The 72,089-nt window shown below is 39.0% G+C and overlaps 2 protein-coding genes across 2 annotated transcripts; both read right to left on the reverse strand.

Moving 5' to 3' along the window:
- Window positions 1–13,711: 13,711 nt before the first annotated feature.
- On the reverse strand, window positions 13,712–59,129 carry LOC105478216 (membrane bound transcription factor peptidase, site 2). Its single transcript, XM_011735345.3, has 11 exons — window positions 58,933–59,129; window positions 55,417–55,565; window positions 53,027–53,234; window positions 47,139–47,242; window positions 45,223–45,350; window positions 29,495–29,613; window positions 28,402–28,582; window positions 20,974–21,068; window positions 20,414–20,609; window positions 18,141–18,216; window positions 13,712–16,687 (listed from the first exon to the last, which is right to left on the reverse strand). Exons 1-11 carry the CDS (start codon window positions 59,005–59,007, stop codon window positions 16,465–16,467), a joined length of 1,554 nt encoding a protein of 517 aa, XP_011733647.1. The 5' UTR covers window positions 59,008–59,129; the 3' UTR covers window positions 13,712–16,464.
- Window positions 33,199–45,215, reverse strand: LOC105478215 (YY2 transcription factor). The gene has a single exon (XM_071088845.1). The coding sequence runs from the start codon at window positions 41,750–41,752 to the stop codon at window positions 40,628–40,630; it is 1,125 nt and encodes a 374-aa protein (XP_070944946.1). The 5' UTR covers window positions 41,753–45,215; the 3' UTR covers window positions 33,199–40,627.
- Window positions 59,130–72,089: the final 12,960 nt, after the last annotated feature.

The raw sequence follows: 72,089 nt of genomic DNA on the forward strand, positions 1-72,089 counted from the left end.
CTACAAGCATTCGAAATAGCTACCTCTTCTCTATATTTTCTGGTTTTTTTTTTTTTTTTTTTTTTTGACAGTTTTTTGAGACAGGATCCTCCTCTTTCACTCAGGCTGGAGTATATTGGTGTGATTCTAGCTCACTGCAGTATCGAACTCCAGGGCTCAGGCAATACTGCCTCAGCCTCCTGAGTAGCTGGGACTACAGATGCATGCCACCATGCTTGGCTAATTAAAAAAAAATTTGTAGAGGCAGAGTCTTGCTATGTTGCCCAGACTGGTCTTGAACTCTTGGCCTCAAGCTATCCTCCCAAAGTGCTGAGAGCGTGGGCCACTGTGCCCAGCTTATATTTCCTGTTTTGATTTGAAAATTAAAAATGAAACTTAAGAAACACAATCAAGTATGGGAAATATTATATACCATGTAAAACAATTGTAAGTAGGTTAGGGCTTAAGTAAGCTGCTAGGATAAAAGCCAACTTGAGGCCGGGCGCGGTGGCTCAAGCCTGTAATCCCAGCACTTTGGGAGGCCGAGACGGGCGGATCACAAGGTCAGGAGATCGAGACCATCCTGGCTAACATGGTGAAACACCATCTCTACTAAAGAATACAAAAAACTAGCCGGGCGAGGTGGCGGGCGCCTGTAGTCCCAGCTACTCGGGAGGCTGAGGCAGAAGAATGGCATAAACCCGGGAGGCGGAGCTTGCAGTGAGCTGAGATCCGGCCACTGCACTCCAGCCTGGGTGACAGAGCCAGACTCCGTCTCAAAAACAAAAAACAAAAAACAAGCAAACAAAAAAAGCCAACTTGATTTCCCCCTTAGTAAGGGAGATTCTTTGAGATCCTGTGTGTAGTGTTACCTCCACAGACCTTGTGTATTCAAAAAGATGTGCTAATGGTGTTTATGTGCTAATGGGAAATAATTTAGTTTGTTACAGGTTGCCTCCAGTTATTTCTTGTTTTTTATTTTTTTTTCCTTTTTGTAGAGAATGGGGTCTTGCTACATTGCCCAGGCAGGTCTCGAACTCCTGGGCTCAAGCTATCCTCCTGCCTCTGCCTCCCTAAGAGCTGGGATTACAGGCATGAGCCACTGCATCCAGCCTGCCTCCTGTTATTTTATTTGGAATCTGTTTCATACCAGTACTCTCCAAAATGTGCTAGACGTCCTTACTCACAGTTAGTTAGGTTGAATCCCTCAAGGTCCATCTCTCATGGGTGCCCTTACTTGCAATAGACTTAGGCTGGTTGAAGCATAGCTGTTTTCCTTGGAAATGGGTGGCTTCTGCATTTTGGACACACTCTGAACATTCTGCTTCAAGAATGGGACTGGTGTCATGTGGTCCAGCAGCAACTCCTGCAAGACAAAGAGATGCAGGCCTTTGAGTTTCCCGGGGTGGCCCCTGACATGGCCATATTCCCCTCTGGGCTCTGAGGCCAGATTTGCCCTTGAAGCTCTATTGCTTCATAGAGGCGGAGGCACGGGCATGCTAGGGAGAAGGGACCTGAAAGCTTCACCTCGAAAGTCACCAGTGGGCAGCACAGCTAAAACCTGGATCCCACATATTTCTTGTTCCATTTCTCCTGTTTTTATCCTTTAATGTTTACAGGGATTAGACAGCAATCAAACCACAAGACAAGGCAAATGCATTTCCAATGCACTCAGATGACACCAAAGATTGATGATTCCTCTCCTGCAAAGTTCAGTCTTGACAGACCTCTTTTCTTTTTCTCAGAGGAGGAAAAGAAAGCCATGACCAAACTCTCTCTCACTTCATATGACTAAAAGATTATATTTTTTCCTCTTTGAAGAATACTGCATATATGTTTTTACACTGGGCAGGGAGCTAATTATACTTGACTAAAGTTCACCTGCCTGCCATACTTCCAAGCTGGGGACTCTTCTTAATTTGTCTGGCTCCCTTTTCAATAGCAGACAGAACAATTATGCTTGTCCAGCTCCTCGTCTCCAATAGCTGAGAGCAGTGATAAACTGGAGTATACAAATATAGGAGGGGGATCGTTTTCTACTTTAAAGTGGCCTGTATCTATCCATTCAAGAGATGTCATTGGCCACTGTTATGAACGAGGCACTGTGAGGGTGGCAATACCCAGAGAAAACATGGGATTTCAGTCCTCAAGGAGTTTATAAGCCAGGAAAGGAAATAAGGACACATGAAGTTGTACATGAGTGCCATGAGCACACGTGTTTATAAAACTTAAGACACATGCTACAACATAAATGAACCCTGAGGACATCATGCTATGTGAAATAAGCCAATCACAAAAGGACAAACACTGTATGATTCCCTTCTTGTATAATTATTTTTTAGTTTTAAATTTTTATTTTATTTATTTATTTTTTAAGATGGAGTTTTGCTCTTGTTGCCCAGGCTGGAGTGCTGTAGCCTGATTTCCGCTCACTTCAACCTGGACCTCCTAGGTTTAAGCGATTCTCCTGCCTCATCCTCCCGAATAGCTGGGACTACAGGCTCCCACCACCACGCCCAGATAATTTTTTTTTTGTATTTTTAATAGAGATGGGGTTTCACCATGTTGGTCAAACATCTGACCTCAGGTGATCCACCCACCTCAGCCTCCCAAAGTGCTGGGATCATAGGCGTGAGCCACCGCACCTGGCCTATTTTATTTTATTTTGAGGCAGGGTCTTGCTCTGTCGCCCAGAATGGAGTGCAGTGGCGCCATCACAGCTCACTGCAGCCTCGACCTCCTAGGCTCAAACGGTGCTCTTGCCTTAGCCTCCCAAGTAGCTGGGACTACAGGTATGCACCACCACTCCCAGGTAATTTAAAAAATTTTTTTTGTAGACAACAGGTCTCACTGTGTTGCCCAGCCTGGTCTCAAACTCCTGAGCTCAAGCAATCCTCCTGCCTTGGCCTCCCAGAGTGCTGCGATTACAGGTGTGAGCCACCACGCCTGGCCTGATTCCACTTATATCTACAGCAGTCAAATTCATAGAGACAGAAAGTAGAATAGTGGTTACCAGGGGCTAGGGGGAAGGGAGGAGTGGGGAGTTAGTGTTGAAATGATACAGAATTTCAGTTTTTGCAAGATGAAAAAGTTCTAGTGACGGATAGTGGGAATGGTTGCATAACAATGTGAATGTACTTAATACCACTAAACAGCACATTTAAAAATTGTTAATATAGTACATTTTATGTTACATATATTCTTACCACACTTAAAACACTTGAGAAGGAGAAACATCAAATTGTGGTATAACATAAAGGAAACAACTTGGGGCTAAAAGAACCTGAGTTTTTATTCTGTTATTTCTATTGACTGACTGTGTGATTTTAGCCAAATCTTTTAACTTCATTAAATGTCCTTATCCGTGATGCAGAGAAAATGATAACCTAACTTGTAAGGTTATTGGGATAATTCAACGAGGTAATGTATGAGAAAGCCGTTTAGCTAAATATATGGTATGATAAAAAATAAGTTTTTATCATGGGTGTGATGAGGGAAGACTTCATAAAGGAAAGAGGACTTGAACTGGTCTTAGAAGGGTAGGCAATAACATTTATTGAGGGCCTACTGTATCCTCATCTCAGTTCATGTAGCAAATGTTTGAAGATACTATCCTCATTTTACAGATATACAAATTAAGATACAGAGATTTTGCACAAACACAAAAGGCAGCTCTGTCTTTCAAATTCATCATCCTTTTCACTCATAGGAAGTTGTGAGTAAAAAAGTGTTGAAAGTGGAAATAGAGTAAAAAAAAAAAAAAGCAGAGGTGATGAGTAAGTGCAGAACCTTGTTCTTTTAAAAATAATTTTATTTTGAAATAATTTCAAAAACAAGTTTCAAGAAGAGTACAAAAAACTCCCTCAAATCCTTCACCCAGATTCAACAATTGTTAATGTTTTGCTACATTTGCTCTATTATCTCATTCTCTCAGAACCATTTGGAAGTAAGCTTCAAACACCATGCCCTTTTATTCTGTCAGAGAGGAAAAACTGTTCCTCTGCCCTCTTTGGTTCTTTTCTTGGAGCGCTGTAAATTAAACTGATAGAAGACAGATTCACAAGAAAAAGCAACATTTAATTATGTTGGTTGGCATGGAAATTCATAAGGAAATGTGACTCAAGGAGGTAGTTAGAATTTGGGGCTTACATACTGTATTAGTCCATTCTCATGCTGCTAATAAAGACATACCTGAGACTGGGTAATTTATAAAGGAAAGAGGTTTAATGAATTCACAGTTCCATATGGCTGGGGAAGGCCTCACAATCATGACAGAATGTGAAGGAAGAGCAAAGGCATGTCTTACATGGTGGCAGGCAAGAGAGCATGTACAGGAGAAGCCCCCTTTATAAAACCGTCAGATCTCATGAGACTTATTCACTATCATGAGACTAGCATGAGAAAGACCCGCCCCCATGATTCAATTACCTCCCCCTGGGTCCCTCCCATGACACTTGGGAATTATGGGAGCTAGAATTCAAGATGAGATTTTGGTGGGGACACAGCTAAACCATATCACATACCATCTTAATTGGGGATGGGGAGGGTCAGAGGACACTTCTGGGAGAACTAATAACTTCTGAGAAGGGGTTTGGGGAAGGGCACTTAAGGAAAAAAATGATTTTTTTTTGAAAGATAAATGAACCCTTAGGAGAATAGATGGGAGATATGAGTTTGGTGACAATGTCTGTTTGGTGTGGTGCCAACTTCTCATCTCCATCTATGTTGCTCTCAGGGAGGGGATTTATGGCAATTGAGGGTTTTGTTTTGTTTTGGTTTTGGGTAGATTCTGCTTTTAGACAGATAAAGAGATTTCAGGAACTTGGATGGGCACGTTCACACCTGTAATCCCAGAACTTTGGGAGGACGAGGCGGGTAGATCGCTTGAGGCCAGGAGTTCGAGACCAGCCTGGCCAAAATGGTGAAACCCCGGCTCTAGTAAAAATACAGAAATGAGCTGGGCATGTTGGAGTGCACCTGTAATCCCAGCTACACAGGAGGCTGAGGCAGGAGAATCACTTGAACCCGGGAAGTGAAGGTTGCAGTGAGCCAAGATCATGCCATTGCACTCCAGCCTGGGTTACAGAGTGAGACTCTGTCTCAAAAAAAAAAAAAAAAAAAAAGCCATCCCAATTAAGATGCTATATGATATGGTTTAGCTGTGTCCCCATCCAAATCTTATTTCTCCTTCAGCCAAAAATAATTTTTAATGAAACAATGACTTATTCTAAATCCCTTCAACTCTTATACTTCAGCCTGTGTTGCCTGAGAGGTTAAGCACAGAACATTCTCAAAATCAGGACATTCAATGCTATTAGCCCAGAGCTGAGCACCCTGTGCCTATTCCTCATGTACCTCTTTGCTGGTATTTTAATCTAGAAATGGGGTTGGCTAAGCTTCTTGCAGCTATGCGAAGAATCTGTCTTACTCAGCAAAGATTTCTAAGGTGCAAAATAGTGTTCTAGACACTTACGACTCAAGTGATGTTTGATGGAGAGCCACATGAGGTTCTCTATCAAAACCACAGACAACTATGCTTGCATCCATTTTTCCTCCTCTTAGAAAGCATCCCTCTTAATGAAGGCTCTATCGTGCCCTGGTTCTCATCTCTTCCTTCAATTATTTTATCTTGGGTCCTTTCCATTAGCACCGAAAACATGCACACGATTCTCCTATTGCTAAAACAATGATCGCAACTTTCTCCTACATCGTTCACTAGGTCCCACAGTTTTTCTCTCCTCCCCTTCCACATTGAACTTCTCGATGGCATTTTCTGTATTTGCAGTCTCTACCCGCACACACCCCACCCACTCCACCATCCACTCCAACCTGGCTCAACTTCTCCTGCCACACTAGAGTTGCTCTCATAAGATCATTTATGAACTCTTCTACTATAGGGGTCCCCAACCCCCAGGCCACAGACTGGTACGGGTCTATGGCCTGTTAGGAACTGGGCTGCACAGCAGGAGGTGAGCGACAGGTGAGCCAGAGAAGCCTCATCTGTGTTTACAGCTGCTTCTCACTGCTTGCATTACCCCCTGAGCTCTGCATTACCACCTGAGCTCTGCCCGCTATCAGGTCAGTGGCAGCATTAGATTCTCATAGGAATGAGAACACTATTGTAAACTGTGCATGCAAGGGGCCTAGGTTGTAAGCTCCTTATGAGCATCTAATGCCTGATTATCTGTCACTGTCTCCCACCACCCCTGGATGGGGGGCCGTCTAGTTGCAGGAAAACAAGCTCAGGACTCCCACTGATTCTACATTATGGTGAGTTGTATAATTATTTCATTATATATTATAATGCCATAATAATAGAAATAAAGCACACAATAAATGCAATGCGCTTGAATTCATCCTGAAACCATCCCCAACCTCTGGTCCATGGAAAAATGGTCTTCCACGAAACCAGTCCCTGGTGCCAAAAAGGTTGGGGACTGCTTTTCTACTAGAACCCATGGATATTTTTCAGTCCTCATTCTACATCATTTATCTTTCAGCAACATCTCATATTATGGACATCCCCCTCTTCTTGACACATTCTCTTCCTTTTCTCTAATACCAAACTCTTACGGTTTTCCTTCTAATTTTCTGAAGCTCCTTTGTTTCCTCTTCCTGTACTTTTTTCTTTTTTTTAACTTAAATGCCGGTGTTTCTGAGATCTTTATCCTAGGACACCTTCCCTTTTCATTTTTCTCTATTTTTGCTGGACAATATGCACTTCCATGGGTTCAGTTATGTATTTGGGGTGCATCAGCTCGCAGATGGCATCTCCAACTAATTTCTCCTAAGTTCCAGATCTGTACATACAACTGCCTACTTGCCATCTCCACTTGTACGTCTCTCAGGTATTCAAACTCAAGAGTTCCAAATTGAGGCTGGCCTGGTGGCTCACACCTGTAATGCCAGCACTTTGGGAGACCGAGGCGGGCGGATCACCCGAGGTCAGGAGTTCAAGACCAGCCTAGCCAACATGGTGAAACCTTGTCTCTACTGAAAATACAAAAATTGGCTGGGTGTGGTGGTGCGTGCCTGTAATCCCAGCTACTTGGGAGGCTGAGGCAGGAGAATCACTTGAACCCGGGAGGTGGAGGTCGCAGTGAGCCAAGATAGAGCCACTGCACTCCAGCCTGGGTGACAGAATGAGACTCCATCTCGAAAAAAAAAAAAAAAAAAAAAGAGTTGCAAATTGAACTGCTGCTTTTCTGGTGTTCCCTAGCTCTGTCAATGGCATTTCCATCATTTCATTGCCTTCTTGACTCCTTGAACCCAATACACACCTAACCATCAAATACAGTGGAGTTTACAGTCTACTTTTGGTTTGTTCTCTTCTTCCTTCTGATCTCTACTGCCGCCACTGTATTTGCCATCACTGTCACCTCTTGTTGAAGATTACTGAAATCGTCTTTTTTTTTTGAGATGGAGTTTCGCTCCTGTCACCCAGGCTGGAGTGAAATGGCATGAATCACTGCAACCTCCACCTCCCAGGTTCAAGCGATTCTTCTACCTCAGCCTCCCAAGTAGCTGGGATTATAGGTGCCTGCCGCCACGCCCAGCTAGTTTTCATATTTTTAGTAGAGACAGGGTTTCACCATGTTGGCCAGGCTGCTCTCGAACTCCTGACCTCAAGTGATCCACCCACCTCGGCCTCCCAAAGTGCTGGGATTACAGGCATGAGCCACCACACCGAGCTGTGAAATAGTCTTCTAACCAATTTCTTTGCTGCCGGACTTGTTATTCTCCCATCCATACTTTACCTTTAGCTGAGATGATCCATTCAAAAGGCAAATCTTGCTTGAAATTTTCAATGACTTCCTATTTGCGATGAGGCTAAAGTGTATACTCTCTTTAACATATTTCTAAGACTTGGGCTCTGCTAACCTTCGTAGCTTAATCTTTTGCCACTATGTGCTTGTAACACTTAGTAGTTCTCAACATGTATCTATTGGCTTAAAAACAAATGGGATTTTTTTCTTACAAAATAAAAAAGAGAAAAATTGTATTATTTACTGCTGTATCCCCAGAGCCTAGAACAGTGCCTGGCACATAATAAGTGTGTAATAAACATTTGTTATATGAATGAAAGATTTCATGTATTGGTTCCAGTGATTAAAGAATAGGGATGAATATGAAAAATGGAACTTTTTAAAACCAATAGCCATCTCTTAGTGCATCATGTTTGTAAGAGTCATATTCTAATGTTTGACAAAGTTAAAAACCTACTACAGTGAGCTCAGAAGTAAAACATTTCAAATAGGAAAAAAGCACAGCTAACCAACTTCTTTTAAACTCATCATTTATTATAAATAGAAAAAACAGTTTAAATCTTATAATAAAATACAAATTCATAATATCTACATTACCCCTAATTTTCATGATTAAATTATGACAATAAAAATTAATGCATGTATTTGAACAAGTAATCAAGAAATGCAATATTCCATGCTTAATCATTATATAACGAAAACAGATGAAGATAAAATACTTACATTAAAATCAGGATATCTGTTCCAAAGACAGATTGCCTTTTTAACCTTTAAAAATGAATAGTAAATGATTCATAGATAGATAGAAGAGTTAAAGCTTGAAAATCTATGAAGCAAAAAATATTTTAATTAAGAAGGTGGTGAAAACAGTACCTTTAGATAGTGACATATGTTAAGGGTGATCTCCAGATTGCTAGTCTTACATTGTTTAGGAATGAGAAACACTATTTCCATAAAAAATAAATCCACCTAAAGGAAAAAAAATGATTTAAGTACTCTATTCTAATGAAACACATGAGATATATACTCATTTCATTGTATTACTGAATTGTAAAAGTAAATTAATAAACAGTTATCTCTCATATGAAGACTAGCCATCTCTTTTGGCTGGCTGGCCAATCATTTGAGGAAAACAAAACATAAGGTTATATCCCTACTTTGCACCAACATGAAAATATATTCCACATGGGTTAAATAGTTAAATATTTTTAAAAATTAGATCACAATTATTACAAGAAAATGTGAATATTTATAAAATCTTGGAGTGGGGGACACTTTCAAAACATTTCACCAAAAGTAGTAAACAAGACAAAAATTGACAGACCATAATATATTGAAAACAAAAATGAGCATTATACTTAAATGAAGTTTTAACATGTTTACATGTAACAAATCGAATGGTACAGCTGAGCTTATGAGGAAAAGCAGTTAAAAGATAATCCCTCACATGAAAAATGGGCAAAGGTTGTGGATTAAAAAAAGAAGACAATGGCCAACACACACATTTTAAAATATTCCACTTTTTAAAAAAAATCAAAAAGTACAAATTAAAACAAGATGCCATCTTTGGATACTCAATTAACAGAAAAAAAATTAAATGTATACTATATATATAACTGTTCATGCTTCAAGAAAGTCATCTTTAGGATTTTCCTGAGAGTTTCTAGAACTGTCTAAAGAGTCATAGAATGCAAAAAAATTTAGTTGTAAGGATATTCCTAACAGTTTTATTTATAATATTGCAAAATTAAAAATAATAGGGGTTGATTAAATGATGGCATATTTAACACTGCAATATTATATGGCCACTGAAATAACATTAGAATATTAATAACATAAAAGTGTTTGTAATATATTGTCAAGTTTAAACACTGGCTTACCAGTTTATGCATAATACAACCCTGTTTGTTTTCAATAATTCACAATTTATTTTCATTAACCTGTTCTCTGTGATTAAAGTGTATTTCTTTTCCGATAAGAAAGAAATTATTTTTCTATAGAGGCCAAAAAATTACATTTGTACCTCCTTCTGTTCTAACTTCTTTTTCCTAGGCATTTCCTTGACAGAAAAGGGGTACCCTAAACTGGAGACGGGAATGTGTTGTAAATCACAAAGTGCTACCTCTCATTATAGATTTCTGGTAATACATAAAGGCTAGAAAAAAAGTAGAAGCCATTAAAAGATGGAATCAAAGAAGTTCAAAGGTAAGAAAAGACTGCTAGGAATAAAGTATGAAAGCCAAGGAACTGTAAGATATGGTCAAATATGTTTGTAAGTCCTTCGTAAAAATGTGATTCCTGAACAATGAAAAGGAATTAGAAGGTGACAACCACTGAAGGGAAATAATGGGCAAAGGATACGGATAAGGAGTCTACCAAAGCACACACATTGTAACAAAGAAGTTTAAGCTGGGCATGCCTATAATCCCAGCACTTTGGGAGGCCAAAGCAGGAGGATCACTTGAGCTCAGAAGTTTGAGACCAGTCTGAGCAACATAGCGAGGTCTCCAAAAAATAAAAAATTATATATATATATATAAAAATTAGCTGGGCATAGTGGCACATGCATGTGGTCCCAGCTACTCAGGAGGCTGAGGTGGGAGGATTGCTTGAGCTCAGGAGGTCAAGGCTGCATTTAGCTGTGATCGTGCCACTGCACTCCAGCCTGGTTGACAGAGCAAGATCCTGTCTCGAAAAAAATTAAAAACTTTAGCCTCTTTTCTAACAATAACAACAAAATGCAAATTAAAATGAACATGTAAAAAAAGATTATTTTGAAATATAAGATCCTAGACTATGCACAGAGTAGAAAGCTTTTTATTGTCTGATTTGGTGGTTTCAAAGGCCATCCTATCGTGAATTCTCTCCTATATTGGTTTCTCATAGTGCTTCCTTCTGAGTTAACATGCTGTTTTCATAAGACCAGATGTAAATGCTAGCCTATGTTACTATCAGCAAACACACTCGTGAACACAGGTTATTTTGACTAGTTACAGGAAGCAAAATCCCTAGCCATTTGCTTAAATACTGCGATTGTTGGTCCATTTTGATTGGGGGAAGAAATGCTTAAAAGATCCAAGGCCTGGAAGATACTCTGGACAATCAGAACCAGCTTGAAGGCACTGGAAGCCTAGAAGGCATACCAAAAGGAGGCAATATCTAACACCAGTACAGACTGAGATCTCAGGGCAAATTAAGTCCTAATCCTTCCTGCATTCTGAAAAGAAGTCGTTAAGTTCATAACACCAGTAATGAATTGAGCATCCCAGGCACCATATTAACTACTTTATGTAAGCTGTTTTATATAATAGTCTTAAAAAGGAAAATACTATGATGTTTATTTTAAGGATAGTTAAGTCTATATAGAAAAATAAACCTTGATTCCCTCCCTCATATCATATATTCCAGAAATTAAAGATCTCATCATGAAAGTACAACTTTAAAGCAAGTAGAGGAAAATGTAAGAGAATACTGTTGTGACCCTGGGACAGGACTTTTTCAATAAGACCTACAAAACACAAACAATAACTCAAGAGATTAATGGATCTTACTATATTAAACTAAAGATCATTGTTCAACAAACAACCTCATAAATAAAGTTTATGGGAAACTGGGAAAAATTATTTGTAGCATCTACAATGGACAAGAGATTGATATCTAGGACTCGGGTTGCTCCGCAAGCAGACTGATATCTGGAACGTGGGTTGTTCTGAATATTTGTAAAACATAGCAAATATTTTAGGCTTTTGGTTATACGATCTCTGTTGCACCTGCTCAACTCAGCCATTATAGCACAAAAGCAGCCATCAAATACATGAATGAATGTGTTCCAATAAAACACAATAAACGTTTATTTACAAAAATTGGTAGTGAGCAAGATTTGGCCTGCAGGCCATAATTTGTTGACCTCCAATCAAGAATATACAAGAAATTTCTATGGATCAAACAGAAAAATTTAGGACACCCAATAGAAAACTGGGCAAAGGATATCAATAAGCAAGTGGCAGAATGAAAAACCCAAAGGGCTAAACAAGTATATGAATGTGCACCTCTATTAATAATCTAAGAAATGCAAATTAAAATGAAATGTTATCTTTTCCTTGAAATGTCATTTTAAACCCAACAGATTTGTCAGAACATGGAAGTCAGATAATTCAGGTGGAGGCAAGGGTGTGGGCAAACATGGAACCCTCATGCCTTGCCAATAAGAGGGTCAGTTACAAAAAGACCTTTTTGGAGGGCAATCTAGCAGTGCTAAGGGAAACCAAGTATATGTTTCCATACTCCATATAAAGGGGGGCTCTTTGATAAAGGGCAGCAGGAAGACTTATAACATTACACATACATTATGTTTACTTTGTAATTAAAGACAATATACACGATCTTTATTTTTCTCATTTCACTTTGGATGGACAAAAATACCACCATAGACTGTCACTAGTCTACAAATCAGAATGTGTTTTAGAAATGAAGAAATTCTTAATATTCTTAAAGTCTAATTCTTTTACAGTTTAGAGTTCCATATCTTTAAGAGAATTGGCTTTAGAAAGCTTGATTAGATTAATAGGATGCTAAATTTAAGATAAAGTGAGAGTTCAATTTTATACTGTGGAGAGTCAATTACAGGGTTCTACCCTTAGATCCTTCTAGGTTTTCCCTCCTCTATAGTGTTAGGAGCATGTCAGTAGAAAAGTTTGAGAAGCATTCAGTAAATAAGAAGGGACCATTATTGACTATCCATCAATCTTTAGCTAAATAAAACTAACATATATGGGTGTTTTTTCCTCCCTTTAATGGAAAATTGAATTACACAATATAACCTGCTTTGTAATTAGCCATTTTTTTCCTACCTCCACCCCGAGTATAACTTATTGTAGCACTGAGTTCTGAAACAGAGGGGTTTCCTTTCATTGAATTCATATGTCATGGTCTGATAAAATATGCAATGGATTATTCAAATTAGTAGTACTCTTGCTGTAGCAAGGAGTAGCTTTCAAATGCACTGTAGCTTGCAAATGCACTGATTAAAAAGGCTTATTGTCTCAAAGAAAGTATATTTACATGCTTAAAAATAACTTATTCAACTCTATTATGTTGCTGAAAACCATTCCAGAGTTAACATAGTTGTGAAATAACTAAAACACATTTTTCCCTGCCAGTCTTTTGTCACATGTACATTTACTTAAAAGGTTAGATTATACGAAAGCATATGCATACTGTTTGATTGGACATTAAGAGAAAAATAGTTTACATGGAATTGAATACTTTAAAGTTAACACATAAAGAGAGAATTTGAGAGTATTTAATTATATCTCAATAAAGCTGTTAAAAAAGTGGCTTAATCAGTCATCTAGTCTTGTGGCTCTTAACTGTAGTGTAATGGGATCAGAGGCAAGAATTAGTGGAATGAGGCTAACCAATCAAAAACTGGGCTACATTCCTAGCCTATTTTATCTGGCCCTTAGTACCAGAGAGAGGGAGAGAGGGAGAGGGAGAGGGAGAGGGAGAGAGAGGGAGAGGGAGGGAGAGGGAGAGAGAGGGAGGGGGGGGAGAGAGAGAGAGAGAGAGAGAGAGAGAGAGAAATAGAGAGAGAGTATGGGAGGAAGCACTAGGGCAAAAGGTCAAAAAGAACCAAATGCCATAGTTAAAACATTCTCTTTCAAGAATTCCTAACTTACAGCAGACTTTTCTGTCAGACACTAATGAAAGGAAACATGATAGTCCTCTTTCTTCATCCATAAACCAGCCATTTCCAAGACAGTAGTGAGTGCACAGGAGCCTCATTTAAAAGACTTATTTTCAAGGCCCGCAATGACTTTCAGGTATAGATTACATGAATGAAAACTGAAGGCTGGTTCTAGAATCAAGAATTTAAAAATGATTAAGATCTTGCTTTATGTAATAGGAACAATTTTGACAGAAAAGAGTTCAAAGAAGACAACACATAGACGATGATAAACATAAAATGCTGGTACACATTTATCCTTTTATTGCTAAACATCAAATGCCGGCGATTACGATATCTTCAAGTTAAAGCTTAAGAATGAATTACAGAACAGTCAGAAGATTTATAGAAAAAAACACCTGTGCACCATTAGTATGTGAACATTCAATAAATACCATAGGACAAAGTGATGACTGAGAGCCACAATATCTATGAAGCACATGTTTACAATTTGCTGTTAGAACAGACAATGACCTGTAAGAACGATTATCAAAAAGTCAAGTTTAACGGCATGTCTTTTCAAACTGAGCTGCTGAAAAGAATATATACATTCTTTACAGATTGTAGGTGATTAAAAAAAAAAAAAACTCTCAAAAATGTAAACAATGCAGAGTAGGAACACTGAGAATAAAGTTTTACTGTTGAACAAAGTGACAACACAGAAAGAACACTTTCTCCAATTCTCAAAATAATCCATTTTTCTAATCACTCTACAGAAACCATAGTGGATTCTTTCCATAAAGATGATAATATGCCAGGGACACAAAGACCTTCCAAGTTATTTTTTTATGTGAACATATATTTACAGTAAATATTCAATAATACTTTTTATAGCTTACTTAAATAGAAACATGCTTTTTCTAATCCATAAATAACACTAATCATTATCCATTCAACTGCATTTATTAAGTACTTATGTCTCATGCACTGTGCCAGGGATGCAAAGATGAACATGATATGGTCCTTGCTGTAGAAGTGCCCACAACCAAGCTAAAGAAGAAAACACATAACATTTTCTTTCTTACATATTGAAGCCAGTTTTACACAAATGGTGCTGATCTGCTCTTTCCTAGTAAAGTGGTTCCCAAATCCTGCTCCTATGGGTCAACAGATCAAAATGTTTAGCAGCTGAAATAAAATGAGATTTGCGTTTTGTTTTTTCACTCAGAAAAATAAATTAATGAATAAGATTTCCTCTATTAAAACTTTTTCTCGGTTTTTAAAAAAACTGACTTACACATATACAACCTTTTCATTAGTAAATTGCTTAGTTCATGCAATCAAATTAATTATATAAGTATTTCATGGCATTCTCCAAGCTCTACTACTTGAACAGGTCTGAGCATTACTATGCTAATATACTCTGATCCCAAATGACTGTCTACCTAACATAGAACAAATGCTGTATTTTCTGGAATAAACCAATAATTCATGTGGTTTTAGTACTGTTATTAACTGATGACCCAAGTCATTAATAAAATGTTAAAATTATATTCAATGTCTAATTTCTGTTAAGGCAAATTTGTAATACAATCTAAAAAGTTTCTTAAAAATGATTAAAAAGTTTTAGTGCTTACAGAGCAACTCAATAATCTAAAAAAGGTAACCCCATAGAATACATCACTCAGTAAAGAAGTTGGATACCTGGCTATTAATAAGTTATTGCCCTTAATCACTTCTGAGTATACGAGAGAAGCACGTATTTTTCATCAAAGAAACACCAAGCTCATATACTTCTAGGACCAACAGCTTCACACTGGCCTGCTGACTTCCCAAATTTCCCAGGGCTGGATCTCCAGTCCAAAAGACCTCGAACCAGGCGTGGCTCTTCTGGGCTCAAGAGTCAGTTCCCAAGCTCTGGCAAATCCACGTTTGTACTCATGTAGAGCCATTCTCACTGTACTACCAAGTCTTCTGTGGACCCAGAGAGGTAGCTTAGGGGAGAGACGGAAAGCAAGGACTAGGTACTTAGTAACCTGACACAGAGAAACATGGGAGCCGCTGGTGAGGACAGAGTATGGCTCAGAGTTTAAGGTCATTGCTTCTTGGAGACAGGAACCCAGGAGCTAGGCCCCAGATGGCCTCAGCAGCACAAGAGAAAATGTTTACCCTGGAAGAGTTCCAAGCTTCAAAGCTTTATAGAGAATGGGAAGCAGGACTGCTGAAGATCCTCTGGGGTGTCTTGTGATCTGTCAGGAGACCCGGCCTAGTTCTGAGGTTCAACCCTAACTGCCTCCCTCAGCTCACATACTGCTGGTGTGAGATGCTTCCTGCAGCTCACTGTGGATGTCAAAGCTATTGCTGCTTTATGAGGGGGCAGAGATACCTTATCAAAGATGCAACTTTTGTGGGGCAAAACATGTCTCATGATATCATAGGCCCTACATCCTATTTTGTTCATTTATTTAGTATCATTTGACAAAGATTTTTCCCTTTCACGTCAGCAGATTCTTCTGCAGAATTTTACTAATTGTAATCAGACCTCAGCTTTCAGAGCACAAAATAATACACCATTAAATTTTAAACACTTTTCAAACAAGACAAAGGACAAGAGATATAGGCCAAGACAATGGTCATCCTTCCACTTGGCCAAAGTCTGGTCTCCTTCAAATTTTGATTAATGATGCTTTTGTAAGAAGTTTTTCCCAATTAATTCCACCCAGTTCTGTTCTCCTTTATACTATTTCAACACAATATGTAATCACATGAAATGGTATCACATGAATTTGCACTTGCTTAGATATTCCACAAGCATCTGGCTACATTCAGTCCTAAATTAGAATACAGCCAGGGACTATGCCTTTCATTTATTCGGCTTATCTTTTACCACAGAGTTTGGGTACTCTGGATATGGGAGGAGCTCAGGGTTGTTGGCTAAGATGTAATTTAAGGAAACACTTTATATTTCATACCAAATAAGAATTTCAATGGCAATGGATATTACCACTTAGCTGTATACTGTAACTCAGGGATTCTGTCAGATGAGTGCAAACATTACCGTGCTGTAACCATCCAGAGTCCCAGGGTCACATTGGCAGCCAAAAGTACACTGCCACCCAGCAAGATGAAAAACCCTATTAGATCTTTGACATCATTGTCTCCAATCACTGAGGTAAGGGTGGCATCTAGGAAAGAGTTTAGAATCCATTGTCCATCCAAAGCAAAGCAGGGTACTGCATTAACAATAGCCAGAGCTCCTGAGAGGGAAATCAGGTACCTGGGTTAAAATCAGTTAAGGAACCAACTGTGAGAAGTCTGAGTAGAAACCACATTTCTATGAGTCAGAAGATATTTTACTGTGACTGAATTTGAGATTACACTTGACTTCTCTACTTTCTTTAAATCTCTGCCATTCCTTCTTAGACCTGTACTACTTAAAACAAATGAGTTTATATTATTTCAAAGTTCAAAAACCTTGACTAGAAAAATAAAGGCCAACTACTTATAAACTAAGCCAATCTATAATGAACTCGTAGGATGACTAAGTCTTTCTAAGCCTTTAATGATACAACAGGGAAGGGAATGTGGAAGGAATAAGAAATAAGGGGAAAATTACTCTTTGGGCCTTACAAAGCATTACTTTATATTAGGAAACAAAGATTTTGGTTCTTGAAACCTACTTTATTTTACTACCATCTATAAGGTTATAGCATAAGTCTCTTGGTGACAAAGCTGCAGAGTCTATAAAGTACAATCTTTTTTTTTTTTTTTTGAGATGGATTCTAGCTCTGTCGCCCAGGCTGTAGTGCAGTGGAGCAATCTCAGCTCACTGCAACCTCCACCTCCTGGGTTCAAGCGATTCTCCTGTCTCAACCTCCCGAGTAGCTGGGACTACAGGTGCATACCAAGACGCCCGGATAATTTTTCTGTTTTTAGTAGAGATGGGGTTTTGCCATATTGGTCAGGCTGGTCTGGAACTCCTGACCTCAGGTGATCCACCTGCCTTGGCCTCCCAAAGTGCTAGGATTACAGGTGTGAGCCACTGCACCTGGCCACAATCTTAATTATACACATTTAAAAAAAATAACTGCTTACTTGTTTTCCATTTTTTTTAAAATTTAAATAATTGAGGAAAGACATTAAAAAATTTAAAAGCGACAAAATTAAAGAACCCTCCCATAACTTTCCAGTAATTCAATTCTGCATAATAATTAATATGAAAAAATTCATCTTTTATGTGCAATCATAATATGCTAAAGACCACATGAGATTTGGCCCTCTGAATTGCTATCTTAGTAGTTGAAACCAGCTTGATCTTTCTTGTGCATTCCTCCCTGGGATTTACATAATTCCTGGTTATGCAATTACATCCTCTATTTGGTCAGAACTAACAGGCTCAGATGGGGCAGAATTCATCACCTCAGTAGTAACTGAAGCTTCCATCCTTTATAAACTTACTAAAATGTTTTAGACCTGTAAATTCATTTCTCAATTTGTATTCTGGGTTCTTTCCCTTCTACATCTAAACCTTTCTCACTCTGATTAATCTTTCTCTGACTTCTTCCCTCCTGGGTACAATCTGATCTTTTTCAACTTTCAAGATTCTTGTTCAGTTATTAGCAATTAAGTGATACTTGTGAGGTCTATACTTGTAATGCTCTATTCAAGGTAAAATTGATGAAGATCCAAGTAACACACTTTTAAAACATGTTTCACACCAGAAAGGATACTTGACAAATGTCTCCACAATCACTGGCAGATCTATGCTTAGAAAGTTAAAACGTGGGATAAAACTGGTGATGCTCACTGAAAAAGAAAAATAAGGAATAATAAATATTATTCATACCAGAGAAGCAACAGCATTATGAATTCTACCATATGGTTAAAAATTGGGCTAGCAGATTAAATTGATTGAGAAAGCCCTTCCTAAACATATGCAGGCTATGTACCTCACATATAAAAGCAGTCAATACTTCCAGAATATCTAATAAAAACAGCAGAATGAAAAAACATGTCCCAATGTGTACTTATATTTTGAGGCGAGAGTAAGAAATTTACATTAAGAGTCCTTACCCTTTCAAAGTGGTATAACCTTAAAATTATGTTTACTCCTACTATTATGCTACTTAACCTCTTTCAGGTCTTTTTTTTTCTTCATGGCTAAACCAAGGATTAAGATGAGGGGATTTAAAGTCTCATCTACTCTGTGGATTCCATAATCCCGTTTTTGTTCAAAACATTTTAAAACTATCCTGTAATTAGTCAGAACTCATAGTACACATTTCTGAATTACCCCCACTAGGGACATTTATTCATTTATTCATTTATTCAGGTTTTATTTAATAGTTGCAGTCTAGAGTCATTTAGTGTCAAACATAAGAAAAATGACCTCAGTTGTATCTCAGGATATGACTGTGGAGCAATAAGAGAGTCTTTTAAAGAGTGACATAGGCCAGGCGCGGTGTCTCACGCCTGTAATCCCAGCACTTTGGGAGACCAAGACAGGCAGATCACCTGAGGTCAGGAGTTCGAGACCAGCCTGACCAATATGGTGAAACTCTGTCTCTACCAAAAATACCAAACATTAGCTGGGCATGGTGGTGGGCACCTGTAATCCCAGCTACTCCGGAGGCTGAGGCAGGAGAATTGCTTGAACCCAGGAGGCAGAGGCTGCAGTGAGCCGAGATTGCGCCATTGCACTCCAGGCTGGGCAACAAGAGCAAAACTCCGTCTCAAAAAAAAAAAAAAAAGTGACATAAAACCCACATATCCATTAACTATGAATGAATAAAGAAAATGTGGTCTATCCATACCAAGGAATATCATTTGGCCTTAAAAAGCATGAAGTACTAATTCACGCCACAACACAGATAAACCTTGAAAACATTAAGCTACATCAAAGAAGCTAGTCATAAAATATTCCATTTATATGAAATGACCAGAACAGGCAAATTTATAGAAACAGAAAGTAGATTAGAGATTGCCAAGGGCTGGGAGTGTTGGAGAGATACAGGGAGTGAGTACTTAATGGGTATGGAGTTTCTTTTAGTGGTGATGAAGATATTCTGCAGCTAGCTTGTGGTGATGGTTGCACAACTCAATATATTAAAAACCACTGGGCTGGGCACAGTGCCTCATGCCTGTAATCCCAGCACTTTTAGAGACTGAGGAGGGAGAATTGCTTGAGCACAGGAGTTTGAGACCAGCCTGGATAACATAGTGAGACTCTGTCTCTACAAAACCCAAAGAATTAGCCCAGCATGGTGGCACACATCTGTAGTCCCAGCTACTTGGGAGGCTAAGGTGAGAGGATCACTTGAGTCCTGGGTATGGAGGTTGCAGTGAGCCAACATTGAGCCACTGCATTCCAGTCTGGGCGACAGAGTGAGAATCTGTCTCAAAACAAAACAAAAACAAACAAACAAAACCCCACCGAATTGTAAACTTTAATGGGTAAATTGCATGGTAAACTATTTAAAAAATCTTCTACAACAAAATGAGTTAGACTATGTGATCTTTAGCCATAAATAACTTAGTCCAACGATGCTGCCACTGCTAAAATGATTATGCTGGACCAGTTTTGAAAGTATAGTCATATGAAAGTCATGTGTCACACACAAATTATAGTTACATCCCCATGTATCTTGGCATTCTCTAGGGTATGTTGCTCTTGCCACTGTTTTGGGGAGCTTGGATAAATTTAATAAACTCTCAGAGGACATCTGAGAGATCACATATTTCACCTGGGCATAAATGGTAGGGAAGGGAAAATGTGTCACTCTGCATAGGCAGGCATGGATTCAGCTCCATCTTATTTTATAAATTCAGATTAACTTCCTACTGCATAATTTTCACTTAATGCTTAAGAACAAGTTAACAAGACTTTGATAAATGGTCAAATTTATAATAAATGTATTAATTCAAGGATTTGTAGTGAGTTTCTACTACTGAAACTATATGTGATCTTAATGATTTTCTAAGTGTCTACCACAAAAATACTCACCTGTGTAGTGAAGATGCAGAGGATGTCCTACATATAACATATCAATTTGAGGTGGGTGTTTTACTTTTATTAAGCGAGTGTGAGTTTCCAAAGAAGGTATTATACAGAAACTTGAACTTGAGCTTTTTTTACAATCTTTATTGGTTCTGCAAACTTGGGTCGCTTCAACTGCTTTCCGGGCAGGAAGACATGTATGCTATAAATAAAATATTAATCAGTCAATATTAAAAATGATTTATTAAGAAAAACCTAAGTTACATTCCTTCAACATTTTTCATGCCACGTAGCATATCAGGAACGAGGTTCATATAAAAGAAATGCCATTTATGTGCACCTACTATAAAATAGATTCAAGTACCCCATTTGGGTCAAATAAGATATTATCACTATAAATTTTTAAAGATTTTCAGATGAAATGTGACATGTGAAATGTAGAGATTTTAATAAAATGATACAAATAGAGCAAAAGAGAGAAGTTTCCATAGATTCCATTTTAGCTCTACATGCTTATTTTGTAGTAATTATATCAGACAAGCAAGACTGCTTCAGGGACAACTTACCAAACGCTTATTAAAATTATTTCTGTAGGAAAAGCACACATCTGTGAGGCTGTGATTGTTACAGCATTCAGTTGAACCATCTAGCCGTTTGTATGCTAAAGAGAAATATACTGTTTATTAGAGTCTGTTATATAAAAACACATTTGTGACAAAAAGAATAAGTAAAATGGCATATTTTTACTTTGTTTAGAAGCAACTGTATAATTCAGAGTTCAACTTGAGGGCTACTTGCTGCAGTTTGATTTTACATTACCAAAAGAGATCCATTCAATTTTAAATCAAGAAGCAGCAGTTACCCTAGGTTAGTTGTCCTCATATAAACTGACCTACCCATAAAGCCGGAGTTGCAGTACCTCAGTAAGTTTCACAATAATAAGTCCAGCTGGTCAAGCACAAACATTTAATGAACTACTATTATGTGCCTGAATGCCGATGATCCAACATTACTTCGGAACCCCTGCACTGTGGTGCTGGTAAACAGAGGTGGCCAGAGGATGCCTAAGACATCCCCACTATATCCAAATACCTATTCTACCCCAGGCTTACTTTGGGGCTCCCCCTAGAGAACCAGGGATGCCCAATTTGACCCACAGATGTGCACATACCTGCCTGTACACCAGTAATCCAGTTACCATTTTTGGAAGACAACAGCAATGGAGCAACTGTTATTCCATTTATCTATCTATCTATCTATCTATCTATCTATCTATCTATCTATCTATTTAGAGTCTCGCTCTGTCACCCAGGCTGGAGTGCAGTGGCATGATCTCTGCTCACTGAAACCTCCACCTCCTGGGCTCAAGCAATTCTCCTGCCTCAGCCTCCTGAGTAGCTGGGATTACAGGCATGTGCCACCATGCCCAGTGAATTTTTTTGTACTTTTAGTAGAAATGGGGTTTCACCATGTTGGCCAGGCTGGTCTTGAACTGCTGGCTTCAAGTGATCCACCCACCTCGGCCTCCCAAAGTGCTGGGATTATAGGCATGAGACACTGTGCTGGCCTGTTCTGTTTTCTTATCATAACTGAATGGGTATTTAATTTTGAGTGAGTAGTATTTAAAATATTAAAGCAGACTGTGAGCATCTAATAGCACAGACAAATCCTAGCCTATAATCATTTGTCAGCCCTAATGGTAAAGTATAAAGTAAAAAGTTGTTCAGGAATTCTTTAGAAAAATCAATCCAAGCTAAAACCCTCAGTGTTCTCTTTGACCAGATTGCCAAGTCCCATGGATTTTTACAAAACTCCTCCTCATTTTTCTCCTTATCTATTCCCACTTGAGTACAGACTAATTCCCTCTCACTTTTAAACTACCTTATCCCATATGATTCTCTTCCTAAACTGAATTACTGGCAGTTCCTTGACCACCTTCTGTTCTATGGTGCTGAGGTCCATGTCCATCTTGGCCTCCTAAAAGTAAACTCACTGTTGATGGCCAGTTCAAGGACTGATGCTGTGAAACCTGCCTTCATGTTCTTAGTCAAGACTGTTATCATTTCCCAGTATTGCCTGTCATTACTTAAATTTAAACTTGTACTGTAATAATGTGGGTATGGTCTGTTTTTATGACTAAACTGTGAGCTTCCTGAGGGAAAGGTTTCTCAGTGTCTTATATAAGGTGGATTACTCAATATACACTGAATACATAAATGATGTTCTAAGTGATTTGCCTTTGTATCAGTAATGATCTTAAAATGTTTATAGCTGATGCTTAGTTACTAAGTTTTCTTAGAGGACTGGGTACAATACAGAATTGGAAGTCAGGAATTTATTATTGCTATTGATATGGCATGTTTGGTAATATAAATGCTTAAATGGGCCAAGCAGGTACCAAATAAATGAAGTGGATCATATGCAGAAAAAACAGAAAGTGGTGGGGACTGTGATGAACTAGAAAATACATGGCCTGTTCTAGGGGGTTAACAGCCAGGCCACTCAATTTGGGGCCCAGAATTGACAGATATTCCATTTTGTCCCAATAGAAACCAGAAATCTGGACCTTCATGTGAAGCCTGTTGAAGTTTAAACATTGGCAGCCAATTAAAAATTTAAAAACACTGGGCAAGCCAAAGCAAATACATCTGCTAAGGCTGGATTTGGCCTGGAGGCTGCCACCAATTTGTGATCTCTGGTTTTTTTCTTCCCGTGGCATTTATTCCAAGCAAAACAGAAATCCATGCCTGTGGCCTCCGTAACATGATTAAGTACCTCCTGACATACATAATTTTCCAATAAAGAGTTAAATATTTTGTTTGCATGTGAGAAGTAAACTTGATATTTCTCTATTGCTATCTTAAAAAGCTATAGGCTTAAACATAATTTTAGAATCTTTTCTACTGGGTCACATAAAGAACAAGTTACTTAACCAATTTCTGTGACTTGATTCTTAATCTATAAGATGAGGGGGTATGACACAGATAATTTTTACATTCATATGTTTTTATCAATTACGAGAGGCCAATACAATTCTACTTTGGAAGTAATATTCAAGATTGCAATATAATGTCCCCAGGGGAATTTATGGGTTCAATTTAACTCTAGAAGATTAAAATTGTCCTTAAATATCCCCAGTATGGGAGACAATCAGAAATATTTAAGGCCAGAAAAGTTTCATAATGTTATTACAGGGAGAATTCGTATATTTTGAATGTACCCTAAGATGAGCCCTAATATAGTCATGGAAATAGTCCAGTCTACAAAGAATGGTCTAGACCAGAGGTAACTGTGGAATAAAGCTGGGGAGAGGAGATTTTTTCAATCTCTAGTTCACAGTGCCTACCATTTTCTATATCTCTAACATGAACTGAATAATTTTCTTACCCTAGCTTATCAAATATATAACACATAGCTAGGGCTCCAACACAGGGAAGCAAGCCTATTTATTCTCAGTTCTATTGCTGACTTTATGCCATCACTGCCTAGTAACAAGTAGTTAAACGAAACACACACACACACACACACACACACACACACACACACACGAGGCTGGGTGTGGTGGCTCACCCAGGTCAGGAGTTTGAAAACAGCCTGGTCAGGAGTTTGAAATCACCTGAGGTCAGGAGTTTGAAAACAGCCTGGCCAACATGGTGAAACCCCGTCTCTACTAAAAAAAATACAAAAAAATTAGCCGGGCTTGGTGGCATACACCTGTAATCCCAGCTACTCGGGACGCTGAGGCATGAGAATTGCTTGAACCAGGGAGGTAGAGGTTGCTGTGAGCCGAGATCGCGCCACTGCACTCCAGCCTGGGCGACAGAGTGAGACTCCATCTCAAAAAAAAAAAAAAAAAAAAAAAAATATATATATATATACACACACACACACACACACACACACACACACACACACACACACTTATATACACACTCTTACTCTTCAATTTAGGATAGCAAACCATAACTTGATGCTCATAATAACAAAAAAGTCTTTTTTTCCCCAAATATTAGAGCAATTTGGGCATAAAAACAATCTGAGTTCTCAAAGTTTGTTGAAAAGATTCCCAGAGTTTTCCTTTTATTATCTTAAACTGGGTCAAGAAGGGTCTTCTCTCACTCTAGTTAAAGATATGTAAGACAGTTTAATATTTCTGTTGCCAGGCAGGTAAGGGCATAAACCCTCACCTCCTTTGAATAGGAATGTAAACTGTTCAGGGTGGATGCCTGAGTCTGGGCTCACAGCTTCACTTTAAGCAGAGTTGCCTTAGCATTCTGTCTCGTGCTTCTTAAAATGTAGTTCAAATGGTGGACTTGCTAAGGACAGCCTTTCTTACTCAAGACAATGCTTTCATCAAAAAGGAATTTAGCTTTATGCATATATGAAATAAGGAGTGCCTCCCTCGAAATAAAGAGTGAAGATGCAAAGTACTTGTTAGGAAAATAGTCCCCCAAAAGAGTCATACTAGTTATTGTCTGTAACTTTCAGTTCTATTTAAATCACTGAGTGGTGTATGGACAGCCAGCAACCCTAAAAGCAGAGGCTTCAATATGAATGGGGGAAGAGTGTATGTTTTTCTTTTCTGACCCAGAGTAAGACCAGAGATCTATTCCAGGTACAAAGGGCTCCAAGCCCTCAGTGTTCTTCTTGGAGTTTCCCCAAAAGGCTGTTTAATCTTCAAAGAGTTTAAATCTAATACTGCATCTGGGAGAGGCGGGGTATGAAATAAGAGGCTAGAGATAATTGGTGGAGATGGTTTACAAGCACTTCCAGGGTGTGATCTTTCCAAGGTGGCTTTATTAATCTGAAGTGGTATAAATTCCTAGAATTTAGTTATGTGTACTGAATTCTACTCTAAATTGAACATGAATAACTTTTGGATCATTGGACACTTTGTATTGGTATATTTGACCATATCTTTCATTCCTACTTACAATGAAGGATAACAAAGTTACCTAGAAACATATAAAAAACCATCAATCCATAGCTTTCTTAAATGTCCATGGCCCCAGGGGCTAAGCCTGCCATCAAAATTAATCTAGTATGTATTTTTTTTTTTAAGGCTAGTCAAGTGATGTAGTGGGAATAGAGAAGGAACAAAGAATTCTGTAACTGGTTGTGATCAATTAATTGTAACCACAACTGCATTTGGACCAGTCCTAGTATATATTTTAAGTGATATTTATAGACATTAATGTTCCTTTAAACTGGCTAAGTATACGTACTCCATTTTCAAAAGCTTAAATAGAGGCACAGATTTATCAGATATAGTAATCATGTAAAATAAACATGTATACTGAGACAAAATAGATATTGAAGAATTACTGCTGGGCTACAACAGCCCAGGGTCTGGAAAAAAAAAAAAGAGAATTACTTCTGGATTGATTTTAGTATAGAAAGAGTAATTAGGTATTTAAACAAATACCTCCAAAATGTAGCACATGATCCACAACAGTGAAATACTCAGTTGACAAGAAGAGAGTTTCTGAGTATTTCAGGGAAAATTTTTATTTACAGTCTGTCTGATAGGAAAAGGATAAAACCCTAAACATCTGAATATGCAGATATCCTAAGTAAAACAATCCTACAGAAGAGAACTTTATTTAACTAGTGTGTCACTTTGGTTTTTGTAATTCAATACACATTACATCAAATTTAGAGAAACCAAAAGAAAATGATAAAGGACTTAAGAAGTGGGAAATAATGGATCATTTCTTTAAAGAAGAACACATTGTGGATTACATAATCAATCTTCTATCATCTTAAAAGCTTTGGAAGATGGTAAGAGGCTCCTGAGAATGGGGAAAATTTATAAATATTTCAACCTTAAAGAATCAGACTGGTCCACTGAACAATCTTAACACCATTAAAACAGAGCACAATAGATACTGGATGCAATATGATGCCATAGGAAGTACCAAGCGCCGCCTATGAAGTGTTTTTGCCAAACAAACAAACAAACAAAAAGGATTCTGAATCTAATCAAGGCTGTGGACCTAATTAACAGTTTATAGAAAATTGGAAGACATCTGAACAAGTTAATGACATCATGAGGACAAGCTATAACCAGAAAAACCCAGAATATAGGAAATTCAACAAAACAAATGACTCAGTTTCTTCAACAAAAAAATAACCTTTCAAAAACAGGTCAAGGAGAATTGTTACAAATTTAAAGTCTTAGAAGACATCCTAACTAATTTAAATCAACTATAATGAAAAGAATTAGAAATAATTGAATACCAACTAGATATCAGAAATTACTGTTATTTTGTTAGGAATTACAACAGTATTATGGTCATGTTTAATGAGTCATCATCAGTTAAAGGCAGGCTGAAGGTTATGGATGAAATGATAGGATGCCTGGGATGTACTTTAAAATACTTCCCCTAAAAGTGGACTGCTTAGATGAAAAAATTGGCAAAATGTTAATAATTGCCAAAGTTGGCAGAAAGATACATGTGGGCTCGTTTATACTATTCTCCGTTGTGTCTAAACATTTTTGATAATAAAAAAATTCTTACAAATGGATTATACATGGAAGAGTAAATTTGAAAACTTAAAAAAAAATCAGTTCTTACTACTTTGCCTGTGTTGCACACAGTACTTTACTAAAACTATTCTTGATTATTAATCATATTTCCCTACACCAATAGATGTGGACAAGTATCAGGATGTTTTTTCACTTAAAGATATAGTCTGTGACCATAATTTATATTTTCTAACACCTTCAATTTTGTATAAACAATTTTGTTTAAAGAATTGGGAAGCTGATTTTGTACAAAGAATTGGGAAGCTGATTTTGTATAAAGAATTGGGAAGCTGATTTTGTATAAAAAATTGGGAAGCTGATTTTTCAGAGCTAAAATAACTCAAAATAAGTTTGGCAGGATCCGAGAAGAAACTTGCTTCAGCTCTGTCATCTGCTGCACAGAGCAACATATCTGACTTCACAGGGTATTTTTGGAAGCCAAGATAACTTCCTTAGGATGCCTGCCACATAAAATACATAACATAACTCTATCCCAGATAGATTCAGACATGCCAACATCCACACAGCTACCACTAGAACTGTTTAAGTATTAAGGGAATTTTTAAGAAGTAAGGGAATTTTTTCTAAATCCCAGATGGGGTTTTTTGTTTGCCAAGTTCCTTTTTATTTCTTTTAATCTTTCCTTATTGCATGTCTGTGTTGGGCTAACAATATATTAATACAGAATGTTTATGCTTTGATTTTTATATATTTAGTTAACTATCATTGTTTATCTGTTCTGACATAAGCTTATGCAAAGTAGAACTGGTTCTTATTATTTATATTCCCTTTTTCAGTTATAAAAGTTTAAAGTACTATAATATATCTACACACTATAAAGATAATATATTGGGGGTATTTAATTATTGGAATTAGTTAATTGGTTATGATGGACCTTGAATGCTGATTTTTTTTTTTTTTTGAGACAGAGTCTCTTTCCATGTCCTGATCTTGGCTCACTGCAACCTCCATCTCCTGGGTTCAAGCAATTCTCCTGCCTCAGACTCCCGAGCAGCTGAAACTACAGGAGCCTGTCACCATGCCCTGCTAATTTTTGTATTTTTAATAGAGATGGGGTTTCACCATGTTGGCCAGGCTGGTCGTGAACTCCTGACCTCAAGTGATCCGCCTGCCTCAGCCTCCCAAAGTGCTGGGATTACAGGCTTGAGCCACTGTGCCTGGCTATGATTTAATACAAGTGTTTTGAAAGCAGAAAATATTAGAGTCCTAAAAGTCAAATATGACATTATGAAAATAATTAAAAGTTCAACAATATATAATAAAGGAAACATACATATTAGCATCCAACTTACCAAGAAAAATGTCTATTAGTTTGAACCTATTTACTTTACTAATTTGCTTTAAACAGATTAGAACAGAATAAATCTATAGACATGGTCTAAGGATTAGTGAATGGCAGGTACTGGTGCTTGAAGCATTATATTATATTGAGGAAAATACACACCTCTAACTGGGAAACTTAACTGCTGTAAAGTTGATGCACTTATACAGTAACCAATTTGGGGCTCATAGGCGATGGTATCTAAACATTCATTCCAATCTTGCACATTAGTAACAGGACAATCCTGTAGATGGGTGACAAGGTCTCCCACAAAAAGGCCTCTGGGTCCAATGGCAGGAGAGTCCTTGGGAAGAGGGTAAAACCAAATCAGATAATGCATGAAGACAAGCTATAATTAATCTGAGCAAATAATAAAGACACTGAGTTAATTAAGTAGAATATTTTGAATGCAGAAAATAATCCAGCTTTGAATTCAAGACATAGTCCTTGAAAATTAAAATAAAATCCAACAATTATAGTTACTTTTCCCAAATTCTCCAAGATTTTGAATTTTTCACAACTGAAAAAAAGCCGACTTGCTGACTATTAAGACTAAAATGATAAATTTTTTCCCCAAACTGCCAATTAAAATTTTTTTTGGTGAACGTATCATCAGACTGTCTTGCCTTTCCTATATCCTTAACACGTAAAACAATAAGACACGTCCTTACATATCCCAAATATACAGACAATACCATCAGTACAATGTATATGTAAGCCAACTGCTCACAAACGTAATTTTCCTCTTTCTAATGTCTGAATAGAAGGTTTGATGCCATCATAGCAGTTATTGTCTAAGGGAGTGAAATACAGAGTTGAAGACGTTAACTTAAACTCCTATGAAATGTTGCAGCTGGACAGCCTAGGTTTCATCTTTCTTACTACTTAGGAGGCGTAAAGACATTTGACTCAAAAGCAGATATAAAAATAAACAGTAAAGGTAAATGATGTATTTTACCAATAAACTACAGGTAGAGAATCTTGATACTATCTTCCTAAGTACAGCATCAGGACAAAAACAATTTTCACGAAACTTTAAAAAAACCAACGTGTTTCCCAACATTATTTGCTAGATTTGAAAGGATTACAGTAATTTCTTCAGAAGAAACCGAGCATTTTGTATATGAGGAGATCTTGAATAAAAGTTTCTGATTAGATGCTAGGTATTACATCACAACCTCTGATGAAAGAATGCCCTGAATAATCCATTATTTACCTCAGCAACTTCAGTGATGAGCACCCCAACTCCAGTGTAGTAAAATGGCAAGAGAATTACTGGGAGGAGAACGAGAGCTAAAATACCCAAGAGTGCAAGGACAAAATTATGCCAGATACCTGGAAAGAGAGGAAAAAAAAGCAATAAGCTCAACCAGGGGCAGGAATGATGTAAGTAGCTGGACCTCACAACACTTGGGCATTCTGATAAATTAATAAAGTGATCAGAAGAAGCAATGAGGCAAAAATATCTACTTATTAGTAGAGCAGACAGATGTTCAATTATTAGTTACTTTCATTTCAGATACTGAAATCTAAAACGGGCATGTTAATACCACACTAGGATGACCACATGCTAACATGATTTGATACTGATAGAACTAATATCTTCCACTAACTATACCCTCTTTTCAGAAAATGTATATATCACTAATTTAAACATATTTGTGATCTTTGAAAGAAACCTCAAATACATTCAAATAAAAAAAATTCTTGCTAAACAGGGGTACAGAAACTCAAATGGTACTTGGAAAAAGGAGGTTAAGAATTAAACTATTATGCAGAATAATATTGGTGGAACAAACTGAGCATGTGTTTTACATCACGTCACAGACTATAAAGCAACAAACCGTAAGAAAACTGTCGGCCAGACGCGGTGGTTCACGCCTGTAATCCCAGCACTTTGGGCGGCCCAGGCGGGCGGATCACGAGGTCAGATTAAGACCAGCTTGGCCAACATGGCGAAACCCCGTGTCTACTAAAAATACAAAAAAATTAGCCAGGCGTGGTGGCGTGCGTCTGTATTCCCAGTTACTCGGGGGGCTGAGGTCGCATAATTGCTTGAACCCGGGAAGCGGAGGCTACAGTGAGCTGAGATCATGCCACTGCGCTCCAGCCTGGGTGACAGAGCGGGATTCCGTCTCAAAAAAAAAAAAAGAAAGAAAACTGTCTTTATTTATTTTTTTTTTTGTAAACCCTAAAAGTGGCCGGGCGCGGTAGCTCACGCCTGTAATCCCAACACTTTGGGAGGCCGAGGCGGGTGGATCACGAGGTCAGGAGATCAGGACCATCCTGGCTAACACGGCGAAACCCCGTCTCTACTAAAAAAGTACAAAAAAATTAGCCGGGCAAGTTGGCGGGGGCCTGTAGTTCCAGCTACTCGGGAGGCTGAGGCAGGAGAACGGCGTGAACCCTGGAGGCAGAGCTTGCAGTGAGCCGAGATCGGGCCACTGCACTCCAGCCTGGGCGACAGAGCGAGACTCTATCTCAAAAATAAATAAATAAATAAATAAATAAAACCCCCTAAAATTTAGGTAGTCAAATTCACGAATCTTTTCCATTGTATATTCAACCTTTGCAGCTGTGCAAAGGAAGACTTTCTCACCCCTAACATTATGTAAGTAATCACTCCTTTTGTGGGGAAGGATGGTTTAAACAGTTTTATTTTTACATTTAAATCTCTTACCATTTGGAATTCATTTTTGTGTATGTGTGTGATTTTTATATTTAAATCTTTTACCATTTGTAATTTATTTTTGTGTATGGTGTGACTGATACATATAACTAATTTTATTCAAATGTTTAGCTAATAATTACTGAGCAGTGCATCCTTTCCCTACTAAATTAAATGCAACTTTTAATTTACACTACATTTTCATCTATTCTTTGGCTTACTTCTGGATTTTCCATTCTTTTCCACTATTCCAGCGACAATAAAGCTGTTGCTGGTAGTAATATTTCAGTATTTAGTAAATAAATACTTTCAATTTGTTTATTTTGGTTATTCTCCCTTTATCCTTTCCAACAAGTTTGAGAATCATTTTGACAACCACCAAATATTATTCAAATTAGGATTTTTTTTTTTTTTTTTTTTTTTTTTTGAGACAGAGTCTCACTCTGTTGCCTAGTGGCGAGATCTCAGCTCACTGCAACCTCAGCCTCCTGGGTTCAAGCGATTCGCCTGCCTCAGCCTCCCAAGTAGCTGGGATTACAGGCGCCCACCACCACGCCCGGCTAATTTTTTTGTATTTTTAGTAGAGACAGGGTTTCACCATGTTGGCTAGGCTGGTTTTGAACTCCTGACCTCAAGTGATCCGCCCACCTCAGCCTCCCAAAGCTCTAGGATTACAGGTGTGAGCCACTACACCTGGCCCACATTAGGATTTATAATGTCACTACAATGACTGCAATAACTAGGGGTAAATCCACACTTTTACATTTCTGACATAGGAACATGACATCTCTGTTTACTGAAATCTTCTACATCTCTCAGTACAGATTTGTAGTTTCTCTATATAGGCCCTGCATACTTCTTTAAAAATGTTAGTTTTTTATTTTTTTATATGTCACATTACTTTCTGAATGAGATCTTTTCTTCCTATTACATGATCTATTTCAGATATATAGGAACACTACATTTATTTTTGTATATTTACTTTCTAATCAACCAGCAAACTGAACTTTCCATTTAGGATGTCTTAGTCTTTATTCTCTTGGATTTTCCATTATTTGCTAATAATAATCATTTATCTCCTCCAACATTCATACCTCATCTTTTCCCTCCTGTTTGATCTTAGAGCAATGACTATAACTTCTAGAACACTTCTGAATAGTTGTGATGGAATGCCTTCTTTTGCTTTCTTCATCATTTTAATAAAAGAATAGCCAAGCAACAGTAGGGCTTAGATGGAATTGAGGACAAATTTTATTCTGGTTTATATACTAAGCAGTGAGACTGGGGCAACAGTAGAAAAATCAGAATATGGGTGACTCAGGGTTTAAAAATATCATGGGGCTGGGCACGGTGGCTCCTGCCTATAATCCCAGCATTTTGGGAAGCCGAGGTGGGCAGATCACTTGAGACCAAGAGTTTGAGACCAGCCTGGGTGACACAGAGATACTCTGTCTCAAAAAAAAAAAAAAAAAAAAAAAAAAAATCATGGTTCAAAGGAGAAGAAAATCTATAGTTGTGATCAAGGCAGCAAGGTACACATAGACTTGAAGCTGGTGATTATTACTAAGCAGGGGCTAAGGATTACCTCAATCAAGCCCTACTTATACTTAGTGTGGTTTGCAAATAATAATAACAATAAAAAAACCAACTACCTTAATTCTCTAAACACACAGAAATGATTTACAGGTCACCAGATGACTGAATAGGTAAAATAACAACTTATTATTCCTTGAATAATCTACAATAGTTACAGCTGAAAGAATGTAAACTATCAATTTGGCAAGGCTTACACTGTGTTCTAAGTTTAAATTCCAGCTTACTCTAATCACAGCATCATTTTTATAGTCACCAGTGTTTTTTACTTTGCCCTCAAATAAACTTACAACTGGTTTATACAAATAAGAACAGGGTTTTCAATATTTAAGAAGGATTTTAAAACATTTAAGTATGGAACCAGAATGGTCAAATTTTACTTCCACTATTTAAAGGAACTTTTAGCAACAAAGCATAGATAATTTTTTTTTTTTTTAAGCAATCTACTCTTCACTTGGGACCAGATAGCAGGTATTGTTTAATCCCTCTTCTAAAAATTCTTTATACCATAATTCAAAATTAAAACACCTTCATTTACAATGTGCTCAGGAAGTATCTCATCTCATCTCTCTTTTTTCCCCACCAAATTTCAGACAGATGTTCAGTGACTTTTTCTTTTCAAAATCAGTATGCATTTCATTGATATTTTTTTATTAAAAAAGAAAGAAAGAAAGAAATAGCCCGGTGTGGTAGCTCTAGCTCATGCCTGTAATCCCAGCACTCTGGGAGACCGAGGTGGGTGGATCTCTTGAACCCAGGAGTTCGAGACCAGCCTGGGCAACATGGCAAGACTCGCCTCTCTACAGAAAATACAAAAATTAGCTGGGTGTGGTGGTATACACCCGTGGTGTCAGCTACTTGGGAGACTGAGAAGTGGGATGATCACTTGAACCCAGGAGGTCGAGGCTGCAGTGAGCCGTGATTATACCACTGCCCTCCAGCCTGGGTGACAGGGCGATATCATATCTCAGAAAAAAAAAGAAAAAGAAAGAAAGAAAAAAAACCTATTACATATGCAACTTATTTTATTTTTGAGACAGGGTTCTCACTCTGTCATCCAGCTGGAGTGCAGTGGTGCAATCTCGGCTCACTGCAACCTCTGCTCCCCAGGCTCAAGCTGTCCTCCCACCTCAGCCTCCTGAATAGCTGGGACCACAGGTGTGCACCACCATGCTTGGCTAATTTTTTGTATTTTTAGTAGAGATGGAATCTTGCCATGTTGCCCAGGCTGGTCTGAAACTTCTGAGCTCAAGTGACCTGCCCACGTCAGCCTCCCAAAGTGTTGGGATTACAGGCATGAGTCACTGCACCTGGCCTACCTATGCTAAAAAAGTAGCATTATAAAATTAGATTTATTGGGAGGCTGAGGTGGGTGGATCACCTGAGGTCAGGAGTTCGAGACCAGCCTGGCCAACGTGATGAAACCCCATCTCTACTAAAATATAAAAAATTAGCTGGGCGTGGTGGCAGGCGCCTGTAATCCCAGCTACTTTGGAGGCTGAGGCAGGAGAATCGCTTGAACCCGGGAGGCGGAGGTTGCAGTGAGCCAAGATCGTGCCATTGTACTCCAGCCTGGGCATCAAGAGTAAAACTCCATCTCAAACAAACAAACAAACAAACAAATAAAAACAAAAAATAAAACAAAACAAAAAACTAGATTTAAATGACACTCTGTACTTTTTACATGGAAGTGGAAAGTCATTTTAGAAGCAATGAAGCTATATTCCTAAGTTTAAAACTAATAAAGTAGGCAGAGGGTATACATTATTTCTCTCTCACTCTAAATACATAATTTCTGTACATCCCTAAACTTTGGGGAACACACAGGTTTCCCATGTTGTCTTCCACTTTGATGGCTGCACCAAGGTGAGCTCACAGCTCAGCAAACATTTAGCAGGGAATAAGATACTAAACTCTTCTTCTTATAGACAATTCCAGATCTTTGAATTTGCCCTGTCTTGAATTCAGGGCAAGATAAGCATCTCCTCCCCACCCCTAACCTTGCCCCCTTGCCTGGGAAAGATGGCAGGGCAAAGCTGTTCTGTTATCTACTAGGCTGACAACTCACAACTGAGAATGAGAAGTTACTGGGCTAGGTGATGTTTGGGATAGGAGGACTAGTTAGTTCTATACCATTTAATAAGCTCTGAAAGAGGTGTGTGGATCCAATTATTGGTGGGGATATATAACCTTCTTTAGTCTTAGTTTTGGACATTAAGTGCCAATTTTAAGGAAAAATAAGTCTCAGTACATTTTAACCCTAATATGAAATTAATTTAAAAATGTTCAATTGGCTTTTAAAAAATTACTAAAAAATACATGCTGATTATAAAAATTCCAAACAATAGAGAAGTAATATTCATCTTTCCCAAATACCATTTCTCAACCACCAGACTCAGAGTAAACATACTGTTATCATTTTCCATTACTCCAGATTTTCTCTGCCCACATCAGCATGTATATGAGTATACATGCGTAATAATTTTAATAATTTATTTAAGAGTACAAAGCAGTAAGTTTTCTAATAACTTTTTCAAGACAGTTTTATAGTTTTTAAAATTTTTTAAAATTTATTTATTAATTTTTTTTTTTTGAGACAGTCTCACTGTCGCCCAGGCTGCAGTGCAACGGCGAGATCTCGGCTCACTGAAACCTCCGCCTCCTGGGCTCAAGCAACACTCCTGCCTCAGTGTCCTAAGTAGCTGGGACTACGGGCGCGTGCCACCATGCTCGGCTAGCTTTTTAATATGGGTTTTTTTTGTTTTTTTTTTTCCCTAGAGACAGGGGTTTCACCATTTTGCTTAGGCTGGTCTTGAACTCCTGAGCTCAAGTCATCCTCCCGCCTCCACCTCCCAAAGTGCTGGGATTACAGGCGTGAGCCACCGCGCCCAGCGGGTTTTATATATGTTTTTTGTTTTTGAGACAGAGTCTCGCTCTGTCGCCCAGGCTGGAGCGCAGGGGCGCAATCTCTGCTCACTGCAAGCTCCGCCTCCCGGGTTCACGCCATTCTCCTGCCTCAGCCTCCCGAGTAGCTGGGACTGCAGGTGCCCGCCACCACGCCCGGCTAATTTTTTTGTATTTTTAGTAGAGACGGGGGGTTTCGCCATGTTAGCCAGGATGGTCTCCATCTCCTGACCTCGTGATCTGCCCGCCTCGGCCTCCCAAAGTGCTGGGATTACAGGCTCACGTGAGCCACAGCACCAGGCCTATATTTTTTAAACTCTTTTTTCCCCTTAGCATCTTATATCCCATCCTATGGCAGATATGGTTATATGAACCCAGTGGTTCCCTGAAGCCTGCTCCTACAAGCTTGCCGGAGCTAACTGTGTGCACTTCTCCCTAATTCCTCCTTCAGGAAGTGTAGGTTTGCAGCTTGAAACTGACCATGGTGCGAGTATTTACACCACAGAAACCAGCAAATGCTACCATCAGACCTCCCTACCTCAGCCCTGCAGAGCCAGATGTTAAACATTCACTTAACACGCCACTAGATAATCCCTTACCCCATACCTAGTCTTCCCTTTTCCTATTGCAGTTTTTCTTATGGGGCGGTGTATGGGCACTACTAGCACCAGGATGTGATGGAGACAACCCTGGCCTGTGGGCTGTAATGTAGCTATGATGGAGCTGGATTTAGGTCCACCACGCAAGCTGCCTGCTGGGAATAGCAGAGCTAACAAGACAGAACCTGTGTCCCCAAATCACAGAGTTACCCGATCAATACTGAACTACTTATATTTGGAATGTTTTGAGAGTTTATGCCATTTATTTTTAGTTATTAGAGCAGAGAAATACCTAGCTAACACATGTTCCAAGTCATGTATTCACATTGTAAAATGCTCCTTTTTAAATTTTTAAAGTGTTATAAATTGTTAAATTCCAGAAATAGCCAGACAAAGTATGGTCTAGGACTTACTGGGTAAATGATCTTTTCTATTATATACAGACATATCATTTAAAACACCAATGGTATCAAATTATTATACTATATTTTGCTTTTTCGTGTGTCTTTAAAAAAAAAAACAAAAAAAAGACAGTCTCGCTCTATTGCCCCGGTTGGAGTGCAGTGCTATGATCACAGCTCATGGCAGCCTTGAACTCCTGAAGTGATCCTTCCACCTCAGCCTCCTAAAATTTGGGATTACAGGTGTGAGCCATCACAACCTATTTGCTTTTTAATTTATATATTTTTGACATTTTTCCATATCTGTTTATACATATCAATCCCATTATATCTGCTACAGAGAGTAATCCATTTTTATGAACATATCAATTTATTTATAAGGTTTCCTACTATTAATCACTTAGGGTGTTTTAACCTTTTCATATAATACTGAAATATACAGCTTTGTTTGTAATGTTAGGCGTCCAGTTAAGTATGCATCTACAAGGGTATGAAAAATTACCTAGAAATGGAAATGTTGGGTCAAAAAATATGAACATTAAAGTTGACCTCCAATGAGTTTCCATTATTGCATTAATTTATACTCTCATAATTGACATTTTTCCACTCTCTGAATGAGACTGGATGCTATCATAATTTTACTCTTTGCCAGTCTTCTGGGTGAAAAATTAAAGCCCATTTTCTTGACAGCTACTTATTTCTATTCATTGCCATTTTTTGACTGAGTTGTCTTATTAATTTACTGATTCATATATGCTATTATTTATAATCTATACATGGAGGAATTTGGTCCTTTGTAACAGGTATTATAATTTTATCCTCCCAGTTTGTTGTTTGGTGTGGTTTGTCATTTTGCCTGTATAGATACTTTAAATTTTTGTGTGATCAAATAGTTTCTTGTGCTAAGGCTTTTCCACTTCAAGATTATAAAAGATATTCACATGTATTTTCTTGTACTGCTTTCATAGCTTCCTTAACAAAATTAAAATGAAACAAAACAAAAAAAACCTAATCCTTTGATGCGCAGGAATTTACTCTGGGGAAACTAATTCAGGATACCACTATGAATTCCCCAACTCCAGCCCAGTTGCTAGTCACAGAAACCAGACATGAACAAATGAATAAAAGCTGGGACACTCAGCAGCACTGATTCCTTGACTATCTGCCTAGTCTCTTATCTCGTCAGGCATGTAGCTAGTACCAGATCACCCCTCTGATTCTGGATTTACCCATGCTGGTTAAATGACAATGAGGGTGGTGGAGCACACACATTTCCTTCATCTAAACAACCTCTTGTCCATTAATGATTTGTTTATAAGTACTGCAAAACTCTGGAATCTTTGTTATAAACTCTTACTTTTTCTACAGCAGGATTTCTTAACAGGGACACTATTGGCATTTATTTTATTTTTTTTGAGACAGAGTCTCACTCTGTCACCCAGGCTGGAGTGCAGTGGCATTCTCTGAACTCACTGTAACCTCCGCCTCCTGGGTTCAAGCGATTTTCCTGCCTCAGCCTCCCAAATAGCTGGAATTACAGGGGTAATGCCAGCACCTCTGGCTAATTTTTGTATTTTTAGTAGCTGGGGAGTGGTTTCACCATGTTGGACAGGCTGGTCTTGAACTCCTGACCTTAAGTGATCCACCCGCCTCAGCCTCACAAAGTGCTGGGATTACAGGCAGGAGCCCCATGCCCGCCCCCCCGCCACCCCCTTTTTTTTTGAGACAAGGTCTTACTCTGTCACCCAGGCTGGAGTGCAGTGGCCCAATCACAGCTCACCACAGCCTCAACTTCCCCAGCTCCAGTGATCCTCCCATCTCAGCCTCCTGAGTAGCTAGGACCACAGGTGTGCACCCCACACTCAGCTAATTTTTGTATTTTTGGTAGAGACCGGGTTTTGCCATGTTGCCCAGGCTGATGTTCAACTCCTGAGCTCAAGCGATCCACCCACCTCGGCCTCCCAAAGTGTTGAGATTATAGGTGTGAGCCCTTGGTACCCAGCACTATTGGCATTTTGGCCAAATAATTATTTGTTTTGTGGGGCTGTCTGTGCATTGTAGGATGTTTAGTGGCATTCCTGATCTCCCTCCACCCACCAGATGCCAGTAGCACCCTCCCCCTTTCCTTTAGTTCTAGCTTCTATATTGATACAAGCAAACTACTTTCTTCCTTCTTTAGAAGAGGTATTTTATTTTGCTTTTTCTATTACACAAGATGTACTTCTTAAGTGTTAAAGTCAACATATACACAATATATTCTACAACTGAGCACTACTTTAACTGAACAGGCAAAGAAATTACACTAAACAACAGCATCTGGTAGTATTTTGGGGAAAATAAAATGACTAAAATAGGTTTAAACTAGTACTGTTAATCACCTAATATCAATACTACATAACCTAATACAGCTAAAATGCAAGATGTGTTAATATCCAAGAATACAACCAAAATTAAAACAAATAGCACCGATATAACTTTTTTAAAGCAGGAAACTACTTCGCGTATGCATATAATTGTTCACTCTTTTAAAGTAAATCTTTCCCAAAGTTATCAACCTCCAGAAAAACCATACATAGACCTATGCATATTCCTAAAAGTATAAACATGAACATTTTGAATTTTTTTACAATTTTTAAAAAAACATTATAAACAATAAATGAACATCCTATTTCTAAGAATGTGAAAAGTCCCATTTTAAACGCAGTTTGTAAGAACCGTCTCTTGATGTGAAGTCTATGAAGTCTACAGCTAATTTTTGTATTTTTAGTAGCCGGGGGGTGGTTTCACCATGTTGGACAGGCTGGTCTTGAACTCCTGACCTTAAGTGATCCACCTGCCTCAGTCTCTCAAAGTGCTGGGATTACAGGCAGGAGTTCCATGCCCAGTCCCCCTGCCACCCCCCGTTTTTTGAGACAAGGTCTTACTCTTGTCACCCAGGCTGGAGTGCAGTGGCTCGATCATGGCTCACCGCAGCCTCAACTACTCCAGCTCCAGTGATCCTCCCATCTCAGCCTCCTGAGTAGCTAGGACCACAGGTGTGTGCCCCACACTCAGCTAATTTTTGTATTTTTGGTAGAGACCGGGTTTTGCCATGTTGCCCAGGCTGATGTTCAACTCCTGAGCTCAAGCGATCCACCCACCTCGGCCTCCCAAAGTGTTGAGATTACGGTGTGAGCCCCTGCACCAGGCACTATTGGCATTTTGGCCAAATGATTATTTGTTTTGTGGGGCTGTCTGTGCATTGTAGGATGTTTAGTGGCATTCCTGATCTCCCTCCACCCACCAGATGCCAGTAGCACCCTCCCCCTTTTCTTTAGTTCTAGCTTCTGTATTGATATAGGCAAATTACTTTCTTCCTTCTTTAGAAAGAAGTTGCTTTTTCTATTACACAGAATGTACTTCTTAAGTGTTAAAGTCAACATACACACAATATATTCTACAACTGAGCACTGCTTTAACTGAAAAGGCAGAGAAATTACACTAAACAGCATCTGGTAGTATTTTGGGGAAAATAAAATGACTAAAATAGGTTTAAACTAGTACTATTAAATCACCTAATATCAATACTACATAACCTAATACAGCTAAAATGCAAGATGTGTTAACATCCAAGAATACAACCAAAATTAAAACAAATAGCACCGATATAACTTTTTTAAGCAGGAAACTACTTCGCGTATGCATATAATTGTTCACTTTTTTAAAGTAAATCTTTCCCAAAGTTATCAACCTCCAGAAAAACCATACATAGACTTATTAAGCATATTCCTAAAAGTATAAACATGAACATTTTGAATTTTTTACAAGTTTTTAAAAAGCATTTTAAACAATAAATGAACTTCCTATTTCTAAGAATGTGAAAAGTCCCATTTTAAACACAGTTTGTAAGAACCGTCTCTTGATGTGAAGTCTACGAACTTTTCTCCTGTTGGGACCAAACTTTACAAAAACGCTGTTACAGAACAAGCTATGGCATCTTAGCACTATTATCTTACGTCAAGGTTTACTTTTAAAAAAGCTTTTAAATTGTACTTCTACTACTCTAACAAAACACGAACCTTAGATGTGTAGGATTCAGTGTTTTAAAACTCTTAGAAACAACATACAAAGCTTTGAGAGGCATATTTATTCCCTACCGCAGTCCTGGAAGATACTTCCCAAGTCTGAGAGGGGTCTTCTCCTTTTCACGGGCTGTTTTTGCTCTTCACATGCGTTAAAATGTGGGTTTTCAGGTTGGTTGACTGAGCGAACTTCCTATTGCAGATATCGAAGGGGCACACGAAGGGCTTATCGCCGGTGTGGATGCGCAAGTGTGTGCGCAAATTGAAATCAAGGGAAAAGCGTTTCCCGCAGCCTTCGAATGTGCACTGGAAGGGCTTCTCGCCGGTGTGGACCAGGTGGTGTCGTTTCAGCTTTGAGCTCTCAATGAAAGCTTTGCCACATTCTGCACATACGTGGACTCTGGGCCCGTGGATGTGGAGATGTTTTCTCATGGCGGCGTAATCCCTGAACATCTTTTCGCAGCCACTATGAGAGCAAGGGACTGTTTTGGGAAGTTCTCCTTTGGACCTTTTGGGCTTCATTTTAGTAAATTCTGCCAGCTGTTTAGGATCTGAGAGATCAACGCCTGGTAATCCCTCAGGAGGAAGTTTCTTCCCTTTCAAGTACTCGGAATAATCAGGTGGGTTTTCAGCCTGCCCTTCGCCCACTGCCCCTTGGTCATTGTTATCGTTAGGGGACCACATAGTCACGGAAAACTCACCCTCGAGCGTTTTGATCTGCACTTGCTTCTGCTCCCACTTCCTCCTGCCCTCGTTGGAGCTGCTGCCCGCCGGCGTGGCCTCAGCGCTGGTGGCACTCTTGCTGCTGGGCGTTTTGCTGGGCTTTTTGCTGCGCTTTTTGCTGCGGCTCTGGGTTGATGTCGATGCCGCCGAGGCTGACAGAGAGGCCAGGGTCAGCTGGAAGTGCTCGTCTTCAGTGCTATCCGGGATGGCCAACTGGTCCTCCAAGTCGTTGCCTAGCAGGTTGTCTGAGCCGTAATAGCCCACCACTTCCTCTTGTGTCTGCACCATGAGCATTTCCTGGTCGTGGTCGCCATAGCCCGTGTTCATGAAGAGCGGCTGCAGCGCGATCAGAGGAGGATGGTTGTGGCCACCATAGATCCAATTGCCATCGACATCCTCGTACTGGATGCTTTCCATCGGAATGTCCACCATAGGAAGGGGCTCCACATTGATGTCGTGGAGCCCCACAATATCTGCCGGGATCTCCGGGTCTTGTGTAATGTAGAAATCTTCGTTGGAGGCCATGGCTGAGAGTTAGGTTAGCAGCAACAGGAAGACCGTGGGAAAAAGAACGCTGAGGGGAGTGAGGTGGGAGCTGCAGAGAAAGGCCGGAGCGCAGAGAAAGGCGCGAGCTGCAGAGAAAGGCGCGAGCTGCAGAGAAAGGCGCCGAGTCTGGGGAAGGCGCGAGCCTGAGGAAAGCACGAGCGGCTGAGGCGGAAGGCGCAGGTGCTTCTGGGATACCAGACGCATGCGCCTAGGCAACTGGCGCGTCTGGCGGCCCCAAAAGCACGTGCACGTGCCCACGTACACACGCACATGCCCACGTACCCACGCACATGCCCACGTACTCACGTGCGCCGCCCTGCAGCCCCGCCCAGGTATTGTTTTTCGAATATTTCGTAAACAGGCTCTTTACTGATTTTTTATGTATTTCATTTAAGTTGATTTTCATGTCTTCCCCTCCTTTCCATCCCATATAACAGTATCTGCCAAAAAAGCCTACTCCTTTTATGCTTTTCTTATTTAATTGCACTAACACGACATTTAACATCAGTAATAGTTGATAGTAGAATTTGTCTTGTCCTTTAATAGGAGTGCTAAGTGTTGTGCTATTATGATGTATGCAGCTATTCCTACTTTTACTAAGGATTTTTTATTTTTGGAGACAGAGTCTCGCTCTGTCGCCCAGGCTGGAGTGCAGTGGCGTGCGATCTCGGCTCACTGCAACCTCCGCCTCCTGGGTTCGAGCGATTCTCCTGTTTCAGTCTCCAGAGTAGCTGGGATTACAGTCGCCCGCCACCACACCCGGCTTTTTTTTTTTTTTTTTTTTTCCGTATTTTTAGTAGAGATGGGGTTTCACCGTGTTAGCCAGAATGGTCTCGGATGTCCTGACCTTGTGATCCACCCGCCTCAGCCTCCCAAAATGCTGAGATTACAGGCGTGAGCCACCGCACCTGGCCAGGATTTTTTAAAGTATTAATGGATGTTGAATTTTGTTAAAGACTGTCTCAATATCTTCTGAGACGAATTTTTTTTCCCTAGTGGCAAATAATATTTATCACATTCAAACAGATTTCAGCCACCAGTGTATTCTTGATAGGTCATGTGTCTGTAGGTTGTTTTGTGCTTCACCAGATGTTCTAATCAGTGTTGTATTTGGCTTTAAGAAAAAAATCTTAGTTTCCTTCTCTATGTGATCTGGAAAGTTTATAGTAAATTTGAATTTAAAAGAAAAGTTTTTCATTCAAGGTATGAAAGAATTCCACATAGTAAAGGGCATTCTTGGCTAGGCACAATAATCCCACACCTGTAATCCCAGCACTTTGGGAGGCTGAGGCAGGAGGACAGGAGTTCGAGACCATCCTGGCCAACATGACAAAACCCGTCTCTACTAAAAATATAAAAATTAGCTGGGCGTGGTGGCTCGTGCCTGTAATCCTAGCTACTGGGGAGGCAGAGGCAGGAGAATTGCTTCAACCTGGGAGGTGGAGGCTGCAGTGAGCCTAGATCACGCCACTGCACTCCAGCCTGGGCAACACAGCAAGACTCCATCTCAAAAGAAAGGGCATTCTTTATCAACTTTCTTAATTTCTCCCATTATAATTATTTGCCTATTTAGATTTTTTTGATTGCCTCTTGGGTTAATTTCAGCTATTTTTATTTTCTTATATTTATATAGGTTTTTGAAATTTTTTGTGGAGATGAGCAAAGAATACTTATAATTGTTTTTATTTTCTCTGTTATCAACTGTCATTCCACAATCTGATTGCTAATTGTCTTTAGATGCTTTTTCTCATTGTTCGACCTGTTTTTTTTTTTTTTAAGAGCTCTTGGATTTAACAGATCTAGTTTTGTTTTTTCTAATTTATTATTTTCTGCCTATATCCTTACTAATTATGTCCTAATTTCTTAATTATTTTACAGTTCTTTTCTCACTTAGGTTGAATACTTAACTGATCTATTTCCATTTGTAATTGCATAACTGCCTAAGGCAGTGCATTTTTCTTTTAGCAAAACTTTAAACATTATCTCAGCAAAATGATTTCATCATCATAATTTTTAAATCTACTGAAATCACAGGTTTGAATTAAATTGATCCAAGGTGTGATTAAGATAAATTTCTAAATTTCAGGTAGTTTTTACTTAGTTTGCTAGTCTTCTCTTGGGAATTTACTGAGACTTTAAGTCCCATGGGCATTTGAAAAAAAATATTGTCTTCTGTGTTCATGGAATAGAGTTTGACATACCTATTTTTACCTTAGCCTAACTTTTTTATACTTATCTGCCTTGTATTAAAAGGTGAGTCTTTTTATTACCTTTCTGTTTCGTCTTATACTTTTCCCATTTTTGTTTTGCTGTGATGGTTTGTTACTTGATACAGTAAGATTCACAAATGTTGTATTTTCATTGTGGCTTATATTCCTTATTATTGTTAAATGGCCCCCAATGTCTGACATAATGCTTTTGGTCCTATTTTCTGTCCCCATTTGCATGTTATGTTCTGCTCATCATTTTACTTTCAATATTTTTGAGTAATTTTTAGACAGATTTATTTTGTACATCACACATTTGAGACATGTTTTAAATACAAACTAAGGGCATCTTTCTTTCAGTAGGTGAGCTTATTTCATTTATGTTTATTGACAAAATAAATGTGTTTTGGTCTTAAATTCATTACCATGGTTTATCTTTTGATATAGGGTCTGTTTTCTTTGGTCTGTGTTTCATGCTTTCACTGTGATAACTCGAAAAGTTTATGTGTGTTTTTAGATCTTGTTTACATTTACAATCTTAAGTGATATACCCAAGCCTCTATTTCTTGATTTATCAAGTTCAGGCAGATGTCCTCTCCACTATGAAGTTGAGGAAATTAGTATTTACATTTTCTGTTTTTGTTTTTCCCACCTTCAATTTTTTGTTGTTGTTGTTAGTTTGAGAATTCTAATTCCACACTTGCTTAGCCTCAGTTATTCCATTAAAAGTGATGCAGGGTTGTGATGAATTTGTCTTATGTCAGTTTCACTCAGCTGGAACTGCAGTTCCATCTCCAAGGGATTCTGTTTCTCTGACTGAACTCTGACAGTGCTAGAGTTCACTACCCATCCTTTCATAACCCTTCTTCTCCATTCCTGGATACTTTTGATTTATCTCTTAGTCAATTCTTCATGTTCTCCCTTGATTTGATGCAAATTTCATTCTATTTCAGCTGAGTTGACATTCTTCATAGTTTGTGAGTTCATGTTGTGGACAAAACAAAGTTTTCTTCTGTTTTTAAATTTTTAAAAATTAATTTATGTTGTTTTTAGTTGATTTTAAGGAAGAAACTGGAATGTAAATTATTTTACTCCTCTACTTTTGAGGGGGTCTTATAAACTGAAGTTATTAACCAAAAGATAACGTATTGTCATTTGTGATATATTTTCTAAAAACCACTTACCATAGAAAATCAAAACTAAAAGCACAGATGAATATTAAAACAAAATTAAGTCTGTTACCTGCACAAAATATCCTTAGCTGCTGGACTGGTGATATAAGTTGCAAATGAGTGGTGAACAGATCAACAAATGCTCCAGGATAAATAATGAAGAGAAAAATCCCAAAGCCATTAAATCGGACTTGTTCCCTAAGAAATCACATAAGAAAAAGGAGTTTACTAATATTATTATATTTATCAAATTAATAGTATACATAATCTTAAAACTTTTCCCTGTAATTTGAATTCTTGCTTAAAAAACAAAAAGTCCCTCTGAACAGCCAAAAAATTATATCTATACTATATATAATCTTAATTTTATAATAATGTACAGATTTGGTTATCTGTGAAATTGAATTTTGTAACATAGGGCATACTGAAATAGACATCACTTCAAAATTTTTAGAAACCAATGTGTTGAGCAAATAATTGAAGTTAGTCACATATATACAGAAATGGCTTTTATGAGAAACTAAATGAAAAACATTTTTATGGTTTACTCTGAACTATTATCAGAGAAGGACACAGGAGACTATATAATTCAAGTAAATTACCTAATAACTTGTATTTGTCTTAGCAGTAATAAATAATGGTAGAGATCTATCTAGGTGTATTCCTATCGAGCTAACGTTAAGTAAGTATGTTTAAACATGCATAATGCTCAGATTGTCCTTAAGAGAACCAGTTTTTTCAGCAGGTTTTGCTCTCCATATTTAAAAAAAAAAAAGAACCATTTTTTTTATCACTTCATTTTCCAAAAATTAATATTTAAGTCTCATAAAACCAACCAGGCCCCCTAGAAAAAAGTATCACCTAAATATATTGTGCTGTTGCTTAATACTAAATATATAAGACAGCTGTACAGTTCATTTTTTTTCTTGGCAGTTGGGATTTAAAAAAAAAATTACCCAAGTTATTTTTACAAACATACTGTAAATTGTTAAGCTGTTATTAACTATGTGTCTGTAGGTAAAATCCTAAAGGCTGCAAAGCTAAAAACATGGAAGCAGAGGTGAAGGAGATTTAAAAAGAAAAAGAAACCCAGCAGCCACCACTTTAAGCCACTATTGTGCACACCTGTGTAATAGTATATGCTCTGTCAAGATGAGGATTTATTGCCAATAAATAGACTCTTGTTCATAAACAACTGGAAAGTAATAAGAAGTGATTACACCTTCTCTTCCAAAACAGAGGTTTTTAACCTTTTCTCTGGTCCACACACCAAAAGGATAAAACACATTCCTATTAGCATGCTTGCTAATTATGGCAGTAATTAGCAATGGAGGTAGCAGGGGAGTTGTGACGTGGCCCTCTCCCCATCATGATTTTGTATGCGTTATAGGATTCTAAATGCTTAGGTATAGTTACAGTGATACATTTGGGAAGCCAAGACCAAGAACAGAGCGTGATACTCAAAGCTAGTCCCAGGTCTCATCTTATCTTCCACTTGGGTTTCCAGATAGACTATGATATTTGTTAAACTCAGTGCTTTCAGTTTTCTTGCTCTAGCCAGCAGAGGACATAAGCAGAAGCAGGAAATTATTTCAGCTGATAAGTCAAATAAAGTTCTAAGGTGAGTGGGTTTTGAGTACAGTGGTTATCATTCTGACTCAATGATGAACAGAAAGATTGGCTTTCAGGATTTGGTAAAAAAAATCTTTGAGGCATCATGAGGATAACCACGCTGGCAAAGGCAAAGGATAGAAAGACCCTGATTACAGATATGCCCGTGGTTAACAGAGCATATTCATCAACATATTAATCTTCTCTATAAAAAAAGAAGCTTCCTCAAAGTAACAAATGATGGCTATGCACTAGGAAATAGCCACAGAAAGAAAAATAGTGAAGTATCAAATGTAGCAGATTTTAGTAATAAATTCTCCTAAATGAAAAGCTTTTTTTTGCATGTAGTATGAAGAAAAAGGTAAATATCATTACCTAATAGCTGCTATCCCATGTCCAATTTCATGTACAACACCACTAATGAGAACTGCCGCGAAGAAATAGGTCAGTTGATTGACGGGTAAATTTATACCAGGAACCTGTTCATAGACACAATATGGCAGCAATTATCAGTGGGGGTGCAGGGGAGTCCCACTTGGGCACTAAGATACATGATGTTCATTCTGTATTAAACCTTCAAGCTGAATGTTCTGCAAACTAAAAGTAATATGACAATGGTTCCCTTCTCCATTTCTATCATAATAAAAAGCAAAAACACTATTTCATTTTTCGAACTAGCCAGTTTCTCTGGAACAAGCACAAAACCAATCTAAAGAGAATGGGAAACACCAGGTTAAACAGTTCAAACTTTAGCTTCCTGGAGTCTTCACCATGGGAAAGAATGAGGGAGCCCAGCAAAGTGCCAAGGAATGCAGGGTGACAGTGAAGCAGGCAGCAGCTGACCCACCCTCAAAGGCTGGATGCCTGATTTGGGAATGGTTGTTAAAATTCCTAGACCTTCCTCTGAAATGTTATTGCAAGGTTCCAAGTACTTGTGTTGATTAATATAGGAACCCCATATTATTAATCAGCGATTTTCATTTTAATATCCTCAAGTTATAGGTGAGTTGGTAATGAAAGCTGTTCTAATAGGGATCCTGATCAGTGTGGGAGCACCATACCCTTCTATTCCATCAGTTGGTCTACTATGTTGGTCAGAAAAATAGTGTGAAAGATACACAAATACATTAAAATTGAAATTTAATGTCGAAATTAAGGCATTTGGAACATATAGACATGTTACAAACATTTGAAGCAGGAGTTGTCTTACAATCATGTGCTCCTAAAATGTGCAGTTATGTATTATTGCATACACAAGGGAAGATAAGAGCTGCACAGCAATTTTTTTTAGATAGCAAAGATATATTCTCATAAGTAATCACTCCCAAGTTATGTCATCTGTTAAAGAGAGACAATAAATTAGGCTAAGTGGGACACACCAGGCTCAGGAATACCATTTACATACTGAGAATCTATTTCTTACAGTCCAGGAGTTGGAACCTAAAAGGTATCATTCTGGAGGAAATTTCTGCTTTCTTTTATAATTATTATATTAATTATAAAAAATATGTTTAAAGCAGGAAAACTGCAAAATTCAAAGCTAAACAGAAGCCTAAAATTCTGCTCCCCAAACATACATACACATACAAAACCATTCTGAATCATTCTGATGTGTGTCCTTCTAGTCTTTTCCTGTACACATATATTTAAAAACTATACTTTTATTATAAATCTGGTTTTGAAATTTGCCCCTTCATTTAACAGTATCACAGACATCTTCCCATGAGTCTTTTCTATTTCAATATGATTTTTAATAGCTACACTGTGTTCTATGGAATAAACTGTTGGGCATTTAATTGTTTTAAAAGTTTCTGCTCTTATAAATAATGTGATGAAGATATTCGGACACACACACCTAAATATTTTGGAGGAAGAAATTCTTAGATGAGCATACTTGCTAAGGGATTGGGCTCTTGAGACATATTATGGGTTTGAGGTCCTGTCTCTATCTGTTAACTAGCTAAATGACCTCAGGAAAGTTGGCATTATTCCTCCAACATTTCTATTTTCTCATCATTAAAATGGAAATAACCACATTTGCACAAAAGGGTAATTTTGAGGATTAGATGAGCTAATCTTTGTCCAATGTTTAATGTTATGCCTCACAGAGAGGGTAGTAAATGCTATTATTACACAAAATTTAAAAGATTTTGATACATATCATCAAATTGTACTCTAAAAGCAGACCCTTCCATAACGTTGGGCAAGCTCATTTTATTCAAATCTGCAATGTGATTTACATTTCTTTGACCATTTGTAAAGCTGAACTTTCTCTGTACTTTTGACTTTTTTTTGGTCTTTCTGTGAGCTGCCTACTGATGACCTGACTTGTTTTCTCCTAAAGTATTCATCTTTTTCTTACTGATCTGTAAGATCACTTCAAATATCAGCATTGGTCCTTTGTAATACATGACATAAATGTATTCCACAGTTTGTTTGCCTTTTAATTTTACTTTGTTTTTAGTTTTCAATATGTAAAATATAGGTAATCTATTAGTATTCATGGTTCACACCAAGAGTGAACCCTAATGTAAACTATGGGTGGTGATGACATATTCACATCTGTTCATCATTGTAAGGGGGAAACCTCTGCACCTTCTTAATTTTGCTGTGAATCTAAAACTGCTCTAATAAAGTATTTAAAAAATAAAAAATAAAGGTGTTACTGTTATATAAAAAATATTCATGGTTTCTACTATTCGCTCTATGTCTTCCTCATTCTGTGTTCATAAAAATGATAACCTGGCTTTTTTCTTTCAAGGTCTTTTATGGTTTCAAGTTTTAATTTTAATTCAACTGGAATTTTTGTGGACACAGAGAAATGTCATCTAAAAAGCCTCCTTTAGTAACTGAAGATTCAAACAATGCTGCTTGAATCATTTTCTAAATTCCATTAATTCCAAGTGTCCTTTCTCCAGTTATGAAACTAGTTATAATCATTTTTGTTGTTGTTGTTTTATTTTATTTATTTATATATATTTTTTGAGACGGACTCTCGCTCTGTAGCCCAGGCTGGAGTGCAGTGACGCGATCTCAGCTCACTGCAAGCTCCGCCTCCCGGGTTCACGCCATTCTCCTGCTTCAGCCTCCGGAGTAGCTGGGACTACAGGCGCCCGCCACCACGCCCAGCTAATTTTTTTTTTGTATTTTTAGTAGAGGCGGGGTTTTACTGTGTTAGCCAGGATGGTCTCGATCTCCTGACCTTGTGATCCGCCCACCTTGGCCTCCCAAAGTGCTGGGATTTCGCTCTTGTTGCCCAGGATGGAGTGCAATGGTGCGATCTTGGCTCACTGCAACCTCCACCTCCCAGGTTCAAGCAGTTCTCCTGCCTCAGCCTCCCAAATAGCTGGGACTACAGGCACACGCCACTACACCCGGCTAATTTTGTATTTTTAGTAGAGATGGAGTTTCACCACGTTTCCCAGGCTGGTCTCGAAATCCTGACCTCAGGTGATCCACCCACCTCCACCTCCCAAAGTGTTGGGACTACAGGCGTGAGCCACCGCGCCCGGCCGAAACTAGTTATAATCATTTTTAATGTGTGCATAATATCTAATTGAATGACAATCCAATAATTTAATCATTCCTCAGATATTTTGGTTGCTTTTAATTCTTCATAATAATAAATAATGTTAGGCTAAAGAGCTTAATGAATACTATTTTTTCTGTATTTGAAAGTGTTTCCTTAAGCTAGAGTCCCAGATATGGAGGTAAAGAGTCAAAGGAAATGGATATGTTTATAATGTTCATTATCTGAAATTCTCTTTACTTGGACCCTATTGAGCAACTTTTTTCAAGAACTTCTATGTCCCTTTTTATATACCTGCTACATTCCCAAGTTGTCAGACATCTTTCCAGTGTTACACTTTTCTCTGACCCTCTCTAAATTTACATACTTAAGATTGTCATACATACCCTCTATATCACAAAATATCCTGGTTACCTTACCTTCATTTCAAATAAATCAGTAAGCTTGGTCCAATAGGATATTTCTTCCTTCTCTTTATTATTTTCTGCATGTACTAGTGAGTGAGATAAAGTAAGAATTTGAATGTGTGATAATACCAACAGATGGTAGGTCTTATTTGTTGGCAGCAGTACACGATTGCCCATCTGTCTCTGCCATGATTCACACAGGGTATTAGATGTACCGGAATACTGAATACAGAATACTTTCAACAACACAGAGTGCCATGGTTTGGAGAATTAATACTGAACAAGGCTGTCGGGAATTATAGGGTAAACAGAAGGTATGTTACCTAAGCAACAAGAGCTCATGTCAAAGTCAGGATTCATAACATTCTTAAACTTATACATTAATATGCATGGTGGGCTCCAGAGGGCAGCTGACTTCTTAATGGTTCCAAAGCACGGCTCTCCTAATAGAGCTGATATTTTTGTGAGCACTATGAATAAACTGAGTGGCAAAGAGAAGAAATAATTTCTTCCCTAAACAACATTTTGCCATTCTAATTCTAGCAGGCAGATAAGCCAATGATCATATTTTCTCCAACTGGCTTATTTCTCTCTTATCCTCTTTCTTGGTGAACAATAACCAATCATGTAACCTGAGTCATCCTAAACTTTTCCTTCTCCCTCCAGTCTCACATTTAATTCATCACCAAGGTCTGAGAATTCCACTCCAAAAGGTCACTTCAATCTGTCCCCTTCATTCTCCTTGCCACTAATTTTAGATCTTTATCACTTCTAAAATAAATTACTGCTCTTAAATGATCTCCACATCTTCAGTCTAATGACTTTGGTCCATTTTGTATAGACTTGCTACCTACAGGTAAAATATAAATTTCATAACCTAGACCCTATCTGTATCTCCCACCTTATTTCCTGCACTATCCTGTTCTCTTGCCTCCAGTCCCACCTATCCTCCCACCATATACCTAGAGGTATAAAACTGTAAGTAAAATTATTTATAGTTCCTTGAAGAATTATCTACCTCTCTTAAAAGTAGAGCATAGGCCGGGCGCAGTGGCTCATGCCTGTAATCCCAGCCCTTTGGAAGGTGAAGGCAGGTGGATCACCTGAGGTCGGGAGTTCAAGACCAGCCTGATCAACATGGAGAAACCCCGTCTCTATTAAAAATACAACATTAGCTGGGCGTGGTGGCGCATGTCTGTAATCCCAGCTACTCGGGAGGCTGAGGCAGGAGAATCGCTCGAACCTGGGAGGCGGAGGTTGTGGTGAGCTGAGATCGTGCCACATTGCACTCCAGCCTGGGCAACAAGAGCAAAACTCCGTTTCAAATAATAATAATAATAATAATAATGGAGCATAATGTCCATAGGCTCTAAGATCAGTGATGATGGATCTACTAGTTATGAGTTGTGACCACAGGCAAGTGACTTAACATGTCTGTGCCTCGATTTTCTTATCTGTAAGGCAGGGAATGTTTGCTGAAGAAATAAATAATTTATTCTGAGGCCTCACCTGGTAAATCTTTTTAATCTCTAAGAAAGAGCTATGGCCATAGGAGAGATTATTGTTTTCTACAAATGACTTCTAAATCTTCCCAGTGACCCAGCCTAGTAGAGGCCACAAAGAGACAAGAAAAAAAAGAAAAAAACCAATCTGTTACTAATCCTTAGTCTACTCCATTAATAAGAACACGATTAAAAACAACATCCATGACTCATGGAAATGGGAACTATAAATGTAAAAATGTGAAATAAAAGTGAGCCAATGTAAAGCCCCCTTCCAAACTTTGGAGACATAAAATGATAAGGTATAGGTCTACACATGAGTTTTAAAGGAGTACAACTCAGCACATTATTCTTCATATTAAGAAATCACAGTGACGACTCAGAAAGGTCTTATATCTTTAATTAAACGGATATTATTGGTTAGGCTCTGAAGGCCATGAAAAGGAAAAGGAAACACTTTGCATAGAACTGGAATGCAATTTACTTATACATTATAGAGATCTTAAATCAGCATGCTTATTCTTTGAAAGTAACAATCATTTAACATCTTAAAAAGACATTCAGTCACATATCTGTGTAATTGCTGACAGTCTTAACGATGGTTCATTTGTTCTCTATTACCATTAATACTAAGCTACTACCAAATATTTCAACAATTCCTTGCTGTATTCTTATTAATTTTTTTGTGTAAGCAGGTAATTTGAAAATTATTAGACTTTTAATTTATTTCCATATTTATATTATGGATAGGAGTTACACTAGGTCAGAAGTGGTATCTTGCATCTCTATTTCGATAGTTATTTAAAGCAAAAAGACGATACTTACCACAACTTGTAACACCTGTTCATTGTGAAGTGAGGAGGAGGAAGAGGAAGATGATGAAGAAGAAGAAGAGGAAGAAGAGGAAGAGGAGGAAGAATAAGAAGAGGGAGAGTCAGCCATCATTTGTGCCAAAGTCTGCATCAGCGTTTTTCCAAGGAGAAAAAATGAGCTAAACATGGCAATTACACCAAACACCATTCCAAAATTGAACCTGTCAAAAGGAAAAAAATCATGTTAATTTACAATTTCTCTCAATTCATGGACTAGCAAACTCACTGACCAGCCACATTTCATAGCTTTAAAATAATGGCTAAAAAATTTCAATAACTCTGCCTCTTTTTCCTACATGAACTTCAAATATTTGACTGAAGCATGAGCTTAGTTTAAGAAGTTTTATAATTTATAATTCTCTGATAACTAAAGAATCTGAATATCATTCCCAATGAAAAAGTTTGTTTCCTCTTATGCACTTGCTCATTTACATAACGTTGTTTTGATCTTGTCCTTATATCGTTATGAAAGCCCTTTTGACGTTATAGACATCCATCCTTTTTCATCTACCTCTTCTATTGTCTGCATTGTATTTCAGCTTTACTTTGTGATAAAATGAGCTTAAATATTAACATGGCACAATTTAATAATAGTTTCTTTTTTCTATTGTTTTAATAATTAGAAGCTACCCTTCTATAGTGGAGATAATCTGCCATGTTTTCTAACTTTGATAAGTTGTGTTTTTCAAGGAACTTGTTTACTTCATTAAAACCGTCAAATTTATAGGCATAGAATTTTCTTAATAGTCTTACTATGTTCCTTTTTTTTTTTTTTTTGAGACGGTGTCTTGCTTTGTCACCCAGGCTGGAGTGCAGTGGCGTGATCTCGGCTCACTGCAAGCTCCGCCTCCTGGGTTCATGCCATTCTCCTGCCCCAGCCTCCTGAGTAGCTGGGACTACAGGCGCCCGCCACCACACCCGGCTTATTTTTTGTATTTTTAGTAGAGACGGGGTTTCACCGTGTTAGCCAGGATGGTCTCGATCTCCTGACCTCGTGATCCGCCCGCCTCGGCCCCCCAAAGTGCTGGGATTACAGGCGTGAGCCACCACGCCCGGCAGTCTTACTATGTTCTTAATGTCTATAGAATCTGTAGTAATGTCCTCTTTTCAATTCCGATTTTTCATTTTGAGACAGGGTCTCACTCTGTCACCCAGGCTAGAGTGCAGTGGCATGGTCACAGCTCATTGCAGCCTTGACCTCCCAGGGCTCAGGTGATCTTCCCAACTAGCTCCCAAGTAGCTGGGACTACAGACCCAAGCCACCACGCCTGGCTAAGTTTTATATTTTTTGTAGAGATGGGGTTTCACCATGTAGCCTCCCAAGTAGCTGGGACTACAGACCCAAGCCACCACGCCTGGCTAAGTTTTATATTTTTTGTAGAGATGGGGTTTCACCATGTTACCCAGGCTGGTCTCAAACTCCTGGGCTGAAGCATGGAATACTGTGCCTGGCCTCAATTCTCATTTTTAATTACTTATGTTTCTTTTTTCTTCATCAGTCATGGTAGGGATTTATCAATTAATATTTTCTATTTATTTATTTATTTAAGACAGGGTCTTGCTCTGTCACACAGGCTGTAGTGCAGTGGTGTGATCTTGGCTCTCTGCCAACCTCTGCCTCCTGAGTTCAAGTAATTCTTGTGCCTTGGCCTCCCGAGTAGCTGGGACCACAGACGTATGCCACCATGCCCAGCAATTTTTGTATTTTTAGTAGAGACAGGGTTTCACCATGTTGGCCAGGCTGGTCTTGAACTCCTGGCCTCAAGCAATCCACCTGCCTTGGCCTTCCAAAGTGCTGGGATTACAAGTGTGAGCCACTGCACCTGGCCCAATTAATATTTTCAAAGAACCAACTTTTGGCTTTGCTGATTTTCTCTATTGTGTATTTTCTGTTTCACTGATTTCTGTTCTTATCTTTATTATATCCTTTTTTCCACTTTGTATGCTTTGATCTGCTATTGCATTTTCTGCTAACTCTGATGATCTGATTGTTTACACTTAGCTCTAATCCATTTGGGGCTAAATTTTTAACAAAAAGAAATTTAGACCATGCCACCCCTGACCCTCACATTCGCTCATCTACAGAACCTGCCAGTATCTTGGGTGTCCCAGAGATCATTATAAAGCCCCTAATCATAAATTGCCATAAATGCCTCGATTTTTAATGTATGCAAGCCCCAATGATACGATCCCATAAGGTTATATAAAACCAGAAAGTTTTAATATTGTCAATATTTTAAAACTCAGAAAACTGCAAAGTGATGGAAATAGTTAATTTAACAAGCTGTCTGTAGTGATCACTTAATGATTAACTTAAACCAAACAAAGGAAGATGAAGAATACCATTGATAAAGCATCCTTGCTTTCCGCCGTCCCCAACTGTAAAAGGCACGATTGAAAATAGCAGTTTGCCATCTTATGTGGAAAGGGGAGATGCTCAATCCGTTGTTTTCCAGCCAGTCTTCATAAGAATGTTTAAAATAGACAGATGACTAAGAGAGAAAGAAAAGTTCTTAATCACTCAATTTTGAAGAACAATTTATAATGTGTAAGAAAATAACACAAAGTATTTTCTAGAGGAAATCAAGATGCTGACTGCCCAAATGTTTATAATCTTGAAGCTTTATGTTTATTCTTCAGAATATTAAAGGTCACAGACCTAACTGGTCTACTGAGATTAGGGTCTGGTAAACTATGGGCAGCAGGCCAAATCCAAACTACAGACTGTTTTCACACAACTTGTGAGCTAAGAATAGTTTTCATTTTTAAGGGATTATAAAAATACAATAAAAACCAAAAATATGCGACAGAGACCCTGTGTGACCCAAAAAGCCTAAAATACTTACTACCAAGCCCTTTACAAAAAGTTTGCTGACCCCTGCTTAGAACAGTGTTGTCCAATAGAAATATAATGTGAGCCACAAATGTAAGCCACATATATAACTTTAAATTTTCTAACAGCCAAATTTTAAATATTAATTTTCATATACTTTTACCCCAAAATCCAAGATATTTCAACATGTAATCAACATATACTATTGTTGAGATACTTTACTTTTTGGGGGGTACTAATTCGTTGAATTTCAACATCAACTTTATACCTACAGCACATCTCAGTTTGGACTAGCTCTGATCAAAGGCTCAATAACCACATGTAGCTAATATCTGCCATATTGGACAGCACTGGTCTAGAAGCCTTGTGTTATAATTAAAAAAAAAAAAAACCCAACCAATCCAAGAGAAGGGACAGTTGCAATCAGGGCTTGTTTTCTTCTTCTGAGCAACAACTCTAAGAAGTTAGGCCAACTTTGATCATGTAAAAAGTAAAAAACTTATCTAAAACCATCTTGGGCTTAGTAATGTCCCTTAAATTCTCTGGGGTTGTGGGAATAGCTGCTTATACACAGCCCCAACAAGAGTTTTACCTTTAGGGAAGTTTGAAGTCCTTGACTAATATAGGATTTTGGATGACATAAGGCTGTGTTATATACCTGACTCAGTTACAGTAAGTACAGTAAGTATTGTCATATTGATGCCCACCCATGTGAGAAACTTATCTGTCCAAGAAGGAAATCTTAGCCCTATCATAGTCTTAAAAAATGATCATAGTCTAAATATAGGTAGCTGTTTGCTTTGGATCTGTAATGTTATCTGCTCCCAGTCTTCCGGTAGTTAAATTTTAAGTCTGCTTGTTTTCCAAGACTTGGAAAAGGAGTGACACACTTCTCCAACAGATGTCTATGCAGAAATCCTAGAAAAACCGAGGATGGATCAGCAGACCAAGCTGGAAGCAGAGAAACTAAAGGTGCAGGCTCCTAAAAGTTGAGGTCTCTCCATTTCCCAGGCAGATATTCTGAGTGGGTGTTAGGTCTTTTGCTCAGAGGATGGTGCACTCTTAAGGAGCTAGGGGTTGTCACTGAAACCAGTGACATCTTGGTCACCTCACTCGTGACTAGGGGCTGTAAAAGTTCTTTTTATTTTAGATTTTTTTTTCCACATATGCAACATGAAGAAATCATGTGGCTTTGTGTGTGTGTCTTACTATGTTACTCAGGCTGGCCTGGAACTCCTGGCCTCAAGCTATCCTCCCGCCTCTTCTTCCCAAGTAGCTGAGACTACAGGCTGCACCACCATACCTGGCTCATGTGGCTTTTTCAAACAACAAAATCACTGTGGCCCGTATTGCTTATGACATGTTAACCACTATGCCAAGTACTTTAAATCAGTGCTTTTTCTTTTTTTTTGAGACAGGGTCTTGCTCTGTCACCCAGGCCAAAGTGTAGTGGCATGATCTTGGTTCACTGTAACCCCTGACTCTCAGACTCAAGCAATCCTCCTACCTCAGCCTCCAGAGTAGCTGGGACTACAGGCATGCACCACCATGGTTGGCTAGCTTTTACATTTTTTGTAGAGATAAAGTCCCACTATATTGCCCAGGCTGGTCTCGAACTCCTGGACTCAGGTAATCCTCCCACCTCAGCCTCCTTCAAAGTGCTGGGATTACAGGTGTGAGCCACTGTGACTGGCCACATCAGTGCTTTTCAAACACAAACAGGTACAGAGGAGCCACCTGGGATCTTGCTAAGATGCAGATTCTGATTCCCTAGGTCGGGGTGAGGCCTGGGATTCTGCATTTCTAACAAGCTCCCAAATGATGCAAATGCTACTGGTCCTTGAACCTCAAGTTGAGGAGCGAGACTTTATGTGGATACACTAATGTAATTCTCTCTATAATCTTAGGAGATCCTTACTATTATCTCTATTTAAAGACGAGAAACCAAGGCACAGATAGCAATTTTCCCAAGGTCACATTGGCTAGAAGCCCAGCCCTGGATCTAAGGACTACACTATATAACCTCCTGCACTTTACGAGTTTAAATGATAGAAAGAAGGAAAAGTCTCATTTCATTTTATTGTTAAAGCTAAAACACGCAATACTATGGTTTTCTATTTTAAATGGTATTCATAACATGAAGGTTTTGCTATTCATAACTGGAATTTGTATTAAACATTTGAGAATTTATATGATCTTATTCCACATACACAATTACTCTCCCGCATCCCCTACCCCCCCAATACTCAATTTCAAAAGCTTGCCTGAAGCATGTGGTCAGACAACTCTTCCTGATTTTCTGCTACCCTTCTCAAATAACTGGAAAATGGACCGTGCACCCAGGTATCTGGTTAGTGTGAAGAAGTGGGGTGCAGGGTGCAAGTCAGAATTCAAGTAGTCAGAAACTGGTTATGTAAATCCTTGCTATTTGAGTGTGCTACTCTGAAGTACACTCTGTGATCTGGTAGTATCAGCAGCACTTGGGAAGTGGTTAGAAATGCAGAATTTTAGGCCTTGCCGCAGACCTGCTGAATCGGAATCTGCATTTTGACCGCAACAGCAGACGATCATATGCATTTAAAAATTTGAGACTACTGATCTAAATCACGACTTGATTTAGATTCATTCCAATATCTGAGTCTCTAGAGCGTCTTGACCTTAAAAACAGTAAGGGAAAGCACTGTCTTTACTAAGCAGACGTTTTCTTTTCCTCCCTGCTGCACTGCAGCGGCTGGGTCTGGCAGGGCCCCGGCCCTCCCGATCCCACCACTGGCGCCTCCCAGGCAGGACCCGAAGGCTGAAGGGCCTGCACTGTCCCGCACTGCGACGGTGGCAGCCGCGCAGGCCGCCACACCCCTCCCGCGGCCGGCAATGCTTTATTTACTCCACCGGGCCGATCCACCACGCGGACTGTCGCACGTGGGCACCGTCCAGCCCGGGAGGCGCGAGGCAGGGGAAGAGAAAAGAAGGCCTTGCGCTCCGGCCATGGGCACCGCGGGCTTGGACCTGAGGCCCAAGGCCCTCACCTTCAGCACCAAGTCGGTCAGGTAGACGACAGTCCAGCCACCCACCACCACCACCACCAACGACACCGGAATCATGGCGGCGGCGGCGGCGGCAGAGGAGGGAAGGCGAGCCCCGGCGTCCTCCTCCCTGCACCGCAAACAGCTGACCGCGCGCGCCTTACAGCCCCAGCATCCGCTCAGGAACCAAGCTACCGCCGGCTCCTTCCCTGCGGTGGCACAGTTTCCCACCGGACTCTTCCAGTGGGGACATACAGGAGGATTTGCTAGTACCGGAAATGGCGCGGGGGCTTATTTTTGTGGGCGCTCGGGCGCCGCCGTCCTGGCAGTAGTTCGAACTCGGCGTCTAGTCTTGTAGCGATTTCTTAGGCTTTGGCCCTCCCTGCTGTCTACTCTCCATTTTCGCCAGTTCTGATCAGGAGTTTGCTGTTTCTTTTAACCTATGAGGATTTGGGGTCGTCTAAAGTAATCGTCTCTCCCTACCCGACCCTGTCATACATATGCAGATTTAATTATGCAGATTATCCTTTTTACTGAATTGTAAATTTACATATAATGAAATCATACATACAGAGCTCAATTGTCCATTTCTGTGATTTTTGAGATATATATATATATATATATATATCCGTGTACCCTAATCAAAATAGAGAAAATTTCCCTCTGAGGAATTTCCTTCTTGCGTCCCTTCCTAGTCAATAGCCCCTCCCCCTGTTCTGATTATTTTTAACTTTATGTAAATAGAATGCAATAAGTAATCTTTGTGTCTGGCTTGTTTCGTTCAACATGCTTTTTGAAATTTATTCATGATGATTAAATTAGGCTCTTTTTTCAAACTTTTCCATTATAATATTTGAGATGGTACTATGGTTAAAAATCAGAACTCTGAACACCTACACATTTTAATGTTGATGTATACCTGATTATATATTGAACTAGAGCAGAGGTTCTCAACCTTACCTGCACTTTAGGATCACCAAGGTCTTTTAAAATTCCCGATGCCAGTTCTGTATCCTCGACCAATTAAATCAGATGCTCAGTGGGACCCAAGCATTTATACTTTTTAAACCCCTCAAGTCATTGCACTGTACAGCCAAGGTTGAGAACCACTGAACTAGATAATCTCTAAGAGGAAAGAAAACTATTTATTATTTTTTTTTAACATTCTATTAATGTGCATCTTTAAAAGTTATTTGTTTCAGTTTTTCTGGAAAAGCATCATTAGCTATACTAATGCTAATACCAAAATATTGAGAACATAATACTATCTCAAGAACAAGTATCCCAAATAAAAATGTATCCTCAACACCCTTCCAAGTGAAAATATAGAATAATACCAGAAACCTATATTAAAAATATTGCTACTAATTTGCCTCATTCTCTCTGCTTTTCCTAAAGTTTTACTCACTTAGGGACATGTTTCTCCAGCTTCAAGACAGCTTATGACTGTTTTACATATCTTTGCCTATTTGCGTGTATATGTGTTGTTATAAATGATTTCAGTTTTCTTTGGACATAGCTGGGTGTAAATTATAAAAGTTTGTATTCAACCACCCTGTTACTGCACAGTTTTCCAAATACAAGTATCCCAAAAGACTTAGTGCTGTTTTAAGCTTTAATAATTTCTGAAGTATTAATGCTACAAACTTGCAAAAAGTCACTTGAAGGTTTATTTAAATTTCTTAAATGCTTATTTTATTTTGTGAATTTTGAACATTTTTAAATTTTTCAGTCCCTTTAGCAGGAGATGGCAAACATTGACTGCAACAAAAAAGTAAAACACATTTACTGTTCAAAAATTCACAAACCAAATAGGCAGTTAAATAATTTTATAGTTAATACAGTTAAATAATTTTACTTTCAAACGATGTATAAATTCATAGAATTTATACTACTGAAGTTATTAAAAGCTTAATACTATACTGAGACTTTTTTTTTTTCTTTTTTGAGACGTAGTCTCGCTCTTGTCATCCAGGCTGGAGTGCAGTGGTACGATCTTGGCTCACTGCAACCTCCGTCTCCTGGGCTCAAGCAATTCTCCTGCCTCAGCCTCCTGAGTAGCTGGGATTACGGGCGCCCACCAGTACTCCCAGCTAATTTTTGTATTTTTAGTAGAGACGAGGTTTCACCATGTTGGCCAGGCTGGTCTCAACCTCTTGACCTCAGGTGATCTGCCGGCCTCTGCCTCCCAATAGTGCTGGGATTACAGGTGTGAGCCATCATGCCTGGCCATATACTGAGACTATTGATACACTATTGTGTTTGATCTGACCTTTGTCTGTTCTTATACAATGACTCTATAGTTTTTAACAATATTCTTCCCTGAGAGCAGAATATTAACTTAAGAACTGAAATGTCTTCTCTTTTGTTAGCCTGCAGCCTTGTCTGGACCACTTACTGGGACAAGTACCAGCTACCATGTGGCTATCTGATAGCCCAAAGTACATAGGAAATGAATTAGTTGTGCTTTTCTGTTTCCAGCCTAAAAATTTAGTTATTCAACTGACTTGGTGTTTTCATCAGGGACTCAGCAGTCAAAACAAAGCACTGAATTGAATCCTGCTGGTTGCTGAAATTTAGCAGTAGTGGAAGCCAGCTGGTGGCAGCAGACGAGACAAGATAGAGGATGCAAGGGGCAGCAAAAAATGCCTGAATTCTAGAAGATCAAGGTATTTTTCCGTAGAATAAATTTGTGATTTAATTTACAAATTGTTTCAGGTTTCTGTGACCTATGTATTTTAAATAAAGGACACATAACCAAGATTGAATTTATATCATTTGTATATATATTATTTTTAGAGGGGCACGGAATATATATATTGACTGAATGCAAAGCAGCTGCATGTTAAAAGTCAATATTTGGCTGAAGCAGAATATCACCATTATATAATAAACTTCAGTGATAAAAAATACATGAAATATAACATTTAAAAATTAAATGTTTATATTAGTTTTCTTGAAAATATTACTATTCAGTCATTACACAATGTATACATATTTCAAAATAACATGTTGTACATGATAAATATATACAATTTTTATTTTTCAATTATCAAGTATTGCTATTTAAATTTTTAAAGTTTGACATGGCATTCAGAATTATGTATTTCTCATCAATGTGAGCAGATAGTTTGCTTCTGGGATCATTATAGTCTACATTTATGACATTAACTTGCAGCAGTCAGGATAACCTAGCTTATGCTTTGGAAACCAACCCTAAAATCCAAAGGCTTAAAACAACAAAGATTTATTTTTTGTGTGTGCTAGTTGGCAGGATATGCAGGTAGGAGGGTGGCAGGCTGATGGAAACTCCACCATTTTATCATGTCCACATCACAAGATGACGCTTAGGGTTCACCAAGGCAGGGAAAGAAGTGAACTAGGGAGTCTACCACTGGCAGTGAAATGCTATAGCTCAGATATTCACATGTTACTTCTATTCATGTTTCATTATCAAAACTAGTCAAATAGCTGTGCCTAACTAAAAAGGGCAGGGAAAGTGTAATCCCCTGTATACCTGGAAGTAGAGAAGAACATGCCTGGAAGTAAACAGTTGTGAACCTAAAAGTATCTGAGACAGGTCTCAATTAACTTAGAAAGTTTGTTTTGTCAAGGTTAAGGACACACCTGTGACACAGCCTCAGGAGGTCCTGACGACGCCTGCCTAGGCGTCATAGGTAGGTAAGAGACCAAAGGTTGCATTCTCTGGGGTCTTTGATCAGCCTTTTGCTGAATACACGATTTACACGTTGCAGGGGGTAGAGAAATAGTCACTTATGCCTTAGTCTGATTCAGTGACTTTTGCATTTTTACATAAACAAAGGAAGCAATCCAGCCAGGTGGGGTGGCTCACGGCTGTAATCCTAGCAGTTTGAGAGGCTGAGGCAGGTGGATCACCTGAAGTCATGAGTTTGAGACCAGGCTGGCCAACATGGCAAAACCCCATCTCTACTAAAAATACAAAAACTAGCCGGGCATGGTGGCAGGCGCCTATAATCCCAGCTACTCAGGAGGCTGAGGCAGGAGAATCACTTGAACCCAGCGTAGGGGTGGGATGGGAGGCGGAGGCTGCAGTGAGCCGAGATCGTGCCACTTGACTCCAGCCTGGGCAAAAGAGCAAAACTCCATCTTAAAACAAAACACAAAAAAACAAAGGAAGCAATCAGATAAACATTTGTCTTAGGTGAGTAGCAGAATGACTTTGAGTTCTGTCTTTTTTGTCCTGTACCTGTGAAGATAAGCTATCAATTTATATTACCGGGGTAAAATTCAACAGAACTGTTTCAGGGAAATTCCTTGTTGGCCTGTTGTGAGGGACATATGTAGCTTTTAAAAAAACATCTATGTAGCTATCTTATTTAGGACTAAAATGGGAGGCAGGTTTGCCTGATGCATTTCCCAGCTTGACTTTTCCCTTTGGCTTTGTGATTTTGGGGTCCCAAGATTTATTTTCTCTCTCTCTCTCTCTCTCTCTCTCTCTCTCTCTCTCTCTCTCTCTCTCTCTTTCTTGAGACAGGGTCTTGTTTTTTTTACCCAGGCTGGAGTGCTGTGGCGCTATCACAACTCACTTCAGCCTTAACCTTCTGGGCAAGTGATCCTCCCAACTCAGCTTCTGAAGTAGCTGGGACCACAGGTGCGTGCCACCATGTCTGGCTATTTTTTTTTTGAGACGGAGTCTCACTCTGTCGCCCAGGCTGGAGTGCAGTGGCCGGATCTCAGCTCACTGCAAACTCTGCCCCCGGGTTTACGCCATTCTCCTGCCTCAGCTTCCCGAGTAGCTGGGACTACAGGCGCCTGCCACCTCCCCTGGCTAGTTTTTTGTATTTTTTAGTAGAGACAGGGTTTCACCGGGTTAGCCAGGATGGTCTCGATCTCCTGACCTCATGATCCGCCCGTCTCGGCCTCCAAAAGTGCTGGGATTACAGGCTTGAGCCACCGCGCCCAGCCAACTAATTTTTTAAAAATGTTTTTGTCGAGATGAGGGCCTCGTTTGTTGCTCAGGATGGTCTCAAACTCCTGGACTCAAGCAATCCTCCCACCTTGGCCTCCCAAAGTACTGGGATTTACAGGTGTGAGCCACTGTGCCTAACCTTAATGCCAGTGTTATGTACCACATAAATAGATGTTCACTTTCACCTAAAGAGGGTAGAGTAGCAGATGTTTGGTTAGCTCTGCCATTATGGGATACTGCTAGTGTTGATGTTGCCACAAAATTATTAAGCTTTCCTTTCTGTTTAATAGGAACTGAGTAGGGTAAAAATTCATCTCCATTAAAATCTTAGTCTTGTGATTGCCAGTGATGGTGCAGTTTGATTGGAGTAGTTCTACAAATGGAAGCTTTGAGTGCCAAATGGAGAATCTATTTTCTGAATCTTTTCAGAAAGTATTGTTCTCACTTTCTGTATTTTTGTTTTTGTCTGCACATGGTGCTTTTACACAGTCACTTGAAAAAATGTGTCCTTAAACCTTGAGTCTACCAATATAACAATGGAGCAACATAATTGGCTTTCAAGAAACCAGTCTTCTCAGGCTTTCCATCTGCATTTCAGTTTCATATCATACACACCAGTATAAGCATCTTCCTGGAGTAGATAAGGGAATTTTTTCAGCAGCTATCATATGAGAAATATTTGCACTCTGAAAGCATTGGCTTGGTTATTTACTTTCTCTTCAGGTTCCAGTAAGCAAACTACTTTCTCTGCAAGCATTTTTAATAAGTTAAAATAAATTTTCATCTAAAAAGTATATTGTTTTTATTTCATTCAACATGGCTTTTAAACATGTAGTAGCTGCTATTCCATCTTCTTTAAATATCTTGTTAAATATATGACACGGCCATTCCAAAATCTCTGGACATCATATATTTTGTCTTGACTGAGGTATGATGAAGTGGCCTACTAACTTTCTGCTTATAGACAGTTATAATTGCTTTCTGATTGCAGTACTGAAGGGTATGTGAACAAAACATTGTATGCTTGTGGTTCCTAAATCAGCCTAAGATATTTACTATCTGGCCCTTCACTATGTTGGTTATATTGTTGATAACAACTGAATGACACTCTTCTTTACTGATTTCTATCCTATAAATAGTTCTTCAATCAGAATGTATTATATTAATAGCTGTATGAGACCTCAATGATCTCCCAACAATCAAGTAGAAGTAGAGTTGAATTCATCATTAATCTACCATGCTATTAAACTTAAATATGACTTGTAGTTGTTTCAGCATATCCAAATGTCTCGATGTCCAAGATAGAGTAGTCCATTTAATATTATCATAGCCATTCTGTACACAACAGAATACAATTCAAGAAAACGTTTTTTGATAATAAATTTTCTAGAAGGACCTCAAGTAGGATTCATAGCTTCAGCAAATCTCAAAAATCTTTCATCTTCACCTACTGAAAATAGTTCACAGTCTAGAGTAGGGACTGTCAAACTACTGCCTAAAGGCCAAATCTGTCCTTTTTAAAATTTTTTATTTTTGAGATAGGGTCTTGCTCTGTTGCCCAGGTTGGAGTACAGTGGCACGGCAACGGCCCACTGCAGCCTTAAACTCCTGGGCTCAAGCAGCCCTCCCACTTCAACCTCCCTAGTAGCTGGGACCACAGGTGCATGCCACTGATATGGGAGGGGGGCAGAGAAGTGCTGGGTAGAGAAGGGCGTGGTCCCTGGCTAGGGTTCCAACCCTGGGCCTGTGCCCACCGACCTAGGTGAGGACAGGCATTTCTGTTTTTGTGCCCAAATGTTGTCTTTCCCTAGACCACCCTGGCCCGCCACACCCTATCCTGTGCCTATAAAAACCCCCGAGACCCTAGCGGGCAGGCACACAAGCGGCTGGATGTCAAGAGGAACACATCTGTTGAAGAGCACACCAACAGGCACTGGCAGACGCCGGCAGGCCATTGACCAGCGGAAGGACGTGCAGTTTGGCCAGGGTGATCGGAGGAGAGTCGGGTCTGCTGAGCAGCCTGACTCCAGGGGAAAACCACCTTACCATTCCCCTTCCGGCTCCCCATCCATCTGCTGAGAGCTACTTCCACCATTCAATAAAACCTTGCATGCATTCTCCAAGCCCACGTGTGATCTGATTTTTCCCGTATACTCAGGCAAGAACCCCAGGATACAGAAAGCCCTTTGTCCTTGCGATAAGGCAGAGGGTCTAATTGAGCTGATAAACGCAAGCCGCCTACAGACAACACAACTAAAAGAGGACACGGTAACACACACCCACTGGGGCTTCAGAAGCTGTAAACATTGACCACTAGACGCTGCCGTGGGGTTGGAGCCCCACAACCTGCCCGACTGTAAGCTCCCCTAGAGGTTTGAGCAGTGGGGCACTGAAGAAGTGAGCCACTCCCCGGTCGCATGCCCTGCGAGGGGAACAAGGGAACTTTTCCCGCTTCACCACTATGCCTGGCTAATTAAATAATATATATTTTTGTAGAGACGGGGTCTCATTATGTTGCCCAGGCTAGTCTCACAGTGATTCTCCCGCCTCAGCCTCTCAAAGTGTTGAGATTACAGGCATGAGCCACAGCTCCTGGCTGAGCCTGTTTTGTAAGTAAAGTTTTATTGGAACACAGCCGTGCTAATTTGTTGCATATTATCTACGGCACCTTTATATTACAACAGAGTTGGGTAGTTGTGATAAAGACCTTATGACCTGCAAAGCCTAGGATATTTAGTCTCTGGCCCTTAACAAAAAATTTGCCAACTCCTGGTCTATAGTAATAAGATCAATAAGCTTTTTCTTTAACTTTTAGCTTCCCTAGACATAACTATAAGGAATTCTCAAAGCCTTTTTTTAAAATTTATTATTTTTAAGTTTGATAAGTGAGAATAAAGTGTGTTTTGATACCTCATTTTGCTCTAACACTTTGACTCTTTTTGTATTTTACATTTATCATATCTAAATTGAAAATGGTTTATCAAGGATGTTTTTATTTATTTATTTATTTATTTGAAATGGGGTCTCGCTCTGTCACCCAGACTGGAGTGCAGTGGCGTGATCTCGGCTCACTGCAACCTCTGCCTTCTGGGTTCAAGCGACTCTCGTGCCTCAGCCTCCAGAGTGGCTGGGATTACAGGCATGCGCCACCAAGCCTGGCTAACTTTTATATTTTTGCAGACATGGGGTTCCACCATGTTGGCCAGGCTGGTTTGGAATTCCTGACCTCAAGTGATCCGCCTGCCTCAGCCTTCCAAAGTTCTGGGATTACAGGCATGAGCCACTGCGCCTGGCCTCCAGGATTTTGAGATTCTTTGAGCAGGATTTTTGAGTTTTCCCTACTTGTGAAATTTTAAGGTGGCAAAGCTAAAATTCTGCTTTAAGTTTACCCTTGCAAGATGTGAAGAATTTCCTAATAATATTTTTTCTTGTTAGACTTATGGCCTAAGTGGAATTAAGAAACACAAAATTAAATATAGTTGTTTATTTTAGGGTTTTTTGCTGCAGCATAATGTAGCAAAAGCTGAGCAATGCAGGTTGTTAATAATTGGTTTTCTATGTCAATAGTATTAAAAATCATAATTATTGCAGCATTTTACTCTTCAGTACTGAGTATACTGAACCAATGAATAACATTTTTTAATTCAAGTGATGGGTATAAACATAGAAAACTCATAAAGAAAAATTTCACTCCAAGTTATTTTTAGAATGCTTATGTATATTCAAAAGTAAATATTAAAGTATTTTCAATTCATCCAAGTGGCATACCTTATTCATATTACAGACATTGTTTCACTAATTAAATATGATAGTACCTACTCAATCATATGATAACTGGTTGTGCAACTTTTCAGGGATGCCAGAAATGATGTTGAAGTAGGCATCTGGCTAATTGGATTTCTAAAGGCAAGGCTGAGGGGGAAACTAAACCCCAGATCCCACGGCCAGGTCTTTTAGACCATGCTGAGTGAAATAATAGAGATTCACTAAACTTTGGTGATCTCTATTATTTAACTCAGCATGGTCTAAAATTGGTCAATACACTTAGCATTCTCTTGAATAGTATCAGGACCTTTGAAAGCTTTAATGATCATTACCCCACTCCCGACTTGCATGTCATTTTTTTCCTGGTATTTTGGTTCTCTGTTGATGTTATTTAAGCACATAAAAAGATATTTTTGTTGTTTATTAGAGGCAGTATTTCTTTAGATAACTGGATGCTTACTTTTTTATTTGTTATTTTATTTTATTTTTTTGCTCACCATTGCCTGGTAACATTTCAGGCCTTTCTTTTGGTACAATTTGTCTTTTTCCATAAGTATAGTTTTTAGTAATTGCTTTGGAGAGTCTCAGTTTGTGGAAAACACTTGGGTTTTGTCTGAAAAATATCTTGATTTCCCTCTTATTTGGAGATGATAGTTTCATAGAGTATGTACTTCTAGGCTGACAGTTGTTTTTAATCAGCACTTTGAGAATGGTACTTATTTTCTGGCTTCCACTGTTACTGTTAAGAAGTCCATCATCAATCCACCAGTCACTTCTTTTAGGCAGTCTGTCCTCTTTCTAATATTCTAAATTTGACTTCGATGTGTCTAGTTGTGGATTTCTTTTTATTCTTCCTGATTGGAATTGTTGGTATTTGAGTCACAGTCCAGGCAGGAAAAAGAAACCATGCTAGGTATTTTAAAATATTTTTGTATTTTATATAAAATTTTTATATAGAGGATTTTGTAAGGAAATTAGCTACATATATGTCAAAAGGTTGAAAGAGGAACAAAGGTGAGGTAGCCCAGAGATTAGAAAACACAGAAAGTAGCTATCACATCTCTAGGGCTCAAGGAATCAAAGAGAGTATGTTGCATTATCAGAATCTAGAAGGGAAGAGGAGGGACCACCATCTCCTCAACGGTTGGGCTACTGGGGCTGAATAGTTGGAGGAAGTGCTATTGCTGAGAGCTTAGAGCCAGAAGGAAAAGAGCAAAAAAGAGAGGGGAAGAACTACTGCTATTCCCCTTTCCTACCTTATGATCACTGACCAGTGCCTATTATTGGTGAAACCTTGGGGAAAGTCAGCCACTAACAGAGCCTGGAAAAGTGCTTTGAAGACATCCCATCCTATCATTATTTTGCAAGAAATAGGATGGATGTGGAGTTGAAAGCTAGATAAATAACCAGTGCAGTTTAGCTTCTGAATTTTAGGATTTGTTGTCTGCATCACGTATGGTAAATTTTCTGCCATTTTCTTTTTCTTTTTCAGAGACAGGGTCTAACATTGTCACCCAGGCTGGAGTGGTGCAATCATAGCTCATTGTAGCCTCAAACTCCTGGGTTCAAGCAATCCTCCTATCTTGGCCTCCTGAATAGCTAGAAGTACAGGCACATGCCACCATCCCTGGCTAGTTTTTTAAAAATTAATTTTTTTTTTTTTTTTTTTTAGAGACAAGGTCTTGCTATGTTGGCCGGGCTGGTCTCAAGTGATCCTCCATCCTTGGCCTCCCAAAGTACTGGGATTACAGATGTGAGCCACCATGCCCAGCTGTCATTCTCTTTGAATATTCTCACTTGCTTGTTCTTTAATTTCATTTTGAAAGTCCAATTAGATATAAGAGCTTCTCTATTTTTTTGTGTCTTTTGCCCTCTCTTTGGAATTTCCATGTCTTTCCTTTGCTGCATTCTGAGTAATTTCTTGAAATCTATCTTTCAGTTTCTTAATTCTCACTTCAACTGTGTCTCATCTGCTGTTTTAACCAGGCTATTGATTTCTTTTTTTTTTGAGACAGAGTCTCACTCTGTCGCCCAGGCTGGAGTACAGTGGCGCCATCTTGGTTCACTGCAACCTCTGCCTCCCGGGTTAAAGCAATTCTCCTGTCTCAGCCTCCCGAGTAGTTGGGACTACAGGCTTGTGCCACCATGCCCGGCTAAATTTTTGTATTTTTAGTAAAGATGGCATTTCGCCATGTTGGCCAGGCTGGTCTCAAACTCCTGACCTCGAGTGATCTGCCTGCCTCAGCCTGCCGAAGTGCTGGGATTACAGGCATGAGCCACCGTGCCTGGCCACCAGGCTATTGATTTGTAATTTCAACTATTTTATTTTTCATTTCTAGAAATTATATTTGGTTTCATTTCACTTGATCTTAGCCAAAAGGCTGAGAAGCAATATTGTTTTCATTTCAGAAATGATTTGCTATTTTTAAAAACCCTCTTGTTCCTCAGTCATATTTTCGATTCTACATATTAAACATCTTATTATATATTGTGTATCTGATAATTCCAGTGTCTGTAGTATCTGCAGGTATGGTTCTTTGTTTCTGCTAACTGTTGCTCATAGTGACTTATGTTTTTTTCTTTTCCATTGTGAACTTATGTTTATTGGACCCTCATGTGGTGGCGCAAGCACTTGATGCCTGGGCTTAAGGTAAGTTCCTCCAGAGATGATGATTGTTTGCTTTTGCCAAATACTTAGGGGCCTCACTAACCTGAGGTCACTTAAAGTAAATCATTCATGTGGGCTTTCTTTTTAGGTCACAGTTTTAGGTTCAGGATCAGAAGTGTGGTATACAGTTGTGACGGGCTGCTTCTGAAATGGCTCCTCGTGATCCTTGCTTCTTGTTATTCATGCCTTATGTAATCCACTCTCTGTGTGTGTGGACTGGACCAAGTGATATGCTTCTAACCAATAGAATATGGCAAAAGTGATAGGCTATTACTTCTGTGATTTGGTTATAAAAGACTGTGACTTCTGTCTTGCTTGCTCTCTCTCTCTGGCTTTCCTCGCTTGCTCTAATGAAGCAAGCTACTATGTTGTGAGCTGTTCTCTAGAGAGGCCCATGTGGCAAGGACCTGAAGGCAGCCTCTGGCCAACAGCCAGTGACAAACTGAGGCCCCTAAACCAATAGCCTGTGGTAAACTGAATCCTGCTCACAACCACATGAGTGAACTCAGAGGCAGGTCCTTCCCCAGTTGAGCCTTGGGATGACTGCCACTGCAGCCAACACCTTGACTTCCACCTTGTGAGAGGCCCTGAGCCAGAAGACCTAGCTACACTGCGCAGGTTCCTGACCCACAGAAATGGTGAGATCATAAATGTTGTTATTTCAAGCCGCTGAGTTTTGGGAGTAATTTGTTATTCAACAGTGGATAACTAATACACCAATTGAGAGTGGCAATAAGCCCACTCTATTCTGTATAGGCTTAGCTGTATCTGCATCACTGTTTCCAGTTATGGCCATTATTCCTTAAGAGGAATACTGAATACTGAGACAAACCAGAAGGTACCCCAAAGAAGCCTGTTGAAGTGGGGAGGGGTGGTAAAAGATCTGGGAAATATGTCATATGAAGAACAGGTGAAAGAATTGGGTGTGTTATACCTGAGAAATTGATCCATAATATTTTTTCAAATTTTTAAAAAGATAATGGAATAGAAGTTGGAACTAGGAGCAATAGAAATCACTAAGACTTTGAGACCCCAAACCTCCTGGATCCCAGTTCATAAACAGAAGATTTCACGGGAGACTTTTTTCTCCTCCATCTGAGGCCAAGAGAAGCAAATTTCTTTAAGGTTCGCTCCAGAGTGGTTGGTTTGTTCTGGTTCACCCTCTGAGGGTCCAGTTTCTAAGTCTCTGGGCTTTATCTTCTGTCCCCAAAGATGGCCTGTTACAGCAGCAGCTCTGGAGCACCTAAGATCAGCAGATGACATCAGGGAAGCCACCAGCTTTAGAGCTCTCTTACCTCTCTGGATTTGTGTTTTTTCATCTTGTATTTTTTTTTTTTTTTACCTCTAAGGATTTCCCTTACTTTCTACTATAGCAACTATGCATTTGTGGAATATTTTAAGTATGTTATTCTATATTTTGGGTATTTTTGTACTAGGAGGGTTTTTTCAGGATGGCTAATAGGCTATATTGCTGGGAATGGAAGTCCCTATGAACTTGTTTTTTAAAAATTTTGGTAACATTTACATAACATAAAAATTCGCATTTTAACCATTTTTAGGTGTACAATTCAGTGGCATGTATATATATTTACAACATTGTATAACAGTTACCATTATATATTTCCATAACGTTTTCATCTTCCCAAATATAAATTTTTTACCCATTAAACAATAACTTCCCATTTTGCTTCCTCTCTAGCCCCTGATAACTTCCTATGGACCTGTTTTAAAGGGAAAAGTGATTGCAGATCTTTGAGAACATATTTGCAGAACCCC

This window comes from Macaca nemestrina, chromosome X, assembly GCF_043159975.1.
Source record: "Macaca nemestrina isolate mMacNem1 chromosome X, mMacNem.hap1, whole genome shotgun sequence".
In the NCBI taxonomy this organism is placed as follows: Eukaryota; Metazoa; Chordata; class Mammalia; order Primates; family Cercopithecidae; genus Macaca; species Macaca nemestrina.

Excerpts from the sequence above, each read along its gene's own strand:
- LOC105478216 (XM_011735345.3), bottom strand. The coding sequence starts at position 59,007 with ATGATTCCGGTGTCGTTGGTGGTGGTGGTGGTGGGTGGCTGGACTGTC. Across the intron at positions 47,243-53,026 it reads AACAGGTGTTACAAGTTGTG|GTTCCTGGTATAAATTTACC; the intron begins GTAAGTATCGTC and ends GTCTATGAACAG. Across the intron at positions 20,610-20,973 it reads ATAATTTTAATAAGCGTTTG|CATACATGTCTTCCTGCCCG; the intron begins GTAAGTTGTCCC and ends TTTTATTTATAG.
- LOC105478215 (XM_071088845.1), bottom strand. The coding sequence starts at position 41,752 with ATGGCCTCCAACGAAGATTTCTACATTACACAAGACCCGGAGATCCCG.